Source organism: Artemia sp. Qi Xiang Cuo, chromosome 15 (genome assembly GCF_049724085.1).
Source record: "Artemia sp. Qi Xiang Cuo chromosome 15, ASM4972408v1, whole genome shotgun sequence".
Taxonomy (NCBI): domain Eukaryota; kingdom Metazoa; phylum Arthropoda; class Branchiopoda; order Anostraca; family Artemiidae; genus Artemia; species Artemia sp. Qi Xiang Cuo.
The window spans coordinates 46,949,787-47,021,875 of NC_142808.1; the positions used below are offsets into that span (position 1 = coordinate 46,949,787).

A 72,089-nucleotide genomic window follows, 5' to 3' on the forward strand; every position below is an offset into this window, starting at 1 on the left:
TGGTTTTCTGTACATAAACCAAGTCTCCTAGTGCATATTTTGTCTTATTTTACTTTTCTCGTCATATTTTTCTTGTATCATCTTTGCATCTTCCAAATTCTCTTTTAATTTGCTGCATAGATTTTTTCATACACTTGATCATTTCCTGTTTATATATATCTAGATTGTAAAATATTCTATCATTTTCTATTGCATCCATGCAAACTCTTGGATCTCTTAAATGTTGTAAAAATGGTGTTTTTTAAAAGACGTTCATAAGCCGTGTTTATCGCAAAAACTACAAAAGGTAAATGGTCATCCCGGTTATCAGGCTCCTCTTTTGTGTATATACCCAGCATATAAGCAAGTTCAGAATGTTTTTGTTCGACTTTCCTGCTTGTTGCTGCCATGTATGCAGAGGTACACCAGTATTTTATACCAAAATATCTTGTTATTTCGTCGAATGTTTTTGCACTAAGGCATGGGTCATTGTCGCGGAGTAGGGTTCTGGGGAAAACTGCATATTCCAAAAATAGTTGGTTTACTAAAACCTTTGCTATAGTACCCACTTTTTCATCTTTAATTGGAAAAGCGTACATATATCGAATTAAAATGAGCCACTATTGATAACACACAGCGATTCCCTTTCCTGGAAACTGGTAAACCTCTTCCTGTGCCTCAAATGTCTATAAAAATTATTTCTCCTATCACTGATGGGATATGGTATTGACATAATTCGGCCCTAGGCAAGTTTAGTGGTTATTGTTGCTTGATAAATTCATGCCGTCCTTACGTAAGAGTTTTGATTTTGCAGTACATTTTTGGAAAATAAAAATTTTCTTTCATGCGTCCAATCGCCTGAGTTTTTCCCGTGTCATATCCGCTTATTATGTGTACCATCCGTAGTATTTCTCCCTCTAGTGATTTTGGAATTACGAGAATAATTTTCAATTCTTTTTTTCTATACTCCAAAGGTGCTCTATAATATTTAATTGGCATTTGTGCTCTCATCTAGATCAAAATTATTTAGCTAATTCAGAAAATGTTTGAAGTGCTTTTAAAGCTCTGTCCCGTTTAGTAAAAGGAATTTAATGGCTGCATAAAAGTCATCTCTATCTTGATACAGCGGGATATTTCTATTTGGTAATATTTCCGTATCAATAAGGTCACTGTGTATGGTGATTATGAAATTTTCGTCCCCCCTCAAGGTTTTATGATAGATAATCCGGTAAAATATTTGTACAGCCTCTTATATGTATCCGGTTATATGAATACGCTTGAAGACGGCGTACCCATCTTGTCAATCTTCCTGAAGTGTTTTACTTTGAATGCAATCAAATTAGCGAATTTTGATTCAAGCATAAAATAAACCTTTTAGCAGGCGAAACCTTGTAAAAATATTCGGTACAAACTACAACTGCCAAGTATTCTCTTTCAACTACTAAATATTTTATTCCTACCTCTGTTGAAGAGTGTCTGGCATATTGAACTATTTATCCCTCTCCCTCAGAATTTTTATAAAATACTACCGTTCCAATTCCACAAGCTGACACGTCTGTTTGTAAACATAAATCTTGGGACAAATTTGGCAATTTAAGCACTGGAGTGTTTAATGATTCCTTCTTGAGTTGTTCACTGATTCTTTAGCATCTGAAAGACATTCTAATTTACCTAATCTTTTAAAAGTATTTGTCAGAGGCTGATCAATTGTTGCAAAATTCTTAATATACTGTCTGAAAAAGTTTAGTAAAACACATACTGAACTACAATTTTTCTGATCTTTCGGTGGTTTTAATTGATCTATCACTGTGAATTTTTCTGGATTTTGCGAAATCTTACCTTTATTTATCAAATGTCCGAGAAAGATCAGTTTTGGTAACACAATTTTTAGCTTTTCTGGTTTTAGTTTTAACACTGCTTTTTCGAATTTTCCTAATATTCTTCTATATCCAGTCAAATGGTCTGCTAGAATTTCAGTAGATAATATTACATCATCTAAGTAAGCTATTGTATCCCTTTTTCATCCTTGTTCATTGAATTTTAATACTAAATTCATTAGCCGGCCAAAACAGATTCGGCTACATGATAAGCCAAAAAGCATACGTTCGAACGTGAACGTTCTTCCATCGTCTAAAGTTACTGTTTCCTTGTGTGTTTCTTTCTTGGTCTATGGCTGTTAACCGAATTCCAGCTCTCAGCACGAAACTAGTGTAGTATTTGAACTTTGCAACTAAATGTAACATCAAATCTATTCTAGGGAATTTCATAACATCTTTTATTGTGACTGTATTTAGCGCCCTAAAATCTATGCATAACTTCTATGTATATTATTTCTTCCTAACAATTACTAGAGAGAAAAACCACTCGCTAACATCCTTTTGATCAGTTTTGGTACTATAATTCTTAGCTTTTCTGGTTTTAGTTTTAACCCTGCTTTTTCGAAATTTCCTAGTATTCTTCTATATCAAGTTAAATAATTCGCTATAATGGCAGCAGATATAATTGAATCATCTAAATAAGCTTTTGTATCCCTTTTCTTTGCTTGGTCATTGTCTTTTAATAGTAAAATAATTAGTAGTTTAAAACAATTTGGGCTAAATGAATATCTAAAAGGTATACATTCAAGTATGAGTGTTCTTTCGTCGTCTAAGATTATTGTTGCATAATGTTTTATTTCCGGGTTTGTGGCTGTTAACCGGAATACAGCTATCAGCTTAAAACTAATATAGTGTTTGGATTCTGCAACCAAATCTAATATCATAACTATTCGTGGCAATTTCATAAAATCTTTTAGCGTAACTACATTTAGTGCCCTAAAATTTAAGCATAACCTCTATGTATCTTTTTTCTTCCGGATATTTAATAGTGGAAAACACCAATCGCTAACACCCACTTGAATGACATCCTGTTCTTCCATTCCTTTTATTTGGTTATCTAGCCATGATCTTGAACGGCAAGAGGTCTATATGTTTTTTATGGGAGGTCCTTCTGTTTGGATCTTGAGTGTAATCAGGTGTGTCAAGCCATAATGAGCTTGTTGTCTTGCAAAACTTCATTAATAATCCCATAAGATATTTTCCACCTGGTTTTAGCATTTTCCGGCAAGTATTTCAAATTAAACTCTTTTTTTAAAAAAATCAGTTTTTGCCATTTCTTAATATTCTCACGGTTTCGGTTTTGGCGATATTTGCTGTTGACATGTAAAATTTTTGCTCAATTTTTGACTGCCTAGGGATTAAGTATCTGCATTTTAAATATTTTTTGTCAATCCTAAGGTTACTCGGCTAACTTTGTCTTACCACTGCTTAGATCTGATAATTTTAAATATGCGATACCTTTCACAATTTGAATGATTTGGTTTTCCAAGAAAATTGATGTACACTCTTCGAGACTCTATCCTGCTATTATAGCCTAAACTGTTTTGTTATTAGCCTCCTCTATATTAGATGTCTCTAAGACATGAGCTGTTGCTCCTCCTTCTATTGTTATTTTCCGGTTCAATTTTGAATTATATTCTGGATTGTCGCAATTATTATCCGTTGTTACGCAAACTTGTCTATCAGTTTTGTTTGGCATGGTAATGGTGGTATTATTGTTAAGGGGCGTCCACAAGATCCTATATTTTCTTATTATATATATATATATACTCCTAAAATACAAGGAAATGGGAGTTGTTTACATATTATCACTGTTACTGTTGATCCTTCAGTCCCTGTATTAAATTTTAATAGGCATACCCTCAAAGTATTCAGATTGTTACCTGTTACCGATGTCAGGGTATTATGGAATCTGTTAATTTAATTTTGTACAGTAGAGGAAACCTTCTAAAAATTTCCTCTGTAATTAAGGCTTTGGCGCGCCTGGATCAAGTAAACACGCTAAATTTTGGAAGCACTCAATTTTCAAACAGTGCTAAATCGGTAAATTACTGTTTACATCCGTATCACAACATTTTGAACCATAAAAGGGTCTTTGAGAAGGTACAGCTCTGTCGACCCTTACAGGCTGTCTCCTCCATTTGAATTCCCACTGACATTTGTATAAAAGTTTTCGGGGATTTTTCGATTTTCTTCAATGTTTATATATTGACCTTGGGTGTTGTTAACGTTTTGTTTTCTATGCATAAATTCAGGAACATTATTTGGTGCTTGCCAATTATTGTTTAATCCCTGCCTTTTTAAATTTCTGCCACCCTGTGCTCTGAACTCGTTTTGTTTTGTATGTTGGGCCTTCCTTTCGTACTCTTTGCCAATAGTCTGCCTTAGAGTGATTTGGTTTGCCAACAATAATTGCACAGAAATCTTTTCTTAAATTGTTTGTTGGTTTCCTGGCCTCAAAGGGTTGTATATTAACCTATATATATTTTTAATCTTTCATCGTTGATTCCCCTACTATCTGTATTCGGTGGAGGTGAGTGCCAATATTTCCAATAGTTGCTAGCAACTAACGACTCAAGGTCGTAGTATCTATCTGCTAGTTCCATGAAAGACGACCCTCGGCCTCCATCGCCTCTTTTTGGTTCATGCTCCATCCCCTAAAATTTCACACCCTTTTGCCCCCTTCCATAGTCTACGTTTTATTGGGATTCTGTGCTATTTATTGACATTTTATCAAAGTTTTCATAGCTTCATCAATTTTTACCTCTGTTTCTACCAGGTTTATAGACTGCTCGAGATTTTCAGATTTCCGTGTTAATACTAGCCTTAGCTGTTTTTTTTTCTTTAACCCTTGTGTAAAAGTATGTAATTGTACGTTTTGTACCGTCTCGTCACTTCCGATTTCATCCAACTGTAAGCATAGAGACAGACAAATGTTGTTTGCATACTCCTGAATACTAGTTGAGACATTGACTGTAACTACCTCTGCTCTTAGCCTCTCGGAAACAGTCGTTTTTATGAACCTTGTTTTAAAGAATTCTATTAGAATGCTATTGTCCTTTGGTTCTTTTTCTTTGATTAATTCAAAATGTTTAAACACACTTTTCTTTAATCTAGCTATAACGCATCGTTCTTTGGCCTTATTGTCAAATATTTCTGCCAATTCATCGACAATTTCAAATTTTTTGATGAATTCATCGACATCCGAAATTTCCTTGTATTCTGGTATAATTTTGGAAATTTTAAGCACCGTTGACAGGGACGCCATTTTGTCTTCTGGTAAGGTAAACTTTTGTTTTAATATGCAATTTTTATTCAATCCTCTCGACCCAGTTTTCCCGCATGCCACCAGCTGTTGTAAAGTAAGTTTAGGTTGCCACCATCTGTCACCAGCAGTTATAACGTAGGTTTTGGTTGATGTATTATTCTACCCTTTGTAGGGGGTATAATTACGGTCCTAGGGTAAGTAAACCTCGAGTAGCGTGTCCTTGGTATTCTGCCCTACTAAATACCTTGAGCGTAACTACTGGGAGTTAATCGAGAAGCTTAAATAAGGTTGTATAGAGAAGTTTGGTATAATATAATAGTTTTATTTAAGCCACCAAATTACACTGTCTGGTTATATATATATATATATATATATATATATATATATATATATATATATATATATATATATATATATATATATATATATATATATATATATATATATATATATATATATATATATATATATATATATATATATATATATATATATATATATATATATATATATATATATATATATATATATATATATATATATATATATATATATATATATATATATATATATATATATATATATATATATATATATATATATATATATATATATATATATATATATATATATATATATATATATATATATATATATATATATATATATATATATATATATATATATATATATATATATATATATATATATATATATATATATATATATATATATATAACCAGACTGTGTAATTTGGTGCCTTTTCCCCGAGGCATTACTTTGAAGATTCTGACAGTTTTTACGATTATGAGCCGTCAAAGGTTTATTAATATTTACCACCGTTACAAAACAAGATTCAGAGATATCGAACCACTTTAAGAAGATTTTGTCTTTCACACGGTTAAGCGTTTGATAGGAAACTGAGGTCTCACATTAAGAATGAAAAAAAAATACCGATATATTTTTAGTCTAAATTTACGTTGTTTTCTCTTAACTTTTTTTGATTGCAGTAGCTGCAACCCATATGAGAAAGCAGCGCAAAGGACATATCCTCAGTCCATGTATTCCTGAAAACAGTTTTTTCAGCAGTTTCCAAAAATGATAGGAAGATTTTTTTTTTTTTCAGAATAATAATATTTGCAGGGGAATATCCCATTTTTGTTTGTTTTAAGCAGCTCGAGACCATATGTTTTTACTTATTTTCTGCTGATTCTGCCGCCCTAAGTTCATAATTTATTTGGTTTTAACTAAACGTGACATACCAAGGTTAGGTGTTTCCCATTAAAAATTAAATTCAATATTTTTTCCAATTTTCATAGACATAAATTGAATTCAATAAATAAATATGGTTATGAAGTTTCCACTCAACCAACTTAAATAATGAAAGTCCATGTTAACTGTCTTTGGTACCTGTAGTCAATTTGACATAAAAAAAAGCAAACAATTAAAATACTTAAAAAGCCAAAGCGAGGCTGGTTTTCAGCCAGTGGAAAAGAAGCAACAAAAAGCCAAGACAGATATTTGAAAAAATTATACTTAAAACAAAAACTAAGTTTTGAAGCAAACTGTATCAGAACATAAAAATGGCTTTTCACATGTCCCTTTGTTGTTTCTTTTCTAAAAGCAGCAAAAAACCTCGTTTTGGATTCTAAATTATTTTAAATGCATTCTTTTTTAACTTTTTTTTCGAACATCTTTCATAGCCAGCGTGGTCATAGGACGTGTTTACTTGAACCAGAAGCTATCAGAAACTATTAAAAGATTTTTGACTAATAATTTTAAAACTAATAAATGTCAATCCTTCTGCTTATCAAATTAACGGTATTTAATTATATTTTAATTGAATTTTTTTGTAGCACATAGCTCTTTATTTAAGTTGAGGTTTTTTCAATGAAAAGTTTGACTTTCAATTCTTTTTGATAAGATTTCTTTATTTCAAACTTGCTTTTCTGTACTTTAAAATTAGTTAAAACACACAAAAAATAAAACTTTTTCATATAGACTTTTATTGCTTACTGTCCTTAAGTAATAGCTAACCTGAAAACTACATATATCAAATAAAAGTATTATGATAATCTCTAAAATTACAAAAATAAATTAAAAAACTAAAAATTAATAATCAATAACTGACTAATCAAATGTAAATAACACAAATTACAGAAAGGGAAGCAGATAAGGAAGAATGGCAGACTTAAAAAACAAGATTTAAAAAGAGTCCTGGAAAAGAATCTCAAGCATATAATGGCGGAATAAAAAAAAATTATCCCCAAGTTTTCTAGCTCCATGAAACCCTAAAATACTTCGGCAACAATTCAAAACCGAATACTGTGCATCATAGATAAGGACTTTCAATTGACGATGAAACACTAACACTTATTTAAAAGCTGCTGATGTGGGCTAGTAATTAAAAAAAAAAAAAAAATGTAAAACCTAAATACATCTCTTAATTACATTTATTTTCTTTACTCCTATTTACGTTACATTGGAAACATTACTTCGTGTTACCTAGCGAAACAAAATGGCAAACTATAAAACCAAAAAATTATCAATTATATTTATAATTCATTTACTTTTGTCCAATAAAAAACCTTCTGCAAAAAAAAACAAAAAACAGAAAGAATTAAGTACATGATTAAGCGTTCTGCATATAACTCATGTCAGGTTATGTTACAATAAATTTAAAATATTTTAAAAGCAAATAAGCAACCTTCTTAAGGAATATTTTATTTTGGGTCAAAATAAATTTCAGATTAATAAATATATGCTCTCACAGGTATTACAGTTTTGATGATGCCCTTTGTATGACCTTCTACTGATCCTACATGTGTTCTAGCACATCTCACAAAATTACGGCTATGGGCATAATCTACCAAGTAGGGGAAGGTAATAAACTGAAACTAAAGATCCGTCTGAGAAAACATCAGCCACTGCCACCTGGCACAGCAGTAAGGGATTCAGTTTTATAGCCTAAACAGAATTAAATTATTGTAGCTCACTTTATCCACCTCTGTAGGCTGTGTAGCTCAATGATACCATTATGGAAGTAGGCACCAATGATTTTTATGAGATTCTTCACTTTAAAATATCCAAAACCAAATACCGTGCAGGATTTTCAACTGAGAATAAAAGATCAACAGTAACTCAAAACCTTCAGTCATTTGATGATAACTATAATAGAATATACAGAACCTGAATGCAACTAATACTGACATTCATTTTCTCCTTTTTACTTTAAATTGGAAATATTACTTAGTGTTACCAAGCACAACAAAATGGCTAACTATAAAAAAAAAATCAATTATATGTACAATTCTTTTATTTATGTCCAAAACAAAAATTTATGTCCACAAGTATGTGTCCAATAAGAGAGTCATGCATACTTTTGCCATTTACCCATGCCCCTAGCCATTTAAACATTTTGCTTCTCAATTACTTGGACAATCTGTCTTGGTTTTTGTCTGTTTACAATTAGCCATGTCTTGATGATACCTATGCAACCTACTGCAAAATACTTGACAACTTCAATTCAAATTCAACTTCAATACAATTTTTTTTACCGGGGGTCACTAATCTGTACCTTTACCTATAGGACCATAGTAGGATAGCAGTAAATTTAGAATATAGGACCATAATGAGATAGCTAGGAAATACACATACCATTTGATTCAGAATTCAATCCTCTATCCAAATATAAAAATCATTTCTGGTGGAAATTAATTCCAGAAATTCTGGAATATCCAGATTAGAAAATTCTGGAATTTGAAAAACCTAGTTTCAGTTTAGTTTTTGGCTCACTTGGGATTCAGGGTCAAGGCTGCCATAGCCACAACCCCACAGCCTGACCTTGAATCTTTTTGTCTCCTGTAAAGCTTGATTTATAGAATCTAGGAGATTCCAGAGGAAATTGGTATAATATTTGGATACTACATTGAATTCTGAATCAAATGGTATAATTCTCTCTCAGCTATCTCATAATCATTCTTCAATCAAAATGGTATTTGTTTAGCCTTGTGTCATCTCATAAGGAGACATGTTCAGAAAACAATTCTTACTTTAAAATATATATAATGATCCTAGTTCTTATATTATCCAACGGGAGAACCTTTATCATCAAGTCTTTCCTCTAAATTTCCTTCTTTTTTCAGCTTAAAAGAAAATGTTTCCAAAGATCACGTTAAAAGTACCACGTTGAATAAGTATTTTTAAATTGCCCCTGCAAATTGCCACATAATAAGTTGTTTTATAAGGAGCACTCATTTTGGTCTTTTTATAACTTATTTTTAACAGCAGTGGCGATGGGCCAAAATCAAAATATGAACGCTTAAGAGTGGCTGGCATATTGGACTATTGATTCCTCTCCTTCAGAATTTTCATTAAGTACTACCGTTCCAATTCCACGAGCTGACACGTCTGTTTGAAAACAGAAATCTTTTGACAAATTTGGCAATTTAAGCACGGGAGTGTTTAATGAGTCCTTTTTGGGTTTTTCAGTACTTCTTTACCATCTGGAGGACACTCAAATTTACCCGATCTTTTAAAAGGATTTGTCAAAGGCTGATCAATTGTGGCAAAATTCTTACTATATTGTCTGAAATAGCCTAGTAAAACGCATACTGATCTACAACTTTTCTGATCTTTTGGTGGTTTTAATTGATCTATCACTGAATTTTTCTGGATTTGGCGAAATCGTACCTTTATTTATCAAATGTCCAAGAAAGATCAGTTTTGGTAACACAATTTTAAGCTTTTCTGGTTTTAGTTTTAACACTGCTTTTTCGAATTTTCCTAATATTCTTCTATATCCAGTCAAATGATTCGCAATAATTTCAGTAGATAAAATTGCATCATCTCAATAACTAATGTATCCCTTATTCCTGCTTAGTCTTTTTCTTTTAATGCTAATTTCATTACCTGGCCAAAATAATTTGGGCTACATGAAAAGCCAAAAGGCATACGTTCAAACCTGACCGTTCTTTCATCATCTAAGATTACTGATGCCTTGTGTTTTGTTTCTGGTTTTACGGCTATTAGCCGGTATCCAGCTATCAGGTAAAAACTAATGCAGTGTTTGAAATTTCCAACCAAATCTAACATCATAACTATTCGTGGCAATTTCATAACATCTATTATCGTGACTGTATTTAGCGCTCTAAAATCTACACATAACCTCTATGTATGTTCTTTCTTCCTGATAATTAATAGTGAAAAACATCATTCACTAACAAACTCTTGAATGACGCCCTTTTCTCCTATTTCTTTTATTTGATCATCTAGTCATGATCTTAAACGGTAAGAGGTCTTTATGTTTTTTATGGGAGGTCCTTCCGTTGGTATCTTGAGTGTAATCAGGTGTGTTAATCCATAATGAGCTTTGTATCTTGCAAAAGTTCATTTATAATCCCATAAGATATTTCCCACCTGGGTTTAGTATTTTCCGGTAAATGTTTTAAATTAAACTCTTTTAAAAAGCAAGTTTTTGCCATTCCGTAATCTTCTTGTGGTTGCGGTTTCGGCAAAATTTGCTCTTGGCTTGTAAAATTTTTACTTAATTTTGGACTGCCTAGTGATTTTATATCTGTATTTGAAATCTTTTTTTCCGATCTTAGGGTTACTTGGTTTAGCTATACCTTATCACTGCTTAGATTTTATAATTTTAAATCTCCGATACCTTCCTCAATTTGAGTGATTTGATTTTTCACAGAAATTTAGGGATACTCCTCGAGAGTGTATCCTGCTGTAATAGGCTCAACTGTTTTGTTATTACCCTCCTCTGTATTTTATGTCACTATGACTTGAGCTGTTGCTCCTACTTCTATTGTTATTTCCGGTTGAATTTTGAATTATGTTCTGGATTGTCGCAATTTTTATCCGTTGTTACGCAAACTTGTCTATCAGTTTTGTTTGGCATGGTAATGGTGATATCAAACAGTTCGTGGTAACGAACTGTAAGTAAGGAGCGACCCGGCTCAATGGTAACCGAAACTCTAAAAAACGGAATTTTGATACCAATAGATACATCAAAAGAATCAGATTTTAATTCTGATTTAAAATATATAAGTTTCATCAAGTTTAATCTTACCCATCAAAAGTTACGCGCCTGAGAAAATTTGGCTGATTTTAGAAAAAAGGGAGAAAGACCCCTAAAAATTATAGATCCTCAATGAAAATCACATCATCATATTCAGTGTATCAGAGAACCCTACTGTAGAGGTTTCAAGCTCCTATCTACAAAATGTGGAATTTTGCATTTTTTGCCAGAAGAAAGATCATGGGTGCGTGTTTATTTATTTGTTTTTTCTTTTTCCCAGGGGTGATAGTATCGACTCCGTGATTCTAGAATATTGTGGGAGGCCTCATTGGAACGGAAATTAAAAGCTCTAGTGTCCATTTCAAGTGACCAACAAAAAGAAGTGCAACTAGGCCCCTTCCCATGCTCAGTTTTTCCCCAGTCACCTGATCGAAATTTTGAGGTAGCCAATTTGTTCAGCATAGTCGAAAATCTAATAAATATGTCTTTTACGATGACTTAATCCCCCACAGTTCCCATGGGAAGGGATGCAAGCTATGAACTTTGCCCATTGCTTACATATTGTATTGGTTATTGGGAAGTATACAGACATTTTCAGGAAGAATTTTTTTCTGGTAGGGGGAGGGGGTTACACGGGAGAACCTTTCCGTGGAGGATATTTCTTTGGGATAAGGGACATTTCTATGAAGGGGGCGCCGGATTTCCAAGCATTATTTAAAATACTATCTGAAATTAAATTTAAAAAAATAAGTTTTTTCAACTGAAAGTAAGAAGCAACATTAGAACTTAAAATGAACAGAAATTATTACGTATATGAGGGGGTTCTCCCCCAAACCAATACCTCGCTCTTTACACTATAGTTTTTTTAGTGCTTTCAAAAGAGCTATCTATTCTAATTAACGGCCTTTGCGATTAAGAGGTCATTCTTATAGAATTGGAACAAAATTCGAAGTTTAGCGTAAAGAGCAAGGGATTGAATAGGGGGCAAACCCCCTAATATACGTAATAAAAATATATGAATATAGAAGTTCGTTACGTAAGTTAATTAGTAAGTTACGTATATTTATTACTAATAAAAACGTTCGTAAATAAAATTAAACAAGTTTCGAGAAAGCCATTTAACCAAATAAAAGTAAAACAATAAAATTTTGTTTTAATTGCAATTTTTTTTAATTAACTTTAACGAAATTCACACCATCAGATTCAGCTTATCAACGAACATTATTAAAGAAGCTTCAAACTCCTATTTGCAAAAATGTGGAATTTTGCATTTTTAATTAACTTTAACGAAAATTACACCATCACATTCAGCTTATCAGATAACTCTATTAAAAAAGTTTCACGCTCCTATCTGCAAAAAGGTGGAAATTTGCATTTTTTGCTGGAAGAAAGATCACGATGCGTGTTTTTTTCCAGGGGTGATCGTTTCGACCCAGTGGTCATAGAATATTGTAAGAGGGCTCATTCAACCGAAAATTAAAAGTTCTAGTGCCCTTTTTAAGTGACCAAAAAACGGGAGGGCAGCTAGACCCCCTTCATTTTTTTTAAACAAAGTCACTTGATTGAAATTTTGAGATAGCCTTTTGGTTCAGCCTACTCGAAAAATGTAAAAACTATGTCTCTAAGGATAACTTAACCCCCCACAGTCCCAAGTGGAAGGGCTGCAAGTTTCGAACTTTGCCCATTGTTTACATATAATATAGGTTATTGCGAAGTATACAGATATTTCCCGGGGGGATTTTTTCTGGTAGGGGGGGGGGGCGGGGGAGGTGTTTTACGCGGGAGGATCTGTCCATAGAGGAATTTTTCATGGGGAAGGGAATTTTTCATGAAGGGGGTGCTGGAATTCCCAGCATTATTTAAAAAACAATCAGAAATTAAATTAAAAAAAAAAGTTTCTTCAACTGAAAGTAAAGAAGAACATGAAAAGCGTTACTAACAGAAATTATTACATATATTAGGGGGTTCGCCCTGTCGTCAATACCTCGCTCTTTACACTAAAGTTTTTCTTGGTACTTGGTGATTCAGGGGATTGTGAATCAATTTTTTTTTTAACTTTTAACGTGAAGAGCGTGGTATTGACTAAGGGGAGAACCCCCTCATATACGTAATAAAAAAAAAACAATAAAAAAACAAGCGATACGGCTCAATAGTAAACTTTTAAAAACGAAATTTGATGTCAATAAATGTATCAAAAGAATGTGTTTGTAATGCTGATTCTAAATATATAAATTTTATTAAGTTTAGTATTACTCATGAAAGGCTACGAGCCTGAGAAAATTTACCCAATTTTTTAAAGAGGGGGGAAACATCCCCTACAAGTGAAAGAATTTTAATGAAAATCAAACCGTCAGATTCAGCGTATCAGAAAACCCTATTACATCGGTTTCAAGCTCATATCTGCAAAAATCTGAAATTTTGTATTTTTTGCCAGAAGAAAAATATAGGAATATATAAGTTAGTTACGTAAGTTAATTTGTAAATTACGTCATAACAAAATTTAGAGACATCCGCTTAGCAAAAGAAAATTAAAATTTTTACGCAAATTTGTTTACTTATTCAATGACGGTGAGCCAAAATAAAAGTTGCATTAACTAAAAAACGATCAGAAATTAAATAAAAAAAAACAAACAAGTTTTTAAACTGAAAGTAAGGAGGGAAATTAAAACTTAAAACGAAAAGAAATTATTCCGTATATGAAAGGGGCTGTCCTCTCCTCAACGCCTCACTCTTTACTCAAAAGTTTTTTATTGTTTAAAAAAAATAGAGTTGTGAGAAAGTAAAACTTTAGCGTAAAGAGCAAGGCGTTGAGGAGGGGACAGCCCCTTTCATATACGGAATAATTTCTGTTCGTTTTAAGTTTTAATGTCGCTCCTTACTTTCAGTTTAAAAAACTTTGTTTTTTTTATTTAATTATTGGTTAGGGGCTTCTACAAGATCCCATATTTTCTTATAGTGTCCACTCCTAAAATACAAGGAAATGGGAGTTGTTTACATATTATCACTGTTACTGTTATTTCTTTATTACCTGTGCTAAATTTCGATGGACATTTACTCAAAATTTTTAGTTTGTGACCTGTTACCGATGTCAGGGTATTCTGGCATCTGTTAATGTAATTTTGTACACTAGGGGAAACCTTTTAAAAACTATATTTATATATATATATATATATATATATATATATACATTTATATATATATACTTAACTTTATTTAACAAAAACATATACATAAATTTTATACAAAGGAGAAGAGAGGAATCTCGTAATGTCTCCTTTATCAAACAATAGGGGAAAAAAAAATAACACTTCCCGCTAACATAGCTTCAGAAAGAAAAGAAAATTTGATAAGAACAAAACATGATTTAAAACATACATAACTTAACTATCGACTCACGGAGATAGGGATGGGATTTACTTAACAATTTATAAATAAATCAATAATACAATCAATCCCCGCTACTGTAGGCTGAAAGGACCATCTTTTTCAATTTCTTTTTATATATGTATAGTGATGGCGATTCACTTACTAATTCAAATAACTTATATTTATTCGGAATATGAGGAATTTGATATCTTAAACTTAGTCTTGATCTCTCAATTTTACCAAAGGGGAAAAGAAACTTAATCCCAGCTCTTGATAAATGGCTAAGTTTATTTTCAACCAAAAGGTTTCATACTATTGAAAAAATTATCTTTATGTTGAATTTTCAAAAACCAAGTGCCCAAATTAAGGTGAAAAATTTGTTGTAAATCCAGAATATCAAGAAATAGAAAAGATGTTTTAATTTCAGATAATTCCTCTGTCTTCCTAGGGTGTGCTAAAAAATGGTCCAGAATTCTTATTGATTTATTTTGAACAATTTGAAGTCCTCGTAAATGTGAAGGGAAAGTCAGCATCGAAACAGTAGGACAATACTGGAAATAACTATCAATTAATGAAAAATATAAAGTTCTAATGATTTGGTATAGAAACAGAAACTTTAATCTATGCAAACAACCGAGATTCCTGGACACTGTTGCTTTAAGTTTACTAATATGCGTTTTAAATGACAGAGTTGAATCAATACAAATACCTAAATATTTAAGTACCTCTAATTCTTTCAGTATGGGAGGTACAATATTTATGCTTTGAAATGACAAATTAGTAACTGTACTTGAACGTTTTCCAAAAACACTAAATTTCGACTACTCCCACTTGTTCTTAGTATGTTGGCGTTAGACTAATAACTAATAGTCAATGCATCAGTCTCCAGGGACACTTGTAGGTCCTCCTCGTTGCCCGCCCTCAAACTAATTGCTGTATGATCCGTAAACAATATTGGTAACTTCATCACCTGAAGGCATGCAATTTGGAAGATCATTTACATAAATAAAAAAAAGTATCGGCCCCAATACAGATCCCTGCGGTACCCTTATATTTTCTAACGGGAAAATATGAGATGATTCTTCACAAACTTGGACTTTAAAACTTCTTTCAGATAAATACGATCTCATTAAATCCAGAGCTATTCCACGGATTCCTATATTTTCCAGCTTATCAAAAAGAATTGCATGATCTAATGTATCAAAACCTTTTTTTATGTCAAAAAATATAGTTGCCGCCAAATAACTATCATCCATAGCCTCTGATAAGAAATGATGTAAAGCAGCTACTGCTTGCTCTGTTGATCTACCACTCAAAAAACGAAACTGATTAGGAGAAAAAAACTTATTCTTTTCCAGAAAGGAAATAAATCTACTTATTATTATCTTTTCAAAAACTTTAAAAACAGGTGATAAACTAGTAATAGGCCTATAATTGTTTGGGTTATCTTTATCACCTTTTTTAAACAAAGGTAAAATTTTAGCTACTTTAAGACAAACTGGGAAAAATCCATTTTTTACACAAGAATTAAAAATATATAAAAGTGGCTGAAAAAGTACACCAGCTAATTCTTTAAAGAGAGAAGTCGATATACCATCACATCCTGCCGAAAATCCATTTTTCAAACTAGTAACGGCTTTCTGGTATTCCAAGAACCGGATAGGGTACATAAATATAGTCTTATCTACTTTATTTGGTAAATATTTTCTATGATTATTTGTTCCAGCAGAAGTTTGATCCACCAGACCATGTCCGACTTTCCTAAAATGGTCAGCAAATGCTTCCGCCATCCCTCTCTCATCAGTTATCTTAACTCCTTCATGACTTGTAATGTGAGATGGAATATTTCTTGTGTTAACATTATTCATTTTTTCATTTGTTAATTTCCATGTTTCCCGAGGTGAATCATATTTTTAAGTGAAGAAAATCACATTTTTAGGTGAATCATATTCATATATATATTTTCATGGGGACTAAGGGTCCTAGATAGACAACAATTCTAAATATATAATTATAATATATAATTCTAAGTATATATATATATATATATATATATATATATATATATATATATATATATATATTTATATATATTATATATATATATATTTATATATACATATTCATATATATATTTTCATGGGGACTAAGGGTCCTAGATAGACAACAGTTCTAAGTAATCTACGATAATGTACAATGCCATAAAATACTTGAACGGATAGCGTGTCTTTGGTATTATGCCCTACTAAATACCTTGAGCGTACCTACTGGGAGTTAATCGAGAAGCTTAATTAAGGTTGAATAGAGAGGTTTGGTATAATCTAATATATTTATTTATGCCACCAAATTACACAGTCTGGTTATATATATATATATATATATATATATATATATATATATATATATATATATATATATATATATATATATATATATATATATATATATATATATATATATATATATATATATATATATATATATATATATATATATATATATATATATATATATATACATACATAAATGTATATATATATATATATGTATATATATATATATAAAATGTATATAAATAAAATGTATATAAATGTATATATATATATATATATTAAGTTATTTCTGCTTAGTTTGATGGTTAGCACAGCTGAAAAGCGTCTGATTGGGATAGCCTTATCTCTGTGTAAGATAAACCTTCAAAGAGCTAAGGTTAGGTTACCGGTATGTATTTTTTGGTGCATTTTCAAACTGCTTGATTGAGAAAAGCCTTTGTTACATACGTCACATTTATACGGTTTTTCACCTGTGTGTGTTCTCTGGTGTGTAATCAAATGGCCTGATAGAGAAAAACATTTGTTACATACATGAAATTTAAATTGTTTTTCACCGGTATGCACTCTCTGGTGCTTATTCAAATTGCTTGAATGAGAAAAATCTTTGTTACATACGTCACATTTATACGGTTTTTCACCTGTATGCACTCTCTGGTGATCATTCAAACTGCTTGATGTAGAAACGCCTTTCTTGCACACGTCACATTTATACTGTTTGTAACCTGTGTGTGTTCTCTGGTGTTTGATCAAATTGTTTGATACAGAAAAGTCTTTATTACACACGTTACATTTATACGGTTTTTCCCCTGTATGCACTCTTTTGTGCCCGTTCAAATGGTGGGATCGAGAAAAGCATTTGTTACACATATCACATTTAAACGGTTTTTCACCGGTATGCACTCTATGGTGAATATTCAAACTGTTTGAATGAGAAAAACCTTTGTTACACACATCACATATATACGGTTTTTCACCGGTATGCACTCTAGGGTGCATATTCAAACTGCTTGAATGAGAAAAGCATTTGTTACACACATGACATTTAAACGGTTTTTCACCGGTATGCACTCTCTGGTGCATATTCAAACCGCTTGAATGAGAAAAACCCTTGTTACATACGTCACATATAAACGGTTTTTCACCTGTATGCATTCTTTGGTGCAAAATCAAACTGCTTGATTGAGAGAAACATTTGTTACACACATCACATTTATAAGGTTTTTCACCTGTGTGTGTTCTCTGGTGTTTAATCAAATGGTCAGATCCAGAAAAACCTTTCTTACATAGGTGACATATGTACAGTATTTCACCATTATGCGCTCTCTGTTGCCCAATCAAACTCCTTGAGTGAGACAAGCGCTTCCGGCCAATATCGCATTGATTTAGTTTTTTCCTCGTATTTGCTCTTGAATGTCTTTCTAATTTTCTGCGGTTTATACTATGCAAGTGACTATTAGAAAATATTTCCCGACCTTCTAAGCTTTTCGCTTCTGATTCATGTGAATTTGAGAAACCGCTAGTGGAAGGATTCTGTGAAACCACTAGCAATGCATTTTCCTGCAGGTCTAGTTCAGACAGGTTTGGTGAAAAATGACCTTTCATAAGTAGATGTTGTCTCATATCACCAATACATTCACACAAACAAATGGGGCATCGTCCTGTTTCTCCCATTTGGTGTTCCATAAAATGTGGAACAAACTCTCTATAGTCACGAAATACTGCAGGGCAGACATCGCACTCTATGGGGGAAAGTTTTTCACAGCCAGTGTCAAAATGAAGATCTAGAATCAAAAATGATTTCTCTGTTTTCCCACAAGAGTCACAACGCCAGATCCCAGCAGTTAATTCTTCTATAGCCTTCTCTCTCAGCCTTTTCACGACAACGATTAGTTTTGGGCCTAAAAGTTCCGGCTGTATTATACCATCAGAATTGTTCAGAGTAGAACCCATTATCTCTAAAGTAAGAGAAAAACAAATTAAGGCTAGCATAACAATTATAAATAAAAAGTGAGCGTTTCAGAAGTAATGAATGTTTAGGATCTACATTGTCTCCCCAATCTTTTTAAGTTTTTGAGCTATCAGATAAAATGCGGATAAAGTTCGATCCTCAACTAAATTAGAAGGAGGGAAATACTTATAACTAGTTTCAGTTCATAAAATTAAAATATTAATTATTTCAGTCGTACAGAGAAGGGCTGAAACAGATATAGTTTATAGTGATAGTACATAGGTAGTACTTTTGTTATGTTTTCAATAGCAATTTTTTATTGACATAATGATCCTGAAAACGCTAAAATGAAAAGAAAAAATATACAACTTTCTCATTTTGAAATACACCAAATTGTAAATTGCTACTTAAAGGTATTAAAAAAAGAGAAATATAATGAGAATAAACCAATACATGAATGAGACAGTAATTTATTTTCGCCTCTAAAATGTATAATACTGTATTAAAATTATATTTGGTAATAAAATTATTAATTCGTTAAATCAACATAATTTCTTTTCATATATTTGACTATTAAAGTTTTTAAGAATCACTTCCAGCTTAGATGCATATTGCAACTTGCCCCCTTACTCCAAAAGCTTGCATATGGTCCTGGGCTACAAATAAGTAGTAGATTGGTTTTGTTGGTTTTATCAAATTTGACAATTCTTATTTCTTATGAACAGCTGTTCATAAGATGCTGCTCAAAAATTTCGCAATCTGGAAAGGAAGTTGTAAATGCAATATTTGGATATGGATGAATAGCCTTCGTGGAGCTCCTTGCATCTATCTCTACCTTTTCTCTCTCCGACGGGGGCTGCGCTTTGGTGAACTTTTGACAGGTTCTAAAGCCCATCTAAAACCCAAAATAAGGCACAATTATTTACCCTCAAATCGGAATTGATCAAGATTAGAAATTTTGTGGGTTTAAAAGTTTAAAGCAGGTAAAATCTCACAGTTGAACTATTCACTATTCCAACTGACAATAGCATCACGTCATTTAGCTGCATCTTTCAGCTGCAAATAGCGCTGGCGTTGCGTGAAACGCGAATAATAAGAATAATAATCGTCAGTACGTTAATGTCAATTTTTGTTTTTGGAACTGATTCAAAGAAATATTTAGAAAAGCAAAAATAGTAAAAAGTTAACAGGGTCTTGTAAATAGAGAAAGTTCTACATTTACAGGTTAATACATGAATCCAAAACGCAAGGAATAGGACGTTATCAGCGCTCACTAGGGGTTTTAATTACAAATAAAAGAATTTGAAGTTATATAAGTTTCGATTTAAATATTGTAAGTAAAAAATTAAAGTATTTCTGGACCTGACCCCTCATCCCTACTAACTTCCATGACTAAGCTACAACCGATTTGACCAATCTAGCAACAGTACATATATTATCAAGCAACTTAGCAACAGTACATATATTATTGTAAAAAGCTCAAAGTCTTATTTTCTTTTTTGATGATTTTTTTTTCATGTTTTTAATGAATAAAATTATGGTTATTTCTTGTTTTTCAGTAATCCCATGTCTGTTCTATTTGCAGATGTAGAGGGTGTGTAGTAATATATATATCCACTTTGAATGTTGTAAAACAAGGAAATCTTATATTTAAATGATAGATTTTAGGAAGTAAAAGACCCTTTCCTAACCAGGGAAACAATTTGACCTGACAATTTGCACACTTTTGTAATTTTGCCATTAAATAGGCTATCCTATTTACTTGATGAGAAGGTTTTTACGGCGGTATATTTGTATAAATATTAAAGTAAAAGACAATAGGAAGTGTAACCCCTGTTTTTTTTTTTTTTACATTTTTTATATAATGAACAAGGATGCATTAAATAAAAAAAATTTTGTGCTCAAAGTAAAGACCAAAGTTGAAGCTTAAAACAAGCAACAGTTTTTATGTTACTCAACGATTTTTTCTCCAAATTATTAAGGGGGGGGGGGTCGACGGGCCCCCTCCCCCCCAACCACGCCACGGACAAACACCGTCAATTCTGAATAAAAAAAAAAAAAAAAAATCAGGATAGTAGATAGGGAATATCTCCACTACTTGAAAGAAATCATTCTGTTTGTGGTAATTTTTATTAGTTTCAACTTTGACTCGATGATCCATTTTAATTTAAGATCGTTTTAGGATTCTTCCATTCAATTTCTACTACTAACAACTCACTACAGTACCAAACCAACTGAGGCAAATACAGTTAAGAACGCCCCTCCTCAATCCCAATGTATTCAAAACCTTCCTCTTAACAACTTCCCAGGAAGTTCCAAATTCCTTTAAATCTTTTCTTACAACCTCCCCATTCGAGGACAAAAGGGGTTGCTTTTCGTTTCGACCCTAGACAGTCGGCTGACAAAGACAGCCTTTGACAGTCTGTCATCCTTCATTCCCAGAACATGTTCTAGCCATCTCAAGCTTTCACTCACTATAGCCCTGGAAAGCAGGGCTAAAGCACATTTTTCGTTCAGCTAGTTGCTTGAAATGTAGTCAGTCAGACGGGTACATGACTTAGTCTTAATTTGGCTATTTACATATCTTTGAGAGACTTCTGTTTTAGGAAAACGATATTTAATATAGATCATAGCAAAAGCAGTAGGCTGTAATGGTAATTGTAATATTTCATTCAGTTGTATTGTGACTTTTAAAAAAACCTTTTAAATTAGTTTCTTCTGTTTGTGGAAACAAGAAGATATAAAAAAAAACTTGCATTCCTTTATTATTATTGATGATACGACTAAAAAAAGGGAAAAGTTAGACCCACATTGATATGTCTGAGAATTTGTTCCTATTCCACTTAGAGATTTTCTTTACTGCGATTCATATTCATATTTCTTTTTACTTTCCTGTGAAAGAGACTTGAAAATTAAAATATGAAACGGCCTATTTTGTAAACCAAATTATAACTGTATATTCAAAACGTACCTTCATTACGGCTATCCCATTCCTGGGAGTCAGAGGGGGATGCAGAAAAACTTTGCGAAATTCCAAGAGGTAGTTGATGTTCCAGCGTTAATGTCGAATTGAATGTTCTGGTTTCACTTGTCAAGGTACCTTCAACTTCTGCAACAAAATACAAATTAAAAGATATCTAGAGCAATCAAATACGAGGAATACACTGCTATTCCAAGTCATATGACCCTTATTCATATGACAAATTAACTAACCCAAATAAATGACCGACATTCGGAGTCTTCAGATCAGAGGCAACGCTATGGCATAGCAAAGGAGCCATACGGCTCCAATGTTTTATCAATTTTTTTCAAGAGGCACTTCATATGTATGGAGTCGGAGTTTTATTTCCAATCAACTGAGCCCTTTCTGAAATTTATACGAGCATTCCTTCTGTAGGAACCATATATACCCCCAGGGCATAACTTACAACGCCTTCCCCCAGGCTTTGGGGCGTCTGTCGACCCCGGAGTTTTGTTATATGATCTTTGGACTGTTTTTAACAAAATGACTTCCAAAACATTTCTATCGTATGTAATAGAGAAAAAAAGGGCGTGGGGGGGGGGCGAGTGACCCTCAGATCACTTTTGACTCTTAAAAAGGGCACTAGAACTCTTAATTTCCAATCGAATAAGCCCCCTTTGAATTTTATACGACGACTCCTTCTATTACATATGAAAATGAATTATATTACAAATATTTTCTTTTGTACCTAATATTGAAAATAAACATTGAAATTACAGTGGATACTGCCCCCTTAATTAACTGTAAAAACCTAAAGCCTACTGCGTCATTGGTGCTTCACTGAAAACGAATTATATTAGAAACATTTTCTTTTCCAGTTCTTACAGCATTGAAAATGAAAATTACAGTGAAATAAAATCTTGAACTGATATATCTTTCAACAATTAATATCATTATATATCAAATATTCAATTTGATTTTGTTTATACTTTACAAGACTGTTCAAGACGCATATAGTTTTCAGTAAAGCACCAATGACGCAGCAGGTTTTAGACTTTTACTGTGACAGAAGGAGTCGATACCTAAACTCTTGTTTGTAGTGATTTTTGTTCGTTTCAAGCTTGATTTGCATATTCAATTTAAGTTTCACTCTTTTAAAGATTCATTATATTAGTATCTATTGCATATAATAATAATAATTTATTTATTACCCACTATAAAAAGAAGCGGAGTACATCAAGAACAAAAAAAAAAAAAAAAAAAAAAAAAAAAAAAAAAACTCGCACACTTAACAATTATTTACATAGAACGACGTAAATTATGGTGCGCAGTAAGACCGGCAGATAACGACAGCTTTCCCGCAAGCACAGTCACTTTTTTCTGTAAATCAGGAAGGCCGAATCGCGATATTAGATGCTGGTTCCGGAACCACGGAGGGAGGCACAAAAGGTACCGAGAAAATAATAAGTCCGGAATAATATTTGAAATAATAAGTCCGGATAGAATTCAGATCTTTAGGCTTCAGAATTGGAAGAAAACCAGAAAAAAAAAAGAATAGAATTATCACAAAATGAAGAATATAATTTCCCAAGCGCTTTTCTATTGTACCTCCTTCTATTTGCAACAATTTTTGAATATCCTATCTGAATTTTTTTATTTACATTAGAAACTGTCAGAGCCCAAAGTTTTTTGAGGTTATTAGAAATGTGAAGACCAAGCCACCGAAAAGAAGAGACACAGGGAATAGAGAAAAAACCACAGTTAAGAGGGAGACTCGCACTCGAATTAAATGAAGTATATTCGCACTTATCAACGTTCAACAGCAGCCAAATCCGTCTGACCTGGTCTGAGATCCAGCTGACAGAATGTGAGAGCCCTGCCCTAGAGCGACTGACAAGGAGAACATCGTCCGCATAAGCAAGATACGAGACATCAATTCCATCAGAAATGAAAGTCGAAGGCAAAGATGAAAGAATAGGAGCAATACATAACTTAAAAATAGTTGAATTTGAGCACACCACCTTGACGGACCCCACACCGAAGAAACACCTTTGAATCAGAAACTACTCCATTACATTTTACCCGAACAAAAGAGTTAGAATACCAATATCGTAACAAAACAACAATAGAAAGGTTAATATTGCTGGAAAAAAGGGAATAGAGTGCATGTGAGTGGACTATACTATCGAAAGCTTTCGAAAGATCAAGAGCAGAGATATGAAGACGAGAGGTATCATTAATAGATTGAAACAGGAGGGAAGCTAGAACACGATGGGCGTGCTGAAATCCCAGCCTTTTTTGAAAGCCAAATTGGTTTTCACCAAAATTAACATTTTCTGAAATGAAAGGGAGAAGAATATATTCAAAAATTTTGCTAAGAGCGCACGAAACAGTAATTGGTCGATAAGAACTACACTCTGACGATGAACACATCTATAGATAAACACATCTGAAACAGTAGCTAAAGGTGATCTTTCTAAGTTTGGCAAACTACTTTTAGATGATAAGAAGAAATTCTGTCTTGATCAACAGAGCTAGATTGCATGTTCTTAATAGCTTGACGAATATCAACAATAGAAACTGGTAATACATTACTCTGAGAGATACAATTAAGCAAACACGACTCAAGAAGATTACTAAAAAACTTTTCAAATTCCCGGTTCACCTTGCCGAAAATATCATTACAATATGACACCTAAGTTTGAACTGCTATAGGACTTTCAGAAAAATCACTACTAAGCTTATCCGAATTCAGAACATGAGACCACTCCTTTCTCGACGCAGGAAAATCAATACCAGATACCCTAAACTGCCTTAAACGTATTTTATAAGCACGCTTGGTACTTTGCTTCAGATCGAAGACAACTCCTCGATTTGGCCGACCGCAAGACACCCATATTCGTAGCCAAAACTTAGCTTTATTCTTTACAACTTTTAATTCTGGGTCCAAAACCCATTCTGGTTTTCTAGTTTTAACTTAATCTTTTCTAGAGGAACAGCAGTCGCCTCTGCTTGTTTTAAGCACCAAATTATTTTATCATAATATTCATTTAGAGACTGCTTATTATTTGAGAAACAGTCAGAACTTGAGGCAAATGGTAAGGCACTCTTATAGAACACAATAACGCGGACACCGCTGTAATATGAAGTGCAAAATTATCTCTACTCCAGTTAACCCTGTAAAACCACTTAGAACTTTGTTAAAACGGCATAGTAGAATGGAAAGTGACTACTGAAGCAGTGAATAAATTCGGGAGTTGTTCAATATCACGATCGTCTTCATGAGCAAGAACAATCGATACATTAATATTTGGCGAGGAAACTACATGGTCGATATTAGACAAACTTTCGGATTGGTGAATATATGAATAATCAACGCTTTTCTTGACTATTTTATAAGCAGAAAAAATATCAAGGACTATATCGGATCGAACTGACTGACTTGTAATATCTTTGTTGAAGTCACCAGCCACTATGAAATCATAACCAGTCGATACAACAGACGCAAGAATAGCCTTAAGATTTGCCGAGGCTTTCATATACGCGTTTAAAATGGAAATAGTTTTTTTGTTACACAGGAGATACACATTTATCAGCACAGTATCACCAAACCAAACTGCAAGGATGAATTAATCGCTTTGAAAACACACTGAAGAGAGCAATCTCAGGTTTTTCTTAGGAATGTGCGCAACACCTCCAGAAGGTCTACCAAAAGCGACCTCAGAATTAGTTGTACAACCGGGTTGATTGCGATTTTTTTTTACCACGTTCAAACTAGTAGAAGTCAGGAGTTGTTCTTGAAGGCATACTATGTCAAACTGGTCACACAATTCATCAATCATATACTCCTTTAAACGAGTACCATTTATATTAAGCGAACCAATCGCAATAGACACAATCATTTCTTCTTGGCAATGATATCTCTCAGCACTTTGCATCTAAGACTAAAGGAGGCATAATTTTCACCACAATTTGCACATCTTGCATCAAGCTGGCAGAGAGAATCCTTGGTGGAAATATGAGGGCCCGCACAGCGTGCACACATCGCAACCAAACATACACAATCAGCTACTCTATGGTCTGGCGAACGGCATTTTAGACAGCACCGAGCTGCCGACAGATATCCTTTCACAGATAAGTATTCATATCGAAGTTTAACACCATTTTGCATAGCCTTGGCTTTTGACATGGAGTCACAAAACTCAAGTTTAACTATCCCAATGTCACCGAGCCGCATAGCTTCCACCACACCTGGATATCCTTGAAAGAATGAGAGGTCTAAGTCCTTCGATATTCCTCTGACTATCCCGAAAAACCGCTTAGTGATCACCTTGGATGGAGATTCTGCTAAAATCACTGAAATTAAGTCTTTGAATTCTTCAGTAGCAGGTTTTTTAACATTGATTAGCCATTTGTCACCTCGCATACTCAGCTTGGTAACTGCATCTTGACAGCTCACTTTATCGAGCACTTCTTTGCGTTTTATCGGGCCATTTAGTGTTTGCGGCACTTTAGAGACAACAACAGTGGTGTGAGAGTCAGTTGACGGCGTTGCGCGGGCAGGCGGCACTGGCAGGCAATGGTGGAAAGTGATTATCATACGAATCGAACTTACTTGAAACAGTCTTTAGGAAGTGTTCCATTCTATTCAATTTCGCGTTCAAAGTCGAATAAACCAAAGCAGAGATGACAGGTACATCATTTGGAGAACTAATTACAAACATCGGTAGGTATATGTCTTCATCGTCACATTTCTCGAATATACTTAACATATCCTTCAAATGGCTTTTCAAAGACTTCGGCCCCTGTCTTCTCGGAAGCTCAGTCCCAGGTACAGCCGCATTGTAGAGGAGTTTTTTTAGCTTCGATTACACTCGGCAAGTCTAGAAAAATTCCTTTCCAAATTTAAGTATTTCGTTTTCATTCTTTCCATTATCACGGTTAAATTGTAAAAAATTTAAAACCGGCGAAAAAACAAGTCCATCATTCATTATTCACTATACATATCATAAGAACCAGATACCAATAAGCGAAGAAAGTGTAGTTTCCTGCTACCAGATCCCCGCAGTTTAAGGGAGTAACACTCCCGGCAGGTACAACAGCCCTTGCAACAAGAAACTCCCCTCTTCTGCTCGCTTATTAGCAAAATTGAATTATAATCAGATTATCAAACCAAAAAGATAGTAAAATAATGGATGACCTTATATGAGTGAGTAAATATATCCAAATGATAAAAAAATCCGTAAATATTAATTTATTATTTCACTTATTTCGAAACTGACAGTCACTGTAATCCACTGTAATTTATTCCAAATTTAATCCGGCTTAAATATTAATAGATGATTAAATATGAATTAAACATTAATAGATTAAGCTTGATTTGCATATTCAATCTAAGCATTACTCGCTTTAAGATTTATTTATTTCATTTATATAATTACTTGTATGTTTTTTTTGCTATGATTGTTTATTTAATTTCTATTCGTTTTGGGTTTCATTTATTCTTCAATTTATTCATTCAATTTTCAATTTATTCATAACAGGGATTTTCATATTCAATCTAAGCATTACTCGCTTATTTATTCATTTACATTATTACTTGTTGTATGTTTTTGCTATGATTGTTTATTTAACTTCTGTTCGTTTTGGGTTTCATTTATTCTTTAATAGTAATTTCTGGTCGTGTTGAGTTTTAATTTTAAAATGTAATTGTATATTATTACCTTAAGTTTAAAATTGCTTTTAATTGTATTTTAAAAACTTATTTTTCGGAAAGTTTCTTTTAATTAATTTTTGTTCGTTTTTTATTGCAAAAAATTTAAAGTTTTTAAAAATTCCTTATTTCAAAATCAAACTAAAAAAAAAAATAAAAAAAAAAAAATCAAATTTTCATCAAATTATCAAAACTGATATCAAAGTAAAAAAATGGGTTTGTGTCAGCCTCGGACTTTTTATTATCTGATGTTTGAACTATTTTTAACAAAATTACAACCTCAAAATTTTTATCGGATGGGTTGGGGGAAAAAGGGCATGGGGGGACTAGATTAAGCTTCGGTCTCTTTTGACTCTTAAAAGTCAATTAGAACTTTCTATTTTCAATCAAATGAGCCCTCTCTGAAGTTTATACGAGTATCCCTTTAATAAGAACCATATATATCCCCAGAGTCTAACTTACAACGCCTGTCCCTGGGCCCTGGGGGGTTGTGTCGACCCTGGAGTTTTAATATCTTATGGTTGAACTATTTTTAAAAAAATGGTCACATCAAATTTTTATCGGATGGGTTTTTCCATTCGATACACCCAAAGGCGTGGAGGGCGGGAGGGGCTAGTTGCCCTCCAATCTTATTTCACTCTGAGAGAATGAACTACAACTTTTGTGTCGGGGTTGTGTCGACACCGGAGTTTTCATTAAATGACCTTTGAACTGATTTGAAAAAAATGGCTGTCTCAAAGTTCTTAACCAATGAGTCTGTGGAAAGTAGGCCGTGAAGAGGGGGGCTAATTGCCCTCCGGTTTCTTTTGATTCTTAAAAAAGGGAACGAAAGCTTTTTATTTCAAATCATATGACCCCTCTCCGAAGTTTATACGCGAATCCCTTCCATAAGAACCAACAATGCCCCCAGACAAATACTTGCAACGCCTGCACCGGCCCTGGGGGGGGGGTCGACACAGGAGTTTTCTTATAAGACCTTAGAACTATTTTTAACGAAATGACTATACGTAAAGGAGTTTTTGTTATATGATCTTTGAACTATTTTTTACAAAATGGCTCCCTCAAATTGGGGGGCCCAGTTGCCCTCTGATCCTTTTTGACTCTTAAAAAGGGCACTAGAACTCTCGATCGCCAATCGAATGAGCCCCCTTTGAAGTTTATACGACGACCCAGTCTATATGAAGTGCCTCTGGAAAAAAAAATGGAGTGTGGGGGGAGGCTTGCTGCCCTCCAATCACTTTTGACTCTTCAAAGTGAATTACAACTTTCAATTTCCAATCAAATTTGCCCTCTAGGAAGTTTATACGAGCATCCCTTCCATAACAACCATATATGCCCCCAGGGCATAACTTACAACGCCTCCCCCCGGGCCCGGGGGGGCTATGTTGACACCGGAGTTTTTTGTTATCACAAATTTAACCCATTTTTAACAAAATGTCTGTCTCAAAATTTTTATCTGATGCATTCAGGGCGTGGAGGAGGGGGGGGGGGCTTGTTGCCCTTCGACCTCTTTTGACTCTTAAAAAGTGAAAAAGAACTTTCAATTTCCAATCAAATGAAACCTCTCCGAAGTTTACTTGAGCATCCCTTCCATAAGAACTATATATGCCCCTAGAGCATTACTCATAACGCCTGCCTCCAGGCCCTGGCGGGTTCCATAAACAAAGGAATTTTTCTTATCTGACATTTGAACTATTTTCAATGAAATGGGTAGTATAAAAATTTTATCGGATGGAATTTGGGAAAAGTGTGTGTGGGGAGGGGGCGAGTGGCACTCTGTTATCTTTTTACTTTTAAAAATTGAAATGCAAATTATAAATTTCAGTCAAATTACACCCATCTGAACTTTATAAAATCATCCTTTTCATAAGAACCATGTACGTCCCCAGGACAACACTTGAAACGCCGATCCCCCGGGCTCTGGGGGGAGTTTTTGATATCTAATTTTTGAACAATTTCCAAAACATTGGCTACCTCAAAATTTTTAGCGGACGGGTTTGGGGAAAAAAGAGCGTGGGGGGGTCTAGTTTAAATCTCTTGACTCTTAAAAAGTGAACTAGAACTTTCAATTTCCGATCAAATGAGCCTTCTATGAAGTTTATACGAGCATCTCTTTCATAAAACCATACATGCCCTTACAGCATAACTTAGAACGCCTTCCCTGTGCCCTGGGGGGTTCTATTGACACCGGATTTTTTCTTATCAGACCTTTGAACTATTTTTAACAAAATGTCTATCTCAAAATTTTCATCAGATGGGTTTGGAAAAAGAAGGCGTGGCGGGGGTTGGGGCTAGCTGCCTTCGGATCTATTTTGACTATTAAAAAGTGAGCTCGAACTTTCAATATACAATCAAATGAGCTCTCTCTGAAGTTTATAAAAGCATCCCATTCATACGAACAATGTACGCCCCACGGCATAACTTACACGACACCTGAATTTTTGTTATCTGACTTTTGAGCAATTTTTACCTTCATGGCTATCTAAAAATTCTGATTAGATACATTTGCGGAAAAAGGGACGTGGGGGGCTAGTTGCCCTCCAATCTCTTTTAAATCCAAAAAACTAAACTAGAACTTTCTATTTCTAATCAAATGAGCCATCTCTGAATTTTTTACGAGCATCCCTTCAATAAGAACCATAAATACCTCCAAAGCATAACTTACAACACCTGCCCTCGGGCCTGGGGGCTTTGTTGAACCCAGAGTTTTCGTTATATGATCTTTGAACTATTAAAAAAAAAAATCTATTTCAAAGTTCTTACCGGATGGGTTTGAGGAAAAAAGGGCGTGGAGAGGGGGGGCTAGGTGCCATCCAATCCTTTTAAATCTTAAAAAGTGAACTAGAACTTTCAATTTTCAATCAAATGATCCCTCTTTGAAGGTAATACGAGCATCCCTTGCATAAAACCCATATATGCCCCAGGGGCATAACTTACAACGCCTGCCCCCGGGTCCTGGGGGGTTGTGTCTACACGGGAATTTTTTTTATATGATCTTTGAACTATTTCTAACAAAATAGCTATCTTAAAATTTTTATTGGATGCATTTGGGAAAAAAGGGTTTGGGGGGGGAGCTGGTTACTCTCCAATATCTTTTGACGCTTAATAAGTGAAATAGACCTTTCAGTTTCCAATCAAATGAACCCTCTCTGAAGTTTTAACGAGCATTCCTTTCATAAGAACCATATATGCTCCCAGGGCATAACTACAACCCTTACCCCTGAAGACTGTGGGGGGAGTGTCCTGCTCAAACATACAATTTCCAGAACTTTCATCAACGTTGAACAAAATGGCTATATCAAGATTTTGATTGGATGTGTTTGGGTAAATGGTGGGCATGGATGGGGTGCCTTAGGATCACTTTCCACTATTAAAAAGGGAACTAGCCATTTAAATTTCCAATCGAATGAGCCCTTTCTGAAGTTTCTACGACAATATTATCTATACAAAACCTTATATGCCCCCAGGGCATAACTTAAACCCTTGCCCTGAGGGCTGTGGGAGAATTGTCATCCTAAAAGACCTAATTTCCAGAACTTAAAACTACGTTTAATAAAATGGCTATCTCAAAATTTTTATTGGATGTGTTTGGGGAATAGGTGGGCGTGAGAAAGGGGTTAGTTGCCCTCCAATAACTTTCGACTATTCAAAAGGGAACTAGCCCTTTGAATTTCCAATTGAATGAGCCTTTTTTGAAGTTTCTACGACAACACCTTGTATAAAAACCTTATATGCCCTCAGGACATAACTTAAAACCCTTGCCCTGAGGGTTGTGGGAAGGGGGTGTCCTCCTCAAAAACGTATTTTCTATTAGGAAATCAACTACGCTGAACAAAATGGCTATCTCAAAATTTTGATTGGATGTGTTTGGTGGAATGATGGGCGTGGGGGGCTAGTTGCCCTCTAATCACTTTCGATTATTAAAAAGTGCACTAGCCCTTTCAATTTCCAATCGAATAAGCCTTTTTTGAAGTTTCTACGACAACTCCTTCTATAAAAACCTTATATGCCCCCAGGGCATAGACCTTTGAATTTACAATCTTATGAGCCTTTTTTGAAGTTTCTACGACAACACCTTCTATAAAAACCTTATATGCCCCCATGGCATAACTTAAAACCCTTGCTCTGAGGGTTGTGGGGGAGTGTCCTCCTCAAAAACATTTTCAATCTGAAAATCAACTACGCTAAACAAAATGGCTATCTCAAAATTTTGATTGGATGTTTTTGGGGGAATGATGGGCGTGGGGAGGGGCTAGTTGCCCTCCAATCAATTTCGACTGTTAAAAAGGGCACTAATCGTTTGAATTTCCAGTCACATGAGGCTTTTTTGAAAATTCTACGACAACACCTTCTATAAAAACCTTATATGCCCCCATGGTATAACTTAAAATCCTTGCTCTGAGAGTGGTGGGGGAGTGTCCTCCTCAAACACATTTTCAATCTGAAAATCAACTACACTGAACAAAATGGCTATTTCAAAATTTTGATTGGATGTGTTTGGGAGAATAATTGGCGTGGGGGGGGGGCTAGTTGCCCTCCAATCACTTTTGACTATTAGAAAGAGCACTAGAACTCTCGATTTCCAATCGAATGAGCCCCCTTTGAAGTTTCTACGACGACCCCTTCCATATGAAGTGCCTCTGGGGAAAAAATAATGAAAATAAGCATAATAATAAATAATAAAACATTTGAGCCGAATAAACATTGACCTTTGCTTTTGGCAACGCTACAGCGTTGCCTCTGATAGCATTCGTTGTTGGGAAACATCTCGCAGTGGCACTAAAGAATTTTTTCTGGTGGGGGGGGGGGGGTCAGAGGAGGAGGTTAGAGAGGATGATCATTAAATGGGGGATGCATAATTAGGAAAAGGGGTATTTTTATGAAGGGGGCACCAGATTTATATCATTATTTAAAAAACTACCAGAAATTAAATTAAAAAAAAGTTTTTTTCAACTGAAAGTAAGAAGCAACATTAAAACTAAAATTGAACAGAAATTGTTACCTACATGAGGGATGTCAGCCTCCTGTCAATTCCTCGATCTTTATGGTAGAGCTTTTTTTAGTACTTTAAAAAGAAGCATCTGTTATGGCTCAACGGCCTTTTCGATTCAGATATTTGTGATTCTAGCGTAAAGAGCGAGATATTGACTAGGAGGAGAACCCCCTCATATACGTAATAACATATACGTAAAAAAAAAAAAAAAATACAATAAAAAAAAAAGCGATACTGCTCAATAGTAATCGAAACTTCAAAAAACGGAATTTGGATTTCAATAAACATCAAAAGGATGGGCTTATAATGTTGATTCTAAATCTATAAAGTTCCTAAAGCTTAGTATTAGTCATAAAAGGCTACGAGCCTAAAAGAATTAACCTGATTTTGGAAAAAGGGAGGAAATGCCCTCTATAAGTGAAAGAATTTTCAAAAAAATCACACCATAAGAATCAGCATATCGGAAAACCTGATTACATAGGTTTCAAGCTCATATCTGCAAAAATGTGCAAATTTGTATTTTTTGCCAGAAGAAAGATCACAGATGCGTGTTCATTTTTTTTTTTTTTCAGTGGTAATCATACCGACCCAGTGGTCCTAGAGCATCAAGAGAGGGCTCATTAAACGGAAATTAAAAGTTATAGTTCTCTTTTTATGTGACCAAAAATGCTGAAGGGCAACTAGGCCCCTACCCCTGCCCTTTTTCTCCCAATTTCGTCTGATCAAAATTTTGAGATGGCCATTCTGTTCAGTGTAGTTGAAAAACCCAACAAATATACCTTTGAGGGTTACAAATTCCCCCTAGAGCCCTTATGGAAAGGTCTAAAGTTACAAAATTTGCCAATTGTATACGTATAAGATACGAGTCGACGTTTCAGTTACTGGGTGTTTTTACAGGGACAAGTAGCAAACTTGTCGCCAAACATTGCTACAGCGGGGATCGAACCCTGGTGCTCCGTATTGGCAATCAGAGCATCAATCCACTGTACTACAATAGGTTTGTTTAAGTATTGTATTTTTCATTGGGACCTCTGCACATTTTTTTTTTGAGGGGAGAGGGGCGGGAGAATTTTCTGCTAGGGTTTTTTCCACAGGGAGAATTTTCCAGGGGGAGGGAATTTTCCAGGGAGTAAACTTTTCAGGGTAAATTTTACACTGGGGGAATTTGCCAGAATTCCAATACGAAATTCTTTTTATGTGTCTTGCTTTCATTTTGCCGTCTCATTTTTACGCATGGACATGTTAAGTTAAAGGTAATTGTGTGGGGTAAATTATCACCGAGATTGAATTATCTAAAGAATATTTATTATTATTATTATTTATTGGAAAACCCGTCATACAAAAAAGGAAAAGGAAAAGGGAAAGAGCAATAAGAAAAAAAAGTAATACACATAAATATAGGAGTTATACATGTGGTTTTTAGTGACAAACGCTAGAGCAAAGATCTAAATCAGCTCTTAGAACAAATTACACAAAACGAGAAAGAAAAAATCAATTATTCACTGCTCTGTGGGTACGCGACATGTTTCTTTTTTTAGGCTCCTAAATACTGAACAAACATAAATAATATGAACATCATTGCATCAAGCCGCAATTGGTAAAATAAATAAACCAAATAATCATCAGTGAATTAAAAAAGATATACAGTAGATAATCATATCAACTAGTGTAAATATGACAAGAAACGGTAAAAACAATTAAACGACACTTTCGCCCGCTGGTCTAAAACTCGGATCACTCTCAACAAATTATTAATTTACTCCGATATACATAAATAACAGAAACAAGGAAATTATTCAATCACGGATCCTTTTACAACTTTACTTAAAGCAATATGCTTAAAAGAACCGATAATTAATAAACAATTAAATTATTAGTAATATACGCAATATATTATCAAAAAAATGATACCAAAATTGAGAATAACCAGCGTCACTTAAATTGGACTCGTACCAAAAGAGACTAAATCATCAATCAGTTTAAAAACTGCAACAATTACACTAAGCGCGAAAACAAACACTTAAAAAAACAAAACACAACAAATACATCTCAACTACTGGGCCAGTACTGACGACCAGGGATGTTCAACTTCATTAAACGGGAATTATAAGCACGAATTTGCTTTTCAACGGCTATAATGGGGTAAGCAAAGCTGAATTTTCCAATTAGATAAGAAGTGCGTGTGCAAGCGGGAAAAGGTTAAAGATATTTTGTGAAACGGATGAAAACTGAATGAATTTTGACTTGTCAGAATTTGTGAGCATTTTCTAAAACGGCGATATGTACAGATAATGTGGTAGAGCGAAAGAGTTAAAAAGTTTCGAGAGAAGATGGCGGTTGAACCGTAACTTATTAGTTACAAAAGAAGCATATGATGACCCAACTCTACGCTCAATGTGAGCAATTAATAGCTGTCGCGTGTGCATTACTGACGAACCAATGGGAAGACCGAGGTAGGTGATATGATCTACTGGCTCAATCCTACTATTTCCGAGAGGAATATCCCTAGGCAACACTTGCTTCCAATTGAAGAATACAACTTCGGACTTTTCAGCATTGAACTGAAGACCCAGTTTTGCATACTCAGATTGTAGCGTTGCGAAAATCTCGCTTATGCGCTGGATTTCTGTAGGGAGTCAGATTTCCTGGCATTATTTAAAAAACGATCAGAAATTAAATGAAAATATAAATTTCTTCAACTGAAAGTGAGAAACATTATTAAAACTTAAAACAAACAGAAATTATTATGTATATGTGGGGGTTGCCCCCTCCTCAACACCTTACTCTTTAGGCTAAAGCTTGAATTTTGTCCCAATTCTTTATGAACGACTCCTGAAACACAAGGGTTGTTTAATTAGAACAATCATAAGTTTTTTTTTAAAGTACTAAAAACTGTAGCGTGAAGAGCAAGGTGTTGAAGAGGGGCTTATCCACATCTCATGCAGGAAAAAATAAAGATTCTTGTGTTTCAAACAGTTCGTGGTAACAAATCAAACTTTTTTTTGTTAACGAACTTAAATTAAGACGCGACTCGGCTCAATAGTAACCGAAATACCAATAGATACATCAAAAGAATCAGATTTTTTTGCTGATTTCAAATATATAGATTTTTATTAAGTTTAATCTTACCCATCAAAAGTTACGCACCTGAGAAAATGTGCCTTATTTTCGAAAAAAGGGGGAAACGCCCCCTAAAAGTCATTGAACTCTAATGAAAATAACACCATCCAATTCAGCGTATCAGACAACCCTACTATAAAAATTTCAAGCTCCTACCTGCAAAAATATGGAATTTTGAATTTTATGCCAGAAGAAAGATTACGGGTGATCGTATCGACCCAGTGGTCCTAGAATATAGCGGGTAGGCTCATTCAAACGGAAATTAAAACTTCTAGTGCCCTTATTAAGTGACCGACAAAATAGAGGGCAAATAGGACCCCTCCCACGCTCATTGTTTCCCAAAGTCACCCGATCAAAATTTTGAGATAGCCATTTGGTTCAGCATGGTCGAAAAATACAATAAATATGTCTCTGAAGATGACTTAATCCCCTACAGTCCCCGGGGGAAGGTTTGCAAGTTATGAACTTTGCCCAATGTTTACACATATAGTATTGGTTATTGGGAAGTATACAGAATTTTTTCTGGTAGTGGAGGGGGGGGGGTTTACGTAGGAAGATATTCCCATGGAGGAAGTTTTCAAGGAGGAAGGGACATTGCTATGAAGGGGGCGCCAGATTTTCCAGCCTTATTTAGAAAAAACGATCAGAAATTAAATTAAAAAAAAAAACAATTTTTCAACTGAAAGTAAGGAGCAAAATCAAAACTTAAAACGAACAGAGATTATTACGTATATTATTGGGTTCACCCCCTAGTCATTACTACGCTCTTTACACTAAAGTTTTTTTGTACTTTCATCAGCGCTATTTATTCTGATTAAAACGGCCTTTGTGATTAAGGGGTCCTTCCTAAAGAGCTGGAACAGAATCTAAATTTTGGCTTAAAGAACGAGATATTGACTAGGGGGCGAACCCCCTAATATACGTAATAAAGGTATACGAATACAGAAGTTTGTTACGTATGTTACGCCAGATCAAAATTTCGAGAAAGCCATTTAGCCAAAAAAAGTAAAATTAATATGCAAATTTCATTTTAATTATTCATGTAGGCACTGGAAAATCATAGAAAGCTGTTCAAGGACTCAAAAAATAAACCTTATATCATATCGTTTTGTTGTGCTCCTAGACTCGAAAAGGCCGTCATTACAAATAAGAGTAATCGGAGCTGTATTGGAGCTTTGATCTAAATATTGGAAGTAAAAAATTAATTAAATGATTTCTGGAGCTAACCCCTCCTCCCTCCCTACTTGCTTCTACGACTAAGCTATAACCGATTTGACTTATCTAGCTCCAGTAAAAATACTATATAAAAAGTACCAAGTCTTATTTTCTTTTTTGGTGATTTTTTTTTTGTGATTTTCAATGAAAAAAATCTTGGTTTCCAATGACTTTTTGTTTTCAGTGATCCCATGTCTGTCCTATTTACAGATGTAGAGGGTGTATTCTTATCCATTTTGAATGTTGTAAAACAAGGACATCTTGTAATGAACTGATAGATTTTGGGAAGTAAAAAAACTCTTACCTATTAGGGGAAACAATTTGACTTGAGCAAACGTGGCGAAACAGGAAGTATAGAACATTTTCGTAATTTTGCCATTAACTAGGCTCACCTATTTGCTTGATGATAAGGTTTTTAAGGCGGTTTTAACCTATAACCAAATTACCACTGCATATTCAAAACTTACCTTCATTACGGCTATCTGTTTCCTGGGAGTCAGCGGGGGATACAGAAAAACTTTGCGAAATACCAAGAGGTAGTTGATGTTCCAGCGTCAATTCCGAATTGGATGTTCCGGTTTCACTTGTCAAGGTACCTTCATCTTCTGCAACAAAACACATATTAAAAATCATCTAAAACCAACAAATACGCAGAAAATATTGCTATTCAAGTTCATTTGACCCTTATTCATATGAAAAATTAACTGACCCAGATAAATAACCGACATTGGGAGTCTTCAGATTCACAATAAAACTAAAACGATGGTTGAATAGCATATATATTTATTATATCTGACTATTTTCCATTAATCCAAGACCGATAAATTCCTTTTAATGCTGATCAAAATTTCTTGATGAGCTGATATAAGTATAACAAAGCGAGTTTTTTTTTTACACAACTTCGTTAATGCAAACCATCATTCAAAATTTCGAGAGGCTGTCAAAAACTTTAGCATTTTGGTACACAGCAGGAAATAATTTTGGGTCTACTTTTAAGACAAGGGATAAATGTCATACAGTAGATGATACACCCCTCATCTTTGCAGTATTTTGTTGGCATCATTTGCAGGTCGGTGGACCCACTATTCCGTATACCAACTTAAAACAAATTTGAGGGTACGATAAATTCAGTTTCATGTTAACTACAAAAAAGAACCTGCAAGCAAGAATAAATCGTCAGAGCACGATCATCTTCTTCATAAAGGATTTAGAAAATGAAAAGCAGTTCTTACCAAAACGGTCCATTTTCTGCTTGATTCAATATTTATAAACCATCTTGAAATCAGAATAATGAACAAAATTAAACATTTATTTAGGAGAAATATAAACACTACAGTTTTAATCTACAATCTCCAGCTTTTTGAAAAGTAATATTTACCATTTTGAAAAACTTCCCACTAGATACCAAATCTAGTTAAGCAAACAGCAACAGTTTTGAATGAAATAAGAGAAACATTCCACCTTAAGATTTGACTAAATTCCTTGAATTAAATCGTACTTGCCCTTGCTTAGTCTTTTAACCAAAATATAACTTGGTTTGTTTCATTCTAATGTAAACAAACGTTAAAGATGTACCTTCATTATCCGAACATGTAGCTCCCAATTCCTGGGTGTCAGCGTCAAACTTACATGGTCCTGAAAAGCCAGGAAAAGTATTCAGAGGAGCACCTTCACGTTTAGGGGACAGCAATTGGTCAGGAATGTCAAAGAGCAGCTCACATTCATTTGATGAAGCATCTTCTAAAATAAAACAAATGATAGGGACAAATACTAGGACATACACAATACTAACAAGCAAGGCAGTACCCACCGGGGTGGGGGTTTGACCCCCCCCCCCAAATGTTTGTTTGACTCGTAAAAACGTAACGAAAATGGATATCAACAAATTTTTGTATGTGTTTTTTTTTTTAGGTTTTTTTGTGTAGCCCCCCGATAAAATCTTTAAGTAAAACCCCCTCCGAAAAAAAATCCCCCTCAAGAAAAGAAAATCACAGCAAAAATTGATTTTCTCGTGGATGATAATACTGTTTGAAGAGAGTGAAGTGAGAACAGAAGAGAGCAAGAGCGAGTAGCAAGAGCCGTATAGGTATCAGCCGGCCTACAGGCATTAAATTACTCGAAACAGGCAGCTCGAGTACTCGCACTTCCCACAAGCTATCCAATTCCATCTTTTCTTCTTTCCCTTTTGTTCTGTGTTATTATGTTTGTTATACGAAAACCAAGAGTATTATATTCCTTAGCAATTTTAGCAAAAAAAATATATATATATATATAATGATTGCGTTGATGTTGATGGCAAAAAAAGAAAGGAAGAAAATAAAAGAGCCTTTTTGTTTATCTGATGGTTGAATTGATTTTTGATGCATCTTTGTGTATTCAGAAGAAACCTCTTAGAAGCCGAAAGGAGTCTTTCATAGATTCTAGGTGATATTTTTTCGGAAAAAGAAGAAGTGTTTCGACTTTTCCATTTTCTCTAATCGTCTGAAACTGGGTAATGCTTACTCGAGCTAAAAAAAAAACTTTTTTATTTCAGGTTTAATTAAAGTTTTTCACCAATAATGATTTACTTTATATAATAATTCCCGAAAACAAGAAGAAAATTCATTTCCAAAACTGTTCCAAAAAAGGTCATATTATCAGGCATAGACTCCCAAAAAACTGTGTGCGCTAACCGAGTTTGGCTGTTATTGGTACAGGCTTTCTGGTCCTTTTTAATAAAAAAAACACAAGCAAATCTTTACAGACTAGTTAGTCATATATATAGGACATTTTTGGAAGAAAAGTTGGGATATTATATTTGGCACTACACTTACGGCCAGAGGTTTTTAATTTTTTTTTTTTCCTTCCAACAAACTGAGTGTTCTCTTAGATACAAATTTTCTTTCACAATTTTTGTATTTAGAGGGGGCAACAGCAAAATATATATTATTTATAATTATATTTGTTTTGCTTACTTCTATCTACTGTCAACAGGCTTTTGTACTCCTGTGTAACAAACAGGAACTGAAGCAAAAAATAACTAGTAAATACTGAAAACCAGTTACATTACAAACATTTTCTTTTGTATTTATTACAACATTGAAAACCAAAATGAAAAACCAAAATGAAAGTGAAATATAATCTTGAACCAACAAGCCTTCAGCACTTAATATAAATATATGTCAAATATTCAGTTTAAGTTTACTAGTTTTTTCCAAGACTTTTCAATACACAAATAGTTTTCACTACAAAAAAGAGTTTTGCTACTGCCCCCTTTCCTAACTGTAAAAGTGTAAAGTCTATTGCATTATTGCGCTTTACTGAAAACGAAATATCTTACAAATATTGTATTTTTGTTCTTATTAAGACAATGAAAATAAAAATGAAAGTGAAATAAAGTCTTGAACTGATGATTTTTCTGCAATCAATTTCATTATATATCAAATATTCAGTTTAATTTTATTAGTTCTTTCCAAGACTGTTTAAGCCACATATAGTTTTCAGTAAAGCGCAAATGACGCAGCAGGCTTTATACGTTTACAATTAGGGAAGGGGACAGTAAGTAGTCACCTGTTTGTAGTGATTTTTGTCTGTTTTAAGCTTGATTTGCACATCTTATTTAAGTTTTACTCGTTTTAAGATTTATTTATTAACTCATGTTAGTACCTGTTTATGCTTGCGATTGCTTGTATGTTTTGTAAATTGTATGTTTTGATTAAATATTTAATATATAGTTGGTTAGGTTAGTTCCGCATTGTGTTCCACGTTCTATGCCAAGTTCAGTGTTTCTATAGAATAACCTTACGAGGTGTGTAAAGAAAGTAGTGTAAAATGTTATAGCCTCTTAAGACAACTATATATGTTACGGTGAAATAGCGAAACCCGGAGAATCTCGACTTTTACCGGTGAATATCAACAAACAAATAGTCGCTTGGTGTATGTCCGAAATGTTAGCTGAATGTAAATGTCGACACTAACTGCGCAATAATGGCGATTTTGTATTTTCTTCTTCGTAATTCAGTCACCTCTTTCTGAGTGGTGATTCAGTCACCTCTTTCTTCGCCTCTTTCTGAGTGGAATGAAAATAATGAAATTTAAAAATTTACTTAATTTTACAGTATGCTGAGAAAAAAATGAGAAAAACAAAAATAGTAATAAAAAACTTACAAAATTATGTGATTAAAATCTTATTTTTTCTTACTACAAACTTATTACACCCTCTACATCTGCAAATAGAACAGGAATGGAGTAATTGAAAAAAGAATGGCAGGTATACATGAAATCTAATTTTCTGAATGAAAAAAGAAAAAATTCATTGAAAATGGAAATAGGACTTAGTGCTTTTTATAATCAGATTTTTAATACAACTAGATCGATTAAATTTATTGTAGTTTGGTGATTGAAGTCGGTTGGGAGTAAAAGGGGGGCGTATCTACTTGGGGAATTGTTTAATGTTAACTGTTATCTACTTGAGAAATTGTTTAATGCTAATTGTTTAATGTTTTCTATGATTGATTATTTAATTTCTGTTCATTTTGGTTTTCATTTATTCTTTTAATAATAATTTCGTTCTGCTGATCTTAGGTTTAATATAGTCTTTACTTTTGTTAAAAAAACTTCTTTTATGGAGTTTTTTTAAAATTAATTTCAATTCGTTTTTAATTGCCAAAATTTTGATGTTTCTCAACGTTCTTTTGAAAAAGAGGACATGGGGTGGGCTAGTTGCACTGTAATCGCTTTTTATTCTTAGAATGCGAACTAGAACTTTCCATTTCCAATGAAATGAGGCTAATCCAAAGTTTATACAACCACTCCATGAATAAAACCTTACATTTCCCTGGGGCATAACTTATATTCCTTGCCCAAGGATTCAATGGCGTTTTGTCATTCCTGGAGGCAGAGGCATTGTTATATGATAGGTTAGTGGGTGTGGGGAGAGATAGTTGCCCTTAAGTTACTCTTAAACCCTTTAAAAGGAAACTATAAGTTTAATTTCCAATCAAATGAGCCTTCTCCAAATTTTATAAAACCACCCCTTCCTTAAAAGCCCTATATACGCCTGGGTAATAACTTACAACACTTTCCCCCGGAATTTTGGGGGTTGTGCTGACCTCAAAAGTTTTGTCATCTGATCTTTTGGACTATTTTGAACAAAATAGCTATTTCAAAATTTTGATTGGATACATTTTGGAAAAAGAGAGTGGGTGTGTGTGTGTGTGGGGGGGGGGGGGGTTAGTTGCCCACCAAACAATTTTGACTCTTAATAAGGGCAATAGAACTTCCAATTTCAAATTGAAAGAGGCCCCTCTAAAGTTTATACCATATGAAATGCCTCTGGTAAAAACTAATAATAATAAAACATTGCAGACTTATCGCCTTTACTATAGGCAACTGCCTCCGACATTGTCAAGCCACTTGGACACCATCTAAAGATAATTTTGAAAAACACAATAATACAGTGAAGATAAGAGACCAAAGTTGGCCGTTCAGAAAAATTTCTGGCAGCCATATAAATCAGCTTAAATACTTTAAATACTTTCTAAGACCACACTGGCTATACATGACGTATGAAACATAAATAACGATTTCATACATAAATCAGCTTTCTTTTTATTTTATCCCAAAAAAATGTAATTGGAAACTTACCAATTTTGACAACAGAAGCCTCAGAGAGGGTGATGACTTCAGCCATATTTGGAATTTGGGGTAAGTCCATAGGAAATATCTGAAAAGAGATAATACCGCTTGCAAAATCTTAAACAACACTTGGATATTAGTAGCCTAAGATAGGTTTGAAAACAGTGAAATTTCACTGCTGCTGAAGTAGGAGGTAGATCTTTGGGATAGAAGGAAGCTGTAGATGATGATATTTTCTGCTGGAAGACTCGGTATCGGTAACTATCAATATTGTCAGTAGATTTTACACGTACAATATACAAAGTGCAACCTCTCCTGGTGCTTTCACCTCTTCTTTTAAAGCATCAATTCAAGAAAATGTTGAACCATTTTCCCTAAACTGTTCTATGTCTCTCAACTAGTTAAGCGCAATCACTGCTTTTATGTAGGAGGGAAGTTGTGTCACAGCCAAGAATTGCATGAGCAAAAGGAAAAAATTTGCAACTTTTCCTTCCCAATCTTCTTAACAATGGCTTCAATACTCCACGATGCACCTGAAGTGGTTGCCTTAGGCTCAGCTTTCAGGAAGACCTTGTGGAATACAGTGATAAAGTAACAGCACCAACAAGTTGGTATGGTCACCAATAAATACAGTGTTCATAGTCTTTAAATACTCAACCGCTGCAACCACAATAAGCAAGTCAGCGTCAGCTATATCTTGGACGGTTCTCAGACCTTTGCCCCATAAATAATCAGAAAGTATAGCCTACTGATGAAACAGGCTTTATTCTTTATACACACAAGAAAATTCCTCTTTTTTGGTCGTCCGTCTCATTTCTTGACTAAACAGTACTTCCCATCCAGTGATAAAGTTACTCCTAAGATAAGTCATCTTTTATCAAAGCAGCTATGTCGTAGCTATCAAAGACAATAATGGCGTCTAGATATTCGGGTGAAACGTAGTTCTAGTATCAATCGAATATCTCCGAATATTTTTCTTTCTTTACCTAGAGAATCATGTGAAGAAAAGTGTTCCTGTCTAAAAAGTTGGTGCAAATCAGACTATATTTTACCCCAATAGCATCAATTTATAAAAGTCATTTGATAGCTTTTTGGTGGCTCTGGTTTATTTGGCTTTCGGAGCAAGCCAGAATCATCAAAAAGCAATGCAGGATAGGAGCTAAGTTCATATTTAAGTGAAGATTCTTTGTCCATATTCAGTCTTTAGGATACCATTAGAAGACACTGAAACAGCAATGAAGGGTCAATAAGGACTGCCTGGTCCTTCTGTTTGAACAAATGCTCCTTCAGAGATTTCCCTACCAGTCTCTCCGCAATTTTTTTCCTGAGTTCCACTGCTTCGTTAGTAATCACGTTTTCTACAGCAGTCAAGCCAAAAGCAAGGTTTCAAAACGACAGCGGATCACCCTCAAAAGGAGACAACTACTTGACAAAATCAATAAATATTTGTACGTCTTTGCAGCCCCTCTGCTGCCCTGAAATACAAGACTTTGCGTTGGTTGCTTGTGTGATACAAAAAATTCGTCAGTTCTTGCATCAGAAGATTAACTTGAGCAACTGCTGGACGTCCCATGACCTACTGAAGTCTCTGTACTCTTGTCATTCCTCTACCTCTATTCAATCCCGTTGCTGTTTTCAGACTTCTCACCAGTTCTTGTTCTATGACCAAATCTGTACATACACAGGCTCAAAATATGTCTGATCTTCTCACAAGATGCAAGCCTTTTTTGAACGACTGGAAAAGTGTTGGGCTTGTATGTTCAAGTCTGTTAGTCTGCTGTAGGTACAGTCTTGCCAACTTTGTGTAGTTGTTATGACCAGCTGCTGCAAGGTGAGGGATTATGTCAGAAACTGTTCGTAATGAAATTTCCATTGACCTGTACGTTCAGCCATGAAAAAATTTGGAAGAATGGCAACCATGTCCAAGTTATTTGTGGAGACTTTAAAGCCCACAGCCTTTTGTGGGGGAATAAACCGGCAAATAAAGCCGGTAAGTTCATTGAGCTTATGACTTCAAATTATACTGAATTAGCTGTTGCTACCCCTCCAAACCTGAATACATATTTCAACCCCAAAAGTGGCAGTTTCTCTACAATTGACCTACAAATTATGTCATTAAATATTTTGAATAAAATTTATATAAATAAAATTGATAGTCTATGTACTGACCACTTTGCTATAGTTTGCTTCCTAAATAAACCTGCTGAAACTCTAACACATACCTTCAAATATATTAACACTAAAGCAAATTTGCCTATGTTCCAAAATAAGCTAAATGATGAAATTACAAGTTTCACCCAAAATTCATGCATTTCAAATGCAACAGCTGACACACATGCTGAAGTTTTGGCATCTTTACTAATAAATACAGCTAATCATGCTATCCCCAGGACAACACCGAGGAAAACCTTCCCTAAACACATTCGCAAAGCATGGTGGACGAATGAGTGCCAAAATAAATGGAGAACAAAAAAGGCAGCTAGGAGAACATTCCTAAAAAAACCATCACCTACTACGTATTTAAGAAAATTACAAGCAGAATCTAATCTAAAAAGGACTGTAATAAATGCTAAATATAACTACTGGAATAATTTTGCAAATCGTCTCTCCAGAAAAACACATGAGCCAATTATACATTAAGTCATAAGCCACATCTGTGGGAAAAAGACTTCCCCCAACCCACTCCTGTATGAGCTTATACATAATAATACCCATTATGACAATGATAATGAAAAAGCTAAGTCATTTGCCACTCTTTTTGTTAATAAGCTAACATCAAATAATTTCAGCAAAACATCCCCAATTCCTATGAACCCAAGTTACCAACCTCGTCCAGGATACGAGTATATAACCAGCCCATTTTCAATACAGGAAATGAATAATGCAATACATCATATTAGGACCAAGACTAGCAGCAGCTATGACAATATACACCCTAGATGGATAAAAAAAATCTCACCCCTTCATACAAATAGGAACTTCTAAATTGTTATAATCATGCTTGGTCGTTGTTGGGAGGAGGAGGTTTATCTTGAATTTGGGTTGAATAAAGAGGATTTGAAGAATTTGTTTTTGGTAAGAGGGGATAGCTTGGATATAGACAAGAGAAGGAAATTTTTGGGAAAGTTTAGGCTGGCGGCTGGCCTTTATTTTTGCCCAATGTGTGGATTGGTGAATGAAAACTTGTTTCATTTTGTATCCGAGTGTGAAGAGCTGTCTGAGTTGCGGAATGAATGTTTTGGACGAGTGTTTGGGAGTAAATGCTGGTTAATTAAGTGGATGGCTGAGAGGAATGCATGTGCTATTAAACAGTTGTGTAAGTTTCTTTGTTTAGGGATTAAATATAGGAAATTATGTTTGAGGGGATAGCCTGATACTATTTTTTTATTTAAATTTTATTATATGGTGTTTTTTGGTTAAAAGTCAAACCTTGGTGTTTCTTTTTTTTTGTTTTGTTGTTCCTTTTTTTTCCTTTTTTGATTTTTACTATCTAAAGTTGTATTTTGTTCCTGAGTGTTGGTTTGTAGATTGTATTATGTGTTGCTATGGCCCACAGGCTTTTTGCAATAAATCTTATCTTATCTATGTTCCCCAATATCTGGAAATGTTTGTCCCTCCTACCAATCCTAAAGAAAAATAAACCCAAAAATAACCCTGAGTCTTATAGGCCTATAATGATCACTACTGTGATGGGGAAACTAATAGAGAAAATGATCTATTACCGACTCCTTTGGTTTGTTGAAAAAAAAATAAAATGAAACCTCACACCCAAACTGGTTTCTGGAAACACGACTCCTCAACAGATGCCTTCATATTGTTAACAAATGCAATAAATAAATCATTCTCAAAAAATAATGTCCTAGTTGCAGCTTTCATAGATTTTGAAGGGGCATATGACAATGTGAACCACCAAATCCTTTTAATTAAACTTGCAAACCTTGGACTACCCCCCAAGCTAGTATCTTTTATAAAATCTTTCATAGAATTGCAAAGTTTCATTGTTTGTGTAGGTTCATCCTCTTCACCCCCAAAAGAGAATAACCAAAAGGCCTACCTCAGGGAGCAGTCCTCAGCTGCCTCCTCTTTGCCCTATATCTCTGGGACATGAACCTCCCCCACACAAATCTACAATATGCTGATGATCTGGTACTATGGTCATCTGGCAACACCTTTGAGATTGCACAGTCAAAGGTGCAAAAGTCACTCTTCCAATTTGAAAAATTTTCTCAATATCCAGATTTACCCATTGAACCCATCAAGTCAAAAATAATCCAATTTCACCAAAAGCAAAATCATGGTAATGTAAGACTAACTCTAAATGGAACAACTATTCCAGAAGATAATCATATGAATTACCTAGGTCTCATGCTTGACCAAAAACTTAATTTCCACCTCCACATTTCAAACACAATAAAAATATGCTATAGAAAAACAAGTATACTAAAAAGACTTCTTTCCACACCCTGGGGATGTAAGGAGAAAGCCTTACTCCAGTTTTATAAGTCAAATATAAGACCCCATATTGACTATGGGCTCATCATCTATGGTGCATGTGCAAAAACCCAGATACATAAAATTGAAACAATACAAAACAATATAATATGTCTCATATTTGGTCTTAGCATACCCACAAGCACCAAGTTTCTGCTCATGGAGAGTGGATTAACAACAATAAGGGAGAGATGCAGCTTTCTCTTGATAAAACATCTTAAAAAAATTGAATCAAATAGCTCACATACACTACATAATTGGTTAAGAAATCCAGCCATGTATAGAGGCATTGCAGATGAGTATGCCAATATTCAGAAGAAGTTCTCTGTACCCACAAAGTCTATTGCACCTACTTTCCCCTAATCCCCTCCATGGAATTGGTCAGTTCCCATAATAAATACTAATTTCTCAAAGTGGACTAAAGATTTAACCCCCATTGCTTTTATCCAGAAAAAACTTGCTGAACATAATACAATTACATACAAAAACCTTTTCCTGATTTTTGTTGATGGGTCCAAACTGAATGAGAAGGTAGCAAGTGGTGCTTTCCTTCCTCACCTGAATATTGCAATGGGTGAGAGATTGTATAATAATGTATCTATAATGTCTGCAGAGTTAAATGCCATAATCATGTCATTAGAACACCTTATGAAAAACCAATCCTTGATTGCTAATTCAAATAATATTATAGTTTATTCTGACTCTTTGTCAAGCCTTGAGTTGCTGTCTTCAGCTCCTCAGTATAAGTTGGATATTGACTCTTATCATTGTCTTAGTATTATAGATGATCTTGCTTCAAGTGGCATAAAAACTTATCTCAAGTATATCCCTAGCCACTCTGGTATAAGTGGTTATCATCAGGTTGATGAAAAAGGAAAAAATGCTATAAATATTGACCAGCCAAGTGGGAGACCAATCCCCATTAGAGATATATTTACCGATGGAGACTATCAGATGTTATGTTTAATAAGAATAATCATAATCTTTCACCCTTTCCCAATAAGTATTTTTCTTAAATTTATCACAGAATTTGTTTTGGAACAAATGGATTAAATTTTCTTGCATTCTCTTATCAGTTTCCCAACTCAAGTCGTTCAGGTCCATTTTCCCCTCTTTACAAGTATTGTAATATGAATAATAAAACAATTGACCACTGCCTATTTGAATGTAATATGCTGACGTCTGCACAGCATACCTACATTGTAAACTGTTAAAGGGCTTCAAACATCACAAAATCTCACTATCAGCCAAGAGCCTAGCCAACTATACCTGCACACAGAGCACAGAAACCAACATCTATCATCTCATATTTGAACTCCTTGATTCAAAAGATCTACTGAAAGATATCTAATAAATAAGAGGCAACCAAGCCAGTAGCTCTGTAGCCCACAGAGTGAAGCAAACGGAAAAAGGCTAAATAGTAACAACTGAAAAGCCCACCTGCATGAAATAGAAGAAGAAGAAATATGTCCAAGTAATGCATCCACAGTTTTCCTGTTCAAGTCTCCTGACGTCATTCTGATTAAAGAGCAAATGGAAAAGCTTTGACTTTGAGACTGAAAGCCTGGGAGATATGTTTAAGAGAAGCTTGTCCATCTATTCCTTTCTAATATAAAGTCTTTGACTTCACTAAGCGCAGCGGTTTTCAATGAAAGTTCTACATTCAATTCAAGTTCTACACCTGAATCCAGTTAAGTACTACGTCTTAAATGGTAAGGGCTCGCAGTGCTTAAGAAACAGCCTTATCACTTAGAAGATGAGGAATTGTACCAGAATTGAACATTAATTCAAAGATTTTTTCCAGGCCAGATCCATCCATCAAATATCCCAATGGCACTGACAAAACCCAAAGGATTTGGATTCCTCCTAGTCTAGCCACTACTTTTGCGCTGCTACTAGCAGGTCCTTCTGCAGCAATAACCTTCATGGAATTCAACCACAATGGCTGGTCAAAGGTAACAACCAGAGTAAACTCATACCGTTCATCCTGTTGGGCAATGAATGTCAGTGTAGAAAGGATACAATTCTTGTTACTTGAAGGAAGGTAAATCATAGCAAGAAAAAAATGTTGGCTTTACCGGGATGGCCTCTGACCATGACTGATTGCATTGTTTCAATCCAACCTGGTTTAGGTTTTTAGAGATGCCACAATATGAGCAAAAGACTATGTAAGTTTGAAATCTTATCTTCTTTGGATCCTGGATGAAGAAAATCATAATTCATTATCAAAAGGACAGAATCGTTTGACTTTCTATGGACAATTAATATTCTTACAGTTATGTTTATTTCCTCATCAGTAACCTCCTGCCTATGCATACTTTTTAAGATGAGTTTCAGCCCTAGGCTTATAGCAGCAATGATGCCCATGGCATGAAAGGTGTTTCTACAATCGAGAGCACATATGTTGTGATCAACGTTGTCCACCATGTATTGGACCAGACTGTCAGAAGTAATTCCTTGCAGTTTGATTCCATAATAAACGGAAGCATTTTTCTCAAACTTCAAAATATGAGGGGCAAAACCTCAGCAAATTCAATGTATCAATGAAGAATTTGGAGGAATAGTGATAATGCATTTGAATTTGTCTTCTTTTAAACTCAAATGTTGGCAAAATGGGTCAGCTTGTTCACATGCATGACTGCATCTATTAAATAATTTCTGACCAAGAGTGTTGAAGAACATTACAGATCCCAGACATTTTTGAGAAGGGTGCAAAATCATTTATATGATTTGGTGTGCGTTGGGGGGGGGGGATATGCAAGAGACTAGGACACAGGGTTTTCCAAGCAATTTGGCATAAGAAGTGTAGATTTTTTTCTCCACGGATCCAACTTTGTGTAATATCCAATGTATATTAATGCACGTTTTATCCTGCGCGTGTGTGTGTGGTGGGGGGGGGGGGCACTCAGGGATAGTAAAAACACAGAACTGAGTTTCACAAGCAAAATAATTAGCAACTTTTTTCAAATAATGCAGGGTAAATTGCTACTTTTCAGGCAACTCTCATACCATAAGCAAAATTAAAGGAATAAAAAAAAGATAATCAAGGTTAACAACTCCTGTAGCCTCTATTATCTGCTTGAATGGAATGCTATTTCCCAAAAAATGATTCACACAATAAAGTCACTTTTTTTTAGTTTGACAAAGATTCACAATTTATTGAGACACTTATGACTAGGCCTAAATTGCCTTTAGTTATTCTACTGTCCAAACTGAAAATGTTGTTTCACAGATTTAACTAATACTATCATGGAATAAACTTAACTCTTTTAGTAAAACTATTTGGCTGGACTTGAAGGCAATATTCATGTTAAACATCAACTAAAACAAACTTCTGTTTGCTACTACTTCTAAATTAAAAAAAAAAGTAGTTTAAAATCTAGAGATGGGGTGGGGTAGTTTTGTTTCAATGAGAGTAAAAAGAAAAGGGATATTTTCTTGAAATTACCAAAATAAGCATTTCCCTGTTTTAATCCATTTCAAAATATATTTTAAATTTTATTTATCCTTAAATTTTGGAAGCATATTTTAATTCTTTTTTTGGGGTCTAGGTGCCCCCCCCCCCCGCTTGAAAATTTTCCCCAGGACAATTTTTTTATGTCAATTAGAAGGGAAATTTATATTTGATCCCTCTTAATTTCTGGGAATATTTATGGTCTTTAGTGTTCTTATGAAAGTAAAGAGTAATATTAAACCCCAAAATGAGAAAAATTTATTCTGTATAGGAGGAAGATGGCAGGGGATGCCCTTCTTCATCTCACATCTCATGGTCATTGAAACTTTGGAGGATGTACTTTCTCTTAATTGGGAAGTTTTTATAATGTAGAAATGATACAGGCATTGCAAAAACAGAAATATGTTATTCAATTTCAATGGTTACTCTTACAATTTTGTCCAGTTGGTAAATGGAGTGGGGTTGTATTATGAACTACAATTAATTTATTTTTCTGGTGATCTAATGTTAGCTATCAAACACATTTTTTTAGTACAGTAAAAAGAAAACTTTTAGTTACCAGTTTGAAAAAACATAACAATTGGGCAGGATATTCAAAATTGCATTCAAAAACAAAACCCATTTATGTTCAAAATCCATGAAAAACCAGTTTTCCCATAAATTGAATTGACCCCAACAAAATCAAGAATCAATAACTGCATGGGAAATATAAATATAGGCTATAGATTTGGGAAAGGTTAGAAAGATTAGGCAGGGCTAGATAAAGGGCAATTTGAGCAATTGGGCCCCACATTACTATCAAAATGAACAAAAAAAATATTAGAAATTAAAAGCAAATTGTTTTTGACAATAAAGAATAAATTATCAGAGATTGAAATAACTAATATATTTGTTTAAAGTTTTCATTACTGGATGAGATTTATTAATGTCTTTATTATTATATGACATGCACTGTATAATAAAGAAGACCAATACCCACAAAAGTTCATATCACTGATTTTAACTAGGATAGTTCTATATTAGAAATTTTGCACTGTGTATGTACACCAACTACAATGCAGGAATATTTTATTTAAACATTTAATATATATAGAGGACCTCACAAAAAAATCTCAGCAGGTCCTGTACCTATTTAATCTACCTGACATTAGGTTAAAATTGAATTTGCAAGTAAAGCAATTACCCCATTAAACTTGGAAAGAGCATAACAAAGGCATCAAGTGGTATGCTACTACTACTACTAACAACCCACCACAGCACCAAGCCGCCTGAGGCCAACACAGCTATGTACACCTCCTCCATCCCAATCTATTCAAAGCCTTGCTTTTTACACCCTCCCAGGATGTTTCCATTTCCTTTACATCTTTCTTTATAATATCTTCCCACCCCAGATTAGGACAACCTGCTTTCTGTTTAGCCCTAGACAGTTGGCTTAAAAGGACAATCTTTGGGAATCTGTCATTCTTCATCCACACAATGTGCCCTAGCCACCTCAAGTTTTCCATTATAGCCCTAGAAAGCAGTATTGAACCACATTTTTTTTGTAGAGCCAACTGCTTGAAATACAGTCAGTTAGCCAGGTACCCAAAACAATCTATAGGCAATCTCTCTGGAAAACATTTAGTAAATCTTCATCTGCTTTTCAGAGCGCCCATACTTCAGAGATATATTTGACCACTGTCATCACCATAGCTTCTAATATTCTAGTCTTGATTTGCAGGCTTATCTTCCTATTCTTCCAAACTTTTTTTAACTGTGAAAAAACACCCTGAGCCTTGGCTATTCTACTTTTAACATCTTCACTGCTCCCACCATCTTTACTAATAATACTACCAAAGGAAGCAAAGCTGCCCACCTGATCAATCTTTTTGTTACCCAACATCACCTTTTCATCTTCACTTATTCCTAGCCTTAGTGACTTAGTCTTCTTATCATTAATTTTCAAACCTATTCTAGCACCCTGAATATTCAAAACCTTTAAAGGTTAATTCATTTTGCTCATACTTTTATCAAAAATGCTTAAATCATCAGCATAATTTCAGCCCATGAGACCTTTTCCTCCGCATTTGATTTTACAGTGTCCCATTGCCTTTCCTGTGCTGCTTAAGACAAAGTTCATCAAAATAATCCATATAAAGGGGGATAGAAAACAACCCTGCTTAGCTTCTGATTTAATACAAAATCAGCAGCTAACCTCATGTCCTACTTTAACCCTAGCAGTGTTATTTTTATACATAGAATTATTCACTTTAATTTATTTGTCTGGTACAACATACAATGATAAAACATTTACTAAATCAATTGGTATGTTCACTTTATTCATAGGTCATTTATGCAAACTGCTCAATATTTACCAACAAATGACATATTAAATTCAGAATGATATGGACAATTGATTCTAGAGTTATGTCCAGCCATTGTCTTTGCATTTTGAATTAGGCGTAGTATGTATCCTAATTAACTTTGATAGATTTTCACTTTGGAGTAAAACTTAGATCCCTATTGATATCTTGTCCTCAGGGCCAATGATGGAAATATTTCACTGAGGAAAACATCAGTTGTCAGTAAATCTATAAATTTGCTGTTAATGGGATAGCAGTAAATTTAGAATATAGGACCATAATGAGATAGCTAGGAAATACACATACTATTTGATTCAGAATTCAATCCTCTATCCAAATATAAAAATAATTCCTGGTGGAAATTAATTCCAGAAATTCTGGAATATCCAGATTAGAAATTTCTGGAATTTGTAAAACCTAGTTTCAGTTTAGTTTTTGACTCACTTGGGATTCAGGGTCTAAGCTGCCACAGCCACAACCTAGCAGCCTGACCTTGAATCCCTTTGTCTCCTGAAAAGCTTGATTTATAGAGACTAGGGAGATTCCAGAGGAAATTGGTGTCATATTTGGATACTACATTGAATTCTGAATCAAAAGGTATAATTATCTCTTAGCTATCTGAGAATCATTCTTCAATCAAAATTTACTGAGAAGGAATGCCTGCAGTAAAGGTGCAGAGATACTGCCCAATAGAACCAGGATATCCAGTGAGAAGTAAGTTGTTTATATCCTCCTTCTACTGCGCAGTATCTCTGCATCCTTAGCCTACAGCCCAATTGACTGAATAGTATACAGCAAGAAATAAGTTGTTTCTATCAGAGGTAGGCTAGCCTAGCTAATCTGCACCTTTACCATAAATTTCTCAAAGGAATTTCCACTTGAAATGACTGTTATATTCAGGTAAATGATTGAATTCTGAATTTAATTGTGTTTATTTCTTAGCTTTTTCATTATAGTTCTATACTCCAAATTTATCTAGCCTACTGCTAAAGGCAGGACATGAGGAGGACTAAATGGTGAAGAAAGTAGACCTAGGGCAACCTACTGACGCATTCAGATAATCCGGATTAGGATTTATGCATGAAAACGTCATATGAACACTTTCCTATTAGACTACTCTGAGTCTGACTGAAGTAGGCTACCTGAATGTACCACTAGCCTAGTCTGGAAAATAGTTCCCTAGGTCAGTTGGGCTTATTTATGCAATCTCCAACATACAAATAATTCCCTTGATTCAAAGGGATACGCAGAAATCAGGCTAATCGCCATGTACAAAACCTTAAAAGTTAATTTTTCCTAGAAAAAATGGCCGTGAAAGGCAAGTTTTGCCTCAATTTCGAAATTTACACTAATAGTAGCCTTGTGACGTCATGACAGGGGAGCCCTATTGGTGATTTGATTGATTATCGACATCTACAACTTGTATGTAGGTTGGTCTTTATCTATCGTTATAGGTAGAATACTTTCACAGCTACGTGAACTGTGGTTTTCCTCGGTTCTTCTCCCCTCAATTCTTCAGTGTTGGACATTATTGGCTCTGCTGTCCAAGGACGTAAGTGTCAATCTGACTTTTCATTCATTTTCCAAAAACAATTTGAAAAAATAAAATTTACTGAATCTATTCTCCTGAATTGTAGGAAAAAAACTATATTATGAGGTTGGTGTTTTTAAACCCTATTTTCCCCAGGATCGACTCATAGGCGAGCGGTGAAATCTATAGTTTTCCAAGTGTTTGGTTAAATGGCATGGGTAAACGGCAGGAGTAAGTATGACTCTCTTATTGGACAAATACTTGTGCGTTAGCTTTAGGAAAGCCCTATAGTTTCCGGCAGGTTGACCAAGAATTTTAAATTGACATTGGACCATTAGATTGCCAAAATTCAAGAACATTCAAGAAGAATGTTTAATTGGGATTCAACAACAACAGCAACCTTATAAGAAATTTAAAATAAATTTTCTTGTGAATATTATCGCATTTAATCAGCAGTTGTACTGAACCAATCCTGCTCAATTCATCTTCAGGGCTATACTGTGGTGTTTTTCCTCCCCATAGTATAGTGCAGACGGTTTGATATCATTCTATTATCCCTTCTTGTTTTAGTTTTATTTTTGTTTAAAGCTCTTTCCAATAGGCAATGATTAGAAGTCCTCCAAAAAAAAAGTCCCCCCAGATCCCACCTCAAATGCCAGTGAAAGTGATACCCATCTTGGCTGTTCAAGCTCACTATCTCAAAGTTCAAATGATAGCTCCAATTCAGAGAATAGGAAAATGATAAGTGTAGGGGCTAATGTCATCATAAATGATGATAATGGGTTTCAAGAGGTCCTTTCTAGAAGCTCTAAAAAAAGGAAAAAAATCTCCCCAATCAAAAGCATTTCCCCTCTCCCTGCCCAAGATCCTCCCTCCCAAAACTTAGGAATTTACCTTAAAATTACCCCTACTACCCCCTTTGAAATAAAAAAGATTACTGCAATAAGAGTTGCAATTTTCAAATTGCTAAAATCAATGTTCTCTCTTAATATTAGCCGTGATGGATCTCTGCTAATATCTGTCCAAGATCAGAAATCAGCAGACACAATAATTAACCTAAAATCCCTTCTGAATACCCCAATAAATGCATCTAAATGGAACCCAAAACAATCACCAACAAAAATAGTAGTTTATAATGTTCCCCCAGAAATATCCATTCAGGAGTTAAAAGAAGGGCTCTCAGATAGGGCTGGCAACACAATCCCAGTTGAAGATGTTACCCAACTAGGCAAACCTAACTCTAATGGCCTAAAAACAAGTAGATCCTTCTTATTTACACTGAAAGAAAAAATTAATATCCCAGAAAAATTATTCCTATTTGGGCAAATCAAACCACACAAGGAATACAAACCAAAGCCTATCCAGTGTCAGAAGTGTCTCAAACTGGGACACAAAATAAACAAATGCAATGAAAGTCTTCGTCAGTGTAGTAATTGTAAAGCATTCCATCCTAAAGAGTTGACAACTTGCAACAACATTCAGCTTACATGCATCAATTGAAAAGGCCCACATGAATCTACAAATAAATCACTATGCGCTGCATATAAAAAAAGAGCTCTAACACTCCGAATAGCAACAGAGAAGGCCATCCCATACCCCTTTGCAGCAATGTAAGCAAATACTGCCCAATAATCCAAAATCAATACAGTAATTAAACCAACCAAAACCCCAAAGTCAACCACCCTCAATGGCTCCAGTACCCCATATAAAACACCATCCTCCAAGCCCCCTGGCTCACATCCCTATTAGACGGAATCACCAAGCCAACAATCCTCTTTGTCTGGTGATTTGTGGTCAGCCTGCCCCCCCCCCCTCCCAAGAAGAAACATACCAGAAACACTACCAGGAATTAATCCCTTAACCGAAAAACAGGATTCACAACCAAAAATGCAATCCCCAAATATATGCTTATTCATTCTAAACTGTAATGCAGTTCAGGCCATGAACATACAGCAACTACAGAAAACAAAAATCATTGCAGAATTGGCAAAAATCTACATCCCTGATGATATGCTCATTCAAGCAAAAAAAAGATCTTGCTTTACTTTTAACAAAGCTGAACAATGATACACAGTCATATGAAGAATAATTCAACAACACAACATATATCAATACTCCAGTGGAATGTAAGATCATTCACAGAAAATAAGTTAAATGAACTAATATCTTTTATGAATAATAATTCCATTAATATTGCTTGCCTCCAGGAAACTCATTTAACCCAAAATCAACAAATTAAGTCTCTGGGATATACTATCCTGAGAAAGGATAGATCTTAAGACCATCAGATCATTAAGACATCTTAAGATCTCACCTACTACATATTTAAAAAAAAATACAAGCAGAATCTAATCTAAAAAGGACTATAATAGATGCTAAATATAAATACTGGGATAATTTTGCAAATAATCTCTCCAGAGAAACACATGAGCCAATTATACCTAAATTCATAAGCCACATCTGTGGGAAAAAGACTTCCCCCAACCCACTCCTGTATGAGCTTATACATAATAATACCCATTATGACAATGATAATGAAAACGCTAACCTATTTGCAACTCTTTTGTTTATAAGCTAACATCAAATAATCAAAGCAAACTGTCCCCAATTCTTATGAACCCAAGCTACCAACCACGCCCAGGATCCGAGTATATAACTTGTCTATTTTCAATCCAGGAATTGAATAATGTAATACATCATATTAGGACCAAAACTAGCGGCAGCTATGACAATATACACCCTACATGGATAAAGAATCTCACCCCTTCATACAAACAAGAACTGCTAAATTGTTATAATCACGCTTAAGCATCTTCCCTGTTCCCCAATATATGGAAATGTTCGTCCCTCCTACCAATCCTAAAGAAAAATAAACCCAAAGATAGCCCCGAGTCTTATAGGCCCATAATGATTACTCCTGTGATGGGGAAAATAATGGAGAAAGTGATATATCAGAGACTCCTCTGGTTTGTTGAAAAAAATAATATGATCCCTCACACTCAAACTGGATTCAGAAAACACCACTCCTCAACAGATGCTTTCATTTTGCTAACAAATGCAATCAATGAATCTTTCTAAAAAAATAATGTCCCAGTTGCTGCTTTCCTAGATTTTGAAGGGGCATATGACAATGTGAACCACCAAATCCTTCTAAACAAACTTGCAAACCTTGGGGTACCCCCTAAGCTAGTATCCTTTATTAAATCCTTCATCGAAGTGTGAAGTTTCATCGTTTGTGTTGGTTCAGCCTCTTCACCCCAAAAGACAATAACCAAAGGCCTACCTCAGGGAGCAGTCCTCAGTTGCCTCCTATTTGCCCTATATCTCTGGGACATGAACCTACCCCATACGAATCTACAATATGCTGATGATCTGGTGCTATGGTCATCTGGCAACACCTTTGAGATAGCACAGTCAAATCTGCAAAAGTCACTTTTCCAGTTTGAAAAATTCTCTCAACATTCAGATTTACCCATTGCACCTACCAAGTCAAAAATAATCCAATTTCACCGAAAGCAAAACCATGTTAATGCAAAACTAACTATAAATAAAACAACTATTCCAGAAGATAATCATATTAATTACCTAGGTCTCATGCTTGACCAAAAACTTAATTTCCATCTCCACATTTCAAACACAATAAAAAAATGCTATAAAAAAACAAATATACTAAAAAGGCTTCTTTCCACTCCCTGGGGTTGTAAGGAGAAAACCTTACTCCATTTTTATAAATCACATATAAGACCCCATATTGACTATGGGCTCATCGTCTATGGTGCATGTGCAAAGACCCAGAGGCAAAAAATTGAAACAACACAAAATGATATAATACATCTCATATTTGGTCTAAGGAAACCCACAAGCACCAAGTTTCTGCTTATGGAGAGTGGATTAACAACAATAAGGGAGAGACGTAGCCTTCTCTTGACAAAACATCTTACAAAAATTGAATCAAATAGCTCCCACACACTACATAATTGGTTAAGAAATCCAGCCTCTATGCAATGCCTCTATATATATATATATATATATATATATATATATATATATATATATATATATATATATATATATATATATATATATATATATATATATATATATATATATATATATATATATATATATATATATATATATATATATATATATATATATATATATATATATATATATATATATATATATATATATATATATATATATATATATATATATATATATATATATATATATATATATATATATATATGACAGATTGCCGAAGATTGTCCTTTTCGGCCAACCATCTAGGGCTAAACGGAAAGCAGGTCGTCCCCGTCTGGGGTGGGAGGACGTCATAAAGAAATATTTAAAACAAACAGGAACCTCGTGGGCGGGCGTAAAAAGGAAGAATTTTAACGGAACGGGACTGAGAAGGAGCGTGCGTAGCTGTGCTGGCCTCAGGTGGCTTGGTGCTGCGGTGAGTTGTTAGTAGTAGTAGTAGTAGTGGTAGTATGATATATATATATATATATATATATATATATATATATATATATATATATATATATATATATATATATATATATATATATATATATATATATATATATATATATATATATATATATATATATATATATATATATATATATATATATATATATATATATATATATATATATATATATATATATATATATATATATATATATATATATGTTTATATATATTTATAGTTGTATTTATGTGTTTATATATATTTATAGTATATTTTTTGTTTTCTCTTTACATCCCGTTGTTAGCTAAGAAATTATTCTGAGGAAAATGTAATTGCCAAATAGATGGCTAACAAAAGTGTTTATAGGGTAAGTTTGTTTCTAGCTAGTTGGATAAAAAATGTATTGCTGTGGAAAAGTTGCTAGTCAACTAGTTGTAAAATAAATTCTTTTCTTGGGCAATGTTTGTTTCCAGCTAGTTGGCAAAATTAAGTGTTGCTGGGGAGAAGTTACTAGTCAACTAGTTGGAAAATGAACTGTTTCTGGGGCAATGTTTCTTTCCAGCTAGTTGGCAAAATTAAGTTTTGCTGGGGAGAAGTTATTAGTCAACTAGTTGGAAAAATTTAATTTTGCTGGGGAGAAGTTGTTAGTCAACTAGTTGGAAAAATTAAGTTTTGCATGGGAAAAGTTATTAGTCAACTAGTTGGAAAAATTAATTACAAATTCTAAAAATGAGACGAAAATATTCCTCCAGAAAAGAAACAGACAGATAAATGAAGGAACATATACAATTTATGTCCATTAAATGCAAGATAGAATGAACAAAACTTCAAATATGCATCCGTTTTCTTTAAACAGACAGGAGGAATAACCCTCCAAGCTTTGACAAATTCAATGTCACTTTTGGGACCAGGCATAAGACTAATTATCCTGGGAATTAAAACAAAAAATCCCTGGCTTCAAAGCCCAATATATAACTCAAAGTATATCTCTTATTAAGAGGGAGAGAGACAGAAGTTGTAACACAAAAGTAACAATAGTGACATCCACCACATGGCTAATATGGGAGTAAATGTCATTTTGATGCAAATGGATGTTATGTTTAGATTGAGGATGCTATTCTAGGTATATATTTGCACATTAGGGGGGTGGGATATACTGTGAATATATAGGTTCTAGAAAATCCATGAGTTTCTTATAAAAACTTGAAAAACAAGGAAAGAAGTGAAGATAAAGGCTCTCCCCCTGCAAAATGTGTCAACTAGGATTTTTCTGCATATTGTGGGGTAGGAATTGTTTTCCTAATATGTTTCCTTATGTCCAGCTTGACTTCTAGGCTTAAAATACTGGTTGGTTGGTTGGCTAATTCAAAGATGTGTATATATATACACTGTCAAATTAGTCATCTGGTGGTATCCTGTAACAATAGTGATAATTAAATTTGAAAAAACCCTATATTATTAACATATTTTATGCTATTCAGAATAAATTCTAACTATTATTAGTCAACTAGTTGGAAAATGAATTGTTTTCTGGAGGCAGCGTTTCTTTCCAGCTAGTTGGCAAAATTAAGGTTTGCTGGGGAGAAGTTATTAGTCAACTAGTTGGAAAAGGAAAGTTTTGCTGGGGCAACATTTATTGTCAACTAGTTGGCAAATTTAAGTATTGCTGGGGAGAAGTCATTAGTCAACTAGTTGGTAAATTTAGATTTTTCCTATACAGATGTGGCAAATTTTCCAACTAGATGACTAAAACTTTTTTATTTATAAGGAGATTGGATAGTACCATTCTATATAAGCTTATAAACTAATTTTTTCCAATAGTCAAAGGGTGGAGTCCTGTAGCTCTGCACCTTTACTGCAGGGGTTCCTTCTCAGTAAATTTTGATTGAAGAATGATTATGAGATAGCTAAGAAATAATTATACCCTTTGATTCAGAATTCAATGTAGTATCCAAATATGACACCAATTTCCTCTGGAATCTCCTAGATTATAAATCAAGCTTTGCAGGAGACAAAAGGATTCAAGGTCAGGCTGCGGGGTTGTGTCTGTGGCGGCCTAGACTTTGAATTCAAAGTGAGTCAAAAACTAAACTGAAACTAGGTTTTTCAAATTCCAGAAATTTCTAATCTGGATATTCCAGGATTTCTGGAATTAATTTTCACCAGAAATGATTTTTATATTTGGATAGAGGATTGAATTCTGAATCAAATGGTATGTGTATTTCCTAGCTATCCTGCTGTCCCACTATGGTCCTATAGGTAAAGGTGCAGATTAGTGACCCCTGGTAAAAAAATTGTATTGAATTTGAATTGAAGTCGTGAAGTATTTTGCTGTAGGTTGCATCAAGACATGGCTAATTGTAAACAGACAAAAACCAAGACAGATTGTCCAAGTAATTGAGAAGCAAAATGTTTAACTGGCTGGGGGCATGGGTAAATGGCAAAAGTATGCATGACTCTCTTATTCGACACATACTTGTTTGTTAGTTTTTGGAAAGGCATGTCTGCCTAAAGTCTCGGGCATGTTGACCAAGAATTTAAAATTGACATATGACTGTTAGATTGCCTGTAATGAGAGGCAAACAAGGCACACCTGCCTATGTTATTAAGAAGGTTGACCAAGAATTTAGAATTGATATAGGATCATTAATTTGCTTGAAATAAAAGGCAAACAATCGTTTAAAGCCATCTTTATCTTTCAAATAGTACCTATATGTTGCCTAAGCTCAGCCCCAAATTTTGAGAAAATTTCAATTTTTCACAAATTTTTTGGTCACTTGCCCAAGACTCTGTCACTGTCCCAAGCCTAGGATTGTCACTGTCCATAGGGAAACAACAAATTTCTAGATTTACTGACAACTGATGTTTTCCTCAGTGAAATATTTCCATCATTGGCACTGAGGACAAGATATCAATAGGGACCTAAGTTTTTATCTAAAGTGAAAATCTATCAAAGTTAATTAGGATACGTCCTAGGCCTAATTCAAATAGCAAAGACATAGGCTAGACATAACTCTAGAATCAATTGCCTATATCATTCTGAATTTAATATATCATTTGTTGGTAAATATTGAGCAGTTTGCATAAATGACCTATGAATAAAGTGAACATACCAATTGATTTAGTAAAGGTTTTATCATTGTATGTTGTACCAGACAAATAAATTAAAGTGATTAATTCTATGTATAAGAATAACACTGCTAGGGTTAAAGTAGGAAATGAGGTTAGCTGCTGGTTTTGTATTAAATCAGAATCTAAGCAGGGTTGTGTTCTATCCCCCTTTATGTGGATTATTTTGATGAACTTTGTCTTAAGGAGCACAGGAACGGCAATGGGAAACTGCACCTTTTCCTGAGGAGGGAAAGGTCTCATGGGCTGAAATAATGCTAATGATTTAAGCATTTTTGATAAAACTATGAGCCAAATGAATTACCCTTTAAAAGTTTGGAATATTCTGGGTACTAGACTAGGCTTGAACATTAATTTTCAGAAGACTAAGCCCCTGAGGCAAGGAGTAAGAGAAGATGAAAAGGTGACGTTCGGTAATAAAAAGATTGATCAGGTGGGCAGCTTCACTTCCCTTGGTAGTATTATTAGTTTTACTAATTAGTAAAATCCCAACAAGAATTTTTCTAAAATTTATCATAGAATTTGTTCTGGATCAAATGGATTAAATTTTCTTACATTCTCTTATCAGTTTCCTAATTCAAGTGGTTCAGTTCCATTGTCCCCTCTTTGCAGGTATTGTAATATGAATAATAAAACAATTGACCACTGCCTATTTGAATGTAATATGCTGACGTCTGCACAGCATACCTACATTGTAAACTGTTAAAGTGCTTCAAACACCACAAAATCTCACTATCAGCCAAGAGCCTAGCCAACTATACCTGCACACAGAGCACAGAAATCAATATCTATCATCTTATATTTGAACTCCTTGAGTCAAAAGATTTACTGAAAGATATCTAATAAATAAGAGGCAACCAAGCCAGTAGCTCTGTAGCCCACAGAGTGAAGCAAACGGAAAAAGGCTAAATAGTAACAACTGAAAAGCCCACCTGCATGAAATAGAAGAAGAAGAAATATGTCCATGTGCTGCATCCACAGTTTTCCTGTTCAAGTCTCCTGACGTCATTCTGATTAAAGAGCAAATGGAAAAGCTTTGACTTTGAGACTGAAAGCCTGGGAGATATGTTTAAGAGAAGCTTGTCCATCTATTCCTTTCTAATATAAAGTCTTTGACTTCACTAAGCGCAGCGGTATTCAATGAAAGTTCTGCATTCAATTCAAGTTCTACACCTGAATCCAGTTAAGTACTACGTCTTAAATGGTATGGGCTTGTAGGGCTTAAGAAACAGCCTTATCACTGAGAAGATGAGGAATTGTACCAGAATTGTACATTAATTCAAAGATTTTTTCCAGGCCAGATCCATCCATCAAAGATCCCAATGGCACTGACAAAACTCAAAGGATGTGGATTCCTCCTAGTCTAGCCACTACTTATGCACTGCTACTAGCAGGTTCTACTGCAGCCATAACATTCCCGGAATTCAAACAAAAATGCTGGCCAAAGGTAACAACGAGATTTGATCCATACTGTTCATCCTTTAGCGTAATGAATGTCAGTGTAGAAAGGATACAATTCGTTGGTTGAAGCAAGGCAAATCATTGCAAGAAAAAAATGTTAGCTTCACCGGGATGGCCACTGACCATGACTGATTGCATTGTTTTAACCCAACATGGCTTAGGTTTTTAGAGGTGCCGCAGTAGGAGAGCGAAAGACTATGTAAGTTTTAAATCTCAACTTCTTTGGATCCTGGATGAAGAAGATCATAATTCATTATGAAAAGGACAAAATTGTTTGATTTTCTATGGACAATTAAGATTCTTCCAGTTATGTTTATTTCCTCAGCAGTAACCTCCTGCCTATGCACACTTTTTCAGGTGACTTTTAGCCCTAGGGTTACAGCAGCAATTATGCCCATGGCATGAGAGGTGTTTCTACAATCAAGAGCACATACGTTGTGATCAACGATGTTCACCATGTATTGGACCAGACTGTCAGAAGTAATTCCTTGCAGTTTGATTCCATAATAAATGGCAGCATTTTTCTCAAACTTCAAAATATGAGGGGCAAAACCTCAGCAAATTCAATGTATCAATGAAGAATTTGGAGGAATAGTGATAATGCATTTGAATTTGTCTTCTTTTAAACTCAAATGTTGGCAAAATGGGTCAGCTTGTGCACATGCACGACTGCATCTATTAAATAATTTCTTACCAAGAGTGTTGAAGTAGATTACAGATCCCAGACATTTTTGAGAAGGGTGCAAAATCAATTATACGATTTGGGGTGCGTTGGGGGGGGGATATAAAAGATACGAGGACACAGGGTTTTCCAAGCAATTTGGCATAAGAAGTGTAAATTTTTTTCTCCACGGATCCAACTTTGTGTAATATCAAATGTATATTAAAGCACGTTTTATCATGTACGCGTGTGTGTGTGGTGGGGGGGGGGCACTCAGGGATAGTAAAAACACAGAACTGAGTTTCACAAGCAAAATAATTAGCAACTTTTTTCAAATAATGCAGGGTAAATTGCTACTTTTCAGGCAAATCTCATACCATAAACAAAATTAAAGGAATAATAAAAAAAAAGATAATCAAGGTTAACAACTCCTGTAGCCTCTATTATCTGCTTGAATGGAATGCTATTTCCCAAAAATAATGCAAAAAATTACTTCACTTTTTTTTAGTTTAACAAAGATTCACAATTTATTTAGACACTTATGACTAGGCCTAAATTGCCTTTAGTTATTCTACTGTCCAAACTGAAAATGTTGTTTCACAGATTTAACTAATACTATCATGGAATAAACTTAACTCTTTTAGTAAAATTATTTGGTTGGACTTGAAGGCAATATTCAGATGTTAAACATCAACTAAAACAAACTTCTGTTTGCTACTACTTCTAAATTAAAAAAAAAAGTAGTTTAAAATCTAGAGAGGGGGTGGGGTAGTTTTGTTTCAATGAGAGTAAAAAGAAAAGGGATATTTTCTTGAAATTACCAAAATAAGCATTTCCCTGTTTTAATCCATTTCAAAATATATTTTAAATTTTATTTATCCTTAAATTTTGGAAGCATATTTTAATTCTTTTTTGGGGTCTAGGTGCCCCCCTCCCACTTGAAAATTTTCCCCAGGACAATTTTTTATGTCCATTAGAAGGGAAATTGATATTTAATCCCTCTCAATTTCTGGGAATATTTATGGTCTTTAGTGTTCTTATGAAATAAAGAGTAATATAAAACCACAAAATGAGCAAAATTTTTTCTGTATAGGAGGAAGATGGCAGGGGATGCCCTTCTTCATCTCACATCTCATGGTCATTGAAACTTTGGAGGATGTACTTTCTCTTAATTGGGAAGTTTTTATAATGTAGAAATGATACAGGCATTGCAGTTTTCCCATAAATTGCATTGACCATGACAAAATCAAAAATCAATAACTGCATGGGAGATATAAATATTGGCTTTTGATGTGAGACAGATTGGAAAGATTAGGCAGGGCTGGATAAAGTGTAATTTGAGCGCTCGGGCCCAAAATTACTATCAAAATGAACCAAAAAAATAATAGAAATTAAAAGCAAATTGTTTTTGACAATAAAGGATAAATTATCAGAAATTGAAATAACTAATATATTTGTTTAAAGTTTTCATTACCGGATGAGATTTATTAATGTCTTTATTATTATATGCCATGCATTGCATAATATAAAAGACCAATACCGACAAAAGTTCATATCACTGAATTTAATTGGGATAGTTCTATATTAGAAATTTTGCACTGTGTATGTACACCAACTGCAATGCAGGCATATTTTATTTAAACATTTAATATATATATAGAGGACCCCACAAAAAAATCTCAGCAGGTCCAGTACCTATTTAATCTAACAGACATTAGGTTAAAATTGAATTTGTAAGTAAAGCAATTAGCCCATTAAACTTGGAAAGAGCATAACAAAGGCATCAAGTGGTGTGCTACTACTACTACTAACAAACCACCACAGCACCAAACTGCCTGAGGCTAACACAGCTATACACGCACCTCCTCCATTCCAATCTATTCCAAGCCTTGCTTTTTTTTGCTCCCTAAAGGAACATGCTGAAACTCTATCTCATACCTCCAAATATATCAACACTAAAGCAAATTGGTCTATGTTCCAAAATAAGCTAAATGATGAAATTACAAGTTTCACCCAAAATTCATGCATTTCAAACACAACAGTTGACACACATGCTGAAATCTTGACATCTTTACTAATAAATACAGCTAATCATGCTATCCCCAGGACAACACCTAAGAAAATATACCCTAAACAAATTCCTAAAGCATGGTGGACAAATGAGTGCCTAAATAAATGGAGAATAAAAAAGGCAGCCAGGACAGAATTCATAAAAAAAACATCACCTACTACATATTTAAAAAAATTACAAGCAGAATCTAATCTAAAAAGGACTATAATAGATGCTAAATATTATTACTGGAATAATTTTGCAAATAATCTCTCCAGAGAAACACATGAGCCAATTACACATAAAGTCATAAGCCACATCTGTGGGAAAAAGACTTCCCCCAACCCACTCCTGTATGAGCTTATACATAATAATAACCATTATGACAATGATAATGAAAAAGCTAACCTATTTGCAACTCTTTTGTTAATAAGCTAACACCAAATAATCAAAGCAAACTGTCCCCAATTCCTATGAACCCAAGTTACCAACCACGCCCAGGATCCGAGTATATAACTAGTCCATTTTCAATCCAGGAATTGAATAATATAATACATCATATTATGACCAAAATTAGCAGCAGCTATGACAATATACACCCTACATGGATAAAGAATCTCACACCTTCATACAAACAAGAACTGCTAAATTGTTATAATCACGCTTGGGCACCTTCTATGTTCCCCAATATATGGAGATGTTCGTCCCTCCTACCAATCCTAAAGAAAAATAAACCCAAAGAGAGCCCCGAGTCTTATAGGCCCATAATGATTACTCCTGTGATGGGGAAAATAATGGAGAAAGTGATATATCAGAGACTCTTCTGGTTTGTTGAAAAAAATAACATGATCCCTCACACTCAAACTGGATTCAGGAAACACCACTCCTCAACAGATGCTTTCATTTTGCTAACAAATGCAATCAATGAATCTTTCTAAAAAAAATAATATCCTAGTTGCCGCTTTCCTAAATTTTGAAGGGGCATATGACAATGTGAACCACCAAATCCTTTTAAACAAACTTGCAAACCTTGGGGTACCCCCTAAGCTAGTATCCTTTATTAAATCCTTCATCGAAGTGTGAAGTTTCATCGTTTGTGTTGGTTCAGCCTCTTCACCCCAAAAGACAATAACCAAAGGCCTACCTCAGGGAGCTGTCCTCAGTTGCCTCCTATTTGCCCTATATCTCTGGGACATGAACCTACCCCAAACGAATCTACAATATGCTGATGATCTGGTGCTATGGTCATCTGGCAACACCTTTGAGGTAGCACAGTCAAATCTGCAAAAGTCCCTTTTCCAGTTTGAAAAATTCTCTCAACATTCAGATTTACCCATTACACCTACCAAGTCAAAAATAATCCAATTTCACCGAAAGCAAAACCATGTTAATGCAAAACTAATTCTAAATAAAACAACTATTCCAGAAGATAATCATATTAATTACCTAGGTCTCATGCTTGACCAAAAACTTAATTTCCATCTCCACATTTCAAACACAATAAAAAGAGCTATAGAAAAACAAATATACTAAAAAGGCTTCTTTCCACTCCCTGGGGTTGTAAGGAAAAAACCTTACTCCTTTTTTATAAATCATATATAAGACCCCATATTGACTATGGGCTCATTGTCTATGGTGCATGTGCAAAGACCCAGATGCAAAAAATTGAAAAAACACAAAATGATATAATACGTCTCATATTTGGTCTAAGGAAACCCACAAGCACCAAGTTTCTGCTTATGGAGAGTGGATTAACAACAATAAGGGAGAGACGTAGCCTTCTCTTGACAAAACATCTTACAAAAATTGAATCAAATAGCTCGCACACACTACATAATTGGTTAAGAAATCCAGCCATGTATAGAGGCATTGCAGACGAGTATGCCAATACTCAGAAGAAGTTCCCCATACCGTATATATATATATATATATATATATATATATATATATATATATATATATATATATATATATATATATATATATATATATATATATATATATATATATATATATATATATATATATATATATATATATATATATATATATATATATATATATATATATATATATATATATATATATATATATATATATATATATATATATATATATATATATATATATATATATATATATATATATATATATATATAGTGTGTGTGTGTGTGTGTGTGTGTGTGTGTGTGTGTGTGTGTGTGTGTGTGTATATATATATATATATATATATATATATATATATATATATATATATATATGTGTGTGTGTGTGTGTGTGTGTGTGTGTGTGTGTGTGTGTGTGTGTGTGTGTGTGTGTGTGTGTGTGTGTGTGTGTGTGTGTGTGTGTGTATATATATATATATATATATATATATATATATATATATATATATATATATGTGTGTGTGTGTGTGTGTGTGTGTGTGTGTGTGTGTGTGTGTGTGTGTGTATATATATATATATATATATATATATATATATATATATATATATATATATATATATATATATATATATATATATATATATATGACAGATTGCCGAAGATTGTCTTTTTCGCCCAACCATCTAGGGCAAAACAGAAAGCAGGTCGTCACCGTCTGGGGTGGGAGGAAGTCATAAAGAAAGATTTAAAGGAAATGGGAACTTCGTGGGCGGGAGTAAAAAGGGAGGCTTTGAATAGATTGCGGTGCAGGAGGAGCGTGCGTAGCTGTGTTGGCCTCAGGCGGCTTGGTGCTGCGGTGAGTTGTTAGTAGTAGTAGTATATATACAAACATATATATATATATATATATATATATATATATATATATATATATATATATATATATATATATATATATATATATATATATATATATATATATATATATATATATATATATATATATATATATATATATATATATATATATATATATATATATATATATATATATATATATATATATATATATATATATATATATATATATATATATATATATATATATATATATATATATATATATATATATATATATATATATATATATTCAGAGTCTAGGCCGCCACAGACACAACCCCGCAGCCTGACCTTGAATCCCTTTGTCTCCTGCAAAGTTTGATTTATAGTCTAGGAGATTCCAGATGGAAATCGGTGTCATATTTGGATACTGCATTGAATTCTGAATCAAATGGTATAATTATTTCTTAGGTATCTCAAAATCATTCTTCAATCAAAATTTACTGAGAAGGAACATGCACAAAGTTACGTCCAGGAGTACAGGGAATTTATTTTTTTTGCTTATTAAATGTTAACTGTGCGTTCTCATTTAGCTCTTGGCTAGATTTTGGCCAATCCAGAAGCTCCAAATTAAGTTGCAAGGTGCATAACTCAGTTCAGCTATAGGTGATGTGTCAAAACTGACTTACTAACACTTTAGGAAACAATTTGGAAAAGCCTTTTATTAAACTCTCCTATTGATATAAATTAGCTACAGTTAAGGGCTTACTAGCACAGAGCATTTCAACAGCCAAGAAGCTTTAAGAGAGATACCTAGAGATAGTGAACATGAGGGGAGGGGGAGCGTAAGGTGCAGGGGCAGAGGGGCGGCTTTTCTTGAAAAATACGCTATGGTACATGAGTGAAAGTTTCAAAAAGATCTACATCCCAGATTGTGTTAGGAAAAATCATATGAAGATTTTACCCCCCACCTCTAACCCCCGCCAAATATAGCATAAGTATTTTTCGATTGATTAATGATCAAATAGATAGATAGATAGATCGTGTATTTCCAAAGTCCAAGAGCAATATACACACAAAAATTTATGAAAAAAGAAATCACAACAGAACAAATTACGAAACACAGAAACATTATACATAGCAAAAAATACCTAATGGTAATTTATCGAGAAAATGAATATATTTCCATATAATAAATAACAATCAATTGTAAAAACTTTTCCTCCTTTCTAATCCCTTCTCTATCTACGCACCAATACGAAATATTGTGGTCGGATTGCTACTTTGTAAAATACCAGGAAGCAGCGAAACAATCCCATGTAAGTATTTTTCCCTTAAATCAGAGAGCACCGGGCACTTTCGGAGAAAATGGTCCAAATCTTCGTACTCATCTCTACAAAGAGGACACACATACCGACCTTCTATCCCCCTGTCGAACACCATTTGTCTGCTCTGGATTAGAAGGCAATTCACCCAAAGCTGAATCCATCGACATAAAATCATAGCCTGTAAATTAAATTTAAAATAAATTTCCTATCCAAAACTAGGTTTAGCCTGATTATAATGATTCAATGTAGTAGAATTTAAAGCCAGCCCTTATCAATACTGAATTTCTTGACCTTCTAAGATAAATCGTGCCTGGCTTACTAAATTTGTTGGTAGTTCCCGGGTACCAAGACCATCATTCCATAAGTAAGGCATTCCCACTCTTTCTAGTAATGACCTAATTTGGGATGGCCACAACGTTTTCGAACCTTAACTCAACATCTGATAATAAGCTGCTTTTACTACTCTATCTTCATTACACCTAATGAGCTTCAACCAAAATCTAAGCATCAAAATAGACCTACGTAGTTTTAACGAGAACAGGCCCATATCACATTTCAGAATCTGTGAATGAGTTGTCTGATGTAGCCCAAACTATTTTTTATAACACTGGAGCTGGAGGGACTCCAACTTCTGTACCGTTTCTCCGCCCCAAATCTCTGCTCCATATTCCAATACTGGTAAAATTTTTGTATTAAATATTCCTTTAGGCATTTTTAGGTTTTTAATTCCCATTATCGTCGGATTTCTAAAAATCGCGGACATGGCCACTTTGCCTCTTTTAATTATTTCATCAACATGACTCTTTAAACTTCCATTTTCCGATAAAACAAATCCTAAATATTTTATTCTTTTACTCACTTTCAGTTCCTTATTATTTTCACTTTCAGTTGCTTATTATTTCAGTCCCTATATTATATCGCCACTTACTTTCTTTTTTTTTAAAAACAACAATTTCACTCGTTTCAACATTCATCCTTAATTTTTTCATCTGCAAATATTCTTCTATAAGACTCAGAAGCGTCTGCAGATCTTGCGGTGTACTAGACACAAAAGCAATATCATCTGCAAATAATAAAAGTGATAGTTTATGGGTCCCTAGACTAACTTTCTGAGCCCATCTATTCTCTAGAAAATCAACAACATCATTTATAAAAATATTAAACAATTTAAGAGAGAGTGCTGCCCTGTTTTACCCCCAGCTTAATATTAAAAGCCTAGAAAACCTGTTACCAACTAACACGATTCCACTCACACAAATATACATACTCACTATCAACCTCCCAAACAAATGAGGAAGGTTAATTCAAAACAGAGCATCCTTCAATAGCTCTCTGTCGACACTGTCGAACGCCTTACGGAGGTTCAGAAATCCCACATAAAGACAAGTTTTTGACAAGTTATATGATAAATTAAAAACAGATAGGCGACCATATATCTCCTCCATAAAATTTAGCTGCCTCTAACGGCCGACAAATTTCAAATGTTAAGTGGTCCTTATCATGGCAGACCTTTAAATCCTTTTGCCTTGCGTCTGTATGCCAAGTGAGTTTTATTTAGTCAAAGTACTACCTACATAGTGCCTTTAGGCATAAGGAGAGAGAGGTAGAACCTTTAGCTAAGGAACCACAGGTATTCTCCTGAAAAATGGAGGCCTCCTTTCTCAACATGTGCATTTTCAATCAGACTTTCCTGAGGCTTCTTAGGAATAATCCCAAATAGGAGTTACCTAATCCAGTGCACGCAGCCACACTTTAAAGCCCAGACAAAAATCGTGCATAATTCAGTGGATTTTTTTTTTTTTGTATAGAAAGCAAAGTTCCTTTTGGAAAATGGATCCATTTATTTTTAAACAAAAAAAAAAAAAACAAAAAAAAAAAAAAAAAAAAAAAAAAAAAAAAACGAATAAAACTAAAGAGCATAAAGAAGTAGAACAAATTGAGAGATACTACTTAACTAGTTATTTTTTAAAGCAATTGAAACTGGAGTTCATCGGCATGAACTATATATAGTTAG

General features: G+C 34.3%; 1 protein-coding gene across 1 annotated transcript; it reads right to left on the minus strand.

The window, feature by feature from the left end:
- Window positions 1-17,149: 17,149 nt before the first annotated feature.
- Window positions 17,150-54,045, minus strand: LOC148943745 (uncharacterized). Its single transcript, XM_089100920.1, has 7 exons — window positions 53,984-54,045; window positions 42,428-42,506; window positions 38,378-38,542; window positions 37,270-37,407; window positions 21,771-21,908; window positions 18,264-18,806; window positions 17,150-18,095 (listed from the first exon to the last, which is right to left on the minus strand). The coding sequence occupies exons 2-7, from the start codon at window positions 42,495-42,497 to the stop codon at window positions 17,215-17,217; spliced, it is 1,935 nt and encodes a 644-aa protein (XP_088957046.1). The 5' UTR covers window positions 42,498-42,506; window positions 53,984-54,045; the 3' UTR covers window positions 17,150-17,214.
- Window positions 54,046-72,089: the final 18,044 nt, after the last annotated feature.

Excerpts from the sequence above, each read along its gene's own strand:
- LOC148943745 (XM_089100920.1), bottom strand. The coding sequence starts at position 42,497 with ATGGACTTACCCCAAATTCCAAATATGGCTGAAGTCATCACCCTCTCT. Across the intron at positions 37,408-38,377 it reads TACATGTTCGGATAATGAAG|AAGATGAAGGTACCTTGACA; the intron begins GTACATCTTTAA and ends GTTTTGTTGCAG. Across the intron at positions 18,096-18,263 it reads CCGCAGAAAATTAGAAAGAC|ACCAGAGAACACACACAGGT; the intron begins ATTCAAGAGCAA and ends ATTTGATTAAAC.